This window comes from Calonectris borealis, chromosome 1, assembly GCF_964195595.1.
Source record: "Calonectris borealis chromosome 1, bCalBor7.hap1.2, whole genome shotgun sequence".
Classification (NCBI taxonomy): domain Eukaryota; kingdom Metazoa; phylum Chordata; class Aves; order Procellariiformes; family Procellariidae; genus Calonectris; species Calonectris borealis.
This window is the reverse complement of record NC_134312.1, coordinates 220017695-220085707: the sequence shown is the minus strand read 5'-3', so window position 1 is coordinate 220085707 and position 68013 is coordinate 220017695. Positions and strand designations below refer to the sequence as shown.

Sequence of the window (68013 nt, the reverse complement as noted above, 5' to 3'; positions counted from 1 at the left end):
TCTCCATTTCACAATTCAGCCAGCCCCTATGGCAATCAATTCTTTAGAAACGAATGAGAGTTTTTAGCTTGCAAACCAATTTACTACATTTTAATAGCCACGAGTTTCCAGTGATTGGAAGCCTGCTGCTGTTAGGAAAGAGAACAGCAGTAAATGCCATTCAGACAAGCTATTTATAAATGGCACACTTCAATTTAAAAAAATAAAATGAATCTTACAATAATTTCATTTACAGCAGGTGGTGCTGCAATTTTTCTCTGCAGAAAATGAGATGCACCTGTGCAGCACAGAAACAGAAGCAAATGCCTTGGCACAACAAACCCCCCCACGTTTGACTGCAGTTCTGCTCAGAACACAAAGGGTTAATGACAGCCAAAAGCAGTAAGAGCAAAATAAGTACAGCCCATTATCAAGGTGGAACATTTCTGTATTAACAGCTAGAATAAAAAATGAAGCCAGCAGCGACATCGTCTCTCGCTGTCTTGATCTGAGCAAGCTGCACCGCCCGCAGAGAACCTTGCCCGTACACAGCACTGCCGCGGCTGGTCACAGGTTTCCTCCTGCAGCATCGCCTTCGCTTCTCTCTGGGGGAAAACCCCTTCCTATTCTGTTCATCTGTGTGGAAATCCCTCAGCAGCAGCGTTTGTCTCTCCGGTGACAAGGCAGACCCGAGCACAGCCCTCCTCCAGCAGCAGGTACTGGTGCCACCAGAGCCGTGCCCAAGAGGGGCGGGGAGGGCACCGCTGCAGGCACGAGGTTCTCCCAGCACCCGCAGGGCTCCTCCAAGAGTTCCCTTGCGCTGGGCATGGGTGCTTGTCCCTCCCGCCTCGTAGGCGAATCGATCACCAAAAATGTTATGCATCACTCTTACTCTTCACCCCAACACCTTTCACCAGGAGAGAAGGGATTGGGAAGAAATCCCTGAGGCAGGACGTGGAGATGCTTTCACCTGCTGAAACTGCACCTGCCTGCAGGCGACCACCAGACCGCCCTGTCACCAGGTCCTCCCTAACCTGGGTCCGATTTTAGACTAGTTTTGGGGCAGACAGCGCTGGCCCTCCACTGTCGCCTCCCTCCAGAGTCAGGTCTACGCAGGGCGTCAAGCCCACCCGAGGACAAGGCAGAGCTGGTCATGGGGTGGCATTTTCAAGTTTTTAAGATTCTTTTCTTCTTCTTTCCACATTAGAAGAAAGTGTTTTGAATGCCAGAAAACCCAGTCCGGGAAGGGTCTGAGTGTCAAACCTGACTGCATCGCAGAGGAAAAGTACATGCCCAGTGCAACTTCAGTCACACATGGAGTGGGGAACTGTCTCCTTGCACGCATCCACAGCTTCTCAAAACGCTGGGAGAGAGGAGGGAAGACAGAGAAAATGCCACCACCAAGTGCAGTTCTGGTAAATCCCTGTAACTGCCTCCTGTGATTTGTTCAGGAAGGAGAGCACCGCGTTTTATTTTCTGGTTATCTTCGATACGGAAGAAAAAGGTTCTCTTCAGGGGTTTTCCCCCCCGCCTTGCTGATATTCACACGTTCAGTAGCACTATACCGAAGCTCAGGGTCACACACACAGAGACACTATGCATGTGTTGTCGATTTTAAGCCCTCGAAACACACTAACCAAGCATGTTTAGAGAGGAGACATTGCTTTATTCTGTGCAGGGTGCAGGGTGGATATTTTCCACAAATCAAGCACACCGCCACAAATGCCAGGCTCTCCTTTACAGCACAAAATGAGCAAAACCACGCCTAAAGCCATGCCCAACTAATATATATTCGTGAGATTATGTAAGCGTTACTTCTTATCTTCCCTGGCATTCTTCCCAGCCTTTCCGCGCTTGCGCGGGGGTCTCTGGTGTCATCGGTGGTCGTTTGGGGAAGTGCCCCCTCCTCGCTTTGAAGCAAAGTTCAGTTTTAGGGCACAGGTTTGCTGCTTTATCGGGGACAACCCTGGCAACCGTTCAAGTCTTATTAAAACAGTCTTTGAAATACAGCCTTTTCTATATGTTCAGGTCGTCTTGACACTGCTTATCTCAGGGACTAAGGATGATGTATTCCAGGAAGGTTTGGGAGGAACAGAAGAGCTACATCCTTGATAAGAGAATGGCAATTCGTCGTTAAGCTTATAACTCTCTTACACTTTTTTTACATAATTTGCAACTGTCCAAGGCTTCACATGCATGTACATACAGAGAGGATGGATGGATATATGAAACAGCGGTACGGAGAAACAGTGGTATTTGTCTGCCGCAAGGTATTTTCCTCGGTTAGTTTGCCAGATGTCAACTTGCTGCTTCAGTGTTCCGGCTCCTCTGCCCGGACATTTCCAATGCAAAAAGTATTACATGTTATTTTGCAAGGAGATAGCAGGCTTTCCCATCGCAGACTGGGTAAGCGAGCAGGAACGTCCCACGGCAGTGGAAACGCAGCACAGAGGAGCACAGCCCTGGGGTCCTGCTGGAGCCTCCAAGCCCACAGTGGAGATTCCTAGCTCGTAGTCAGAAGATTAATTTGTTTTCCAAAGCTCACCTGTAATTTGAGCACTCACATGTCTAATAACAGATTATTTCAAATAGTTTTTGTTTCCTAGATTGCCAAATACAGATGGAGTCAATAAGATGCGATCTAAAAATGGCATTATTCTTCTTCAAGTAAGAGATTATAGGAACCTGGACTATGGGGATGATCGAACCAACAGTGCTCGGATTTTTTTTTTTTTGCCTTGTGACTTTTCTTCCACCCCAAGCATTTCATGCAGCCCTAAGAACTAAGAGTAATATTGGCTGCAGCGGCAATGGTTGAGAGCCCACCTCAGGCGGGGTGGTGGCTCCAGCCAGCCCAACAGCTGAGCTAGAGGCGCGGAGAAGGCAGAGTGCCCCAAAAGGGTGCGATAAATTGGGAACTGGGAGTTCATCACTGAACTGCCACTGTGAAGCAGCTCCGATTCTGAACAAAAAACAGGTTGCATGCGAGATGTTGCAAGCCAGAGTTTTCAAAGACCTCCTCTACCACTCAGGCAATTAAATGAGCTGTTGAGATTTTTCAAAACGCACCTATTCTGCGTCACTAATGATTGTATTGTTGTCCGAAAAGCGGATTCGTGCCCGGCGTGCAAGTAACCAATTCCACACGCTCAGGAGAGAAATTGTTTTATTCGGGCCTGGGTGCTCGGTGGACTTGCCACAAATCAAGCACACCCGGTCTAGTCACCTTTCTGTTTAGATCCATGCTTCTCATACATATTTTAAATTTCTCTTTTACATATTCATTACATTTCCGAGAACTAATTATAATATTGCATCATCTTAAACACTAAAGCCTTTAGAGTCTCCTTGGGGGTCTCGGGGGGTCTCTGGTGGTCGGCAGGGTGGTGAACTCTTCATGAACTTATTTCCTCTTTACCTTATAGGGTCGCAATTTGTCCCTGAGCCGTGCTTGGACCACGTCTGTTTATAGTTTCCATAGCTAAAATTAATTATCACGACCTCTAAAACACACAGTTTATCATCCACACAATTACAAACACACCCCTGTTAGTTATCTAACTTCTAAGCAACAAACCTGCATTGTTTAAAATGACAGAAGCGAGCAATATAGAATCCACAACAAACTAAACGATCTATCACCCTAGTGTTCTTAAATTAAAACATATACATCTTGATCTCCTCCAATCAAACACCCACTCACTAGCTTCATCATTCTGGTTTCTTATGAACTGGTCTTTTAACCCAGTTCTGGGCGAGGGCTATACACAGGACAAGAACACTTTGAGGATTAATGTTGATGATGATTAACATTAACAATTCCCCCCTTTGAGACTTACGATGTTAGGCATCATGAGTCTCATAATACTTATTTTTTACAAAAAGATACAAATTGAATCATACAACATGTAATCATAACTAAAATAACGATCAATACCACAAACAAAAATAATTGTCTAAGCCAATTTAAATTTGGAAGCCACAAGAACAACCAAGAAAAATCTAATCCTTCCCTTTCTTTAAACCCATATGCCAAATCTCTTAATTGTTGGCTTTTCTTCTCCACTAACTGTGAATTATCACTGAAATTAAAACAACACATTCCTTTAAATTCTGCACAGCCGTGATTATGTCTTAAAAGTAAATAGTCAATCGCAGCCCTGTTTTCAAGTGTGGCTTCTCTTATTTGTGTCATGTCCATACCAATAGCCGAAAGTGCGTGGGAGGTATAACTGATATCTTTTACTAAAGCCCAGGTAATCCGTTTTATGGTGTGAGAATTCATAGCTACTCCAACTCCGGGCGCTAGGATAGCTGCAGCTGACATCTCACTCCAACTGTATAAAGTGACTGGCGAGTCACCATCCTCTGATATCTGATGTACACTCCTCTTAGTTCGTCCACCATGTTCTAAGTCCTTCTGTCTGTCAGCAGCGGAGCTGTCCTCCTGTTGAACACGGACCTCCGGTAGCTCTGAAGTTGAGTGGAGTTACATCTCAAAGGAGGTCGTAAACGTGTGAAGTTTTCACATTTAGAAATGCCATTGATAAATTTAACACAATGCCCAGCTGGAAGCATTCCTCGCACCTTGACTCTTAACATCCCTCTCTCCTTGAATCTAGTTGGTTTTCCTAAACTAGAAATGCTAGGATAAGTTAATTAATGTCAAAACTTTGACACATGGTGTAATTCTTCATCAATTCCAATGGGGTTGGTACTCCTACCAAACAAGAACTATACATCCCTCCCACAGAATTCTCGGCTGCAATACAAAAGGAAGACATGTTGGTTACTTCTCGGGCTCAAAGCTCCCAGATATTTCGATTTCTATCCCATTTTGGTAACAAAAATGGAGAATCAATCTGACTGGTCGTTATGATTAACAACAACACATTCCACATCTTCCCTCTTTCTCTAATTTTGTTCAAAAATCAAATTGTTACACTAATTTAGCAGCATCTCCAGTATCTCATTGAACACGCCGTAAAGTTAACTTCCATGGTTCCTTAAATACAGATGTCCACAGTTTAGGATTTTTTTGTTTGTTTGTTTTTTCTGGTGTAACATTTTTCTCCTATTACATGCGTTTGTTTAGATCTTCCTGTTAGATTAACATCATAAGGTTTACCATACAAAATTTCAAATAAACTTACTTTTTCTCTAACTCTCGGGGTCACCCTAATTCTTAACAAGGCAAATAGTAAAGCTTCAATCTATTTCCACTGAGCTTCTGGATATATTTTAGGAATTTGTTTCCTTCATATTTGGTTCCTCACATTTTTAATAACCTCCGCTACAAAATGTGGGCCTCTATCAGAGGACATTCCTAAAGGGACTCCAAACCTTGAAATTATTTCTTTCAACAAATGTTTCACAACTTCTTTTGCCTTGTTGCTTCGACACGGGAAAGCTTCCGGCCATCCAGAGAAGGTGTCTACCAATCCCAATAGATATCGGTATTGGTTACATCGCGGTAACTCTGAAAAATCGATTTGCCAATATTCACCGGGAGTTATGCTTTTCTTTACCTCTCCAGGAGGGGGTCGGATTTGTATTTTCGGATTGTTTCTAAGACAAATCTCACATTTATTACTCAGACTTTCAGCAATCAATAACATTTTAGTTCCTATCGCACATCGTTTTACTGATTCCACCATTGCCTCTGCTCCCATATCTGTTTCAGCATGGGTTTTGACCATTAATTTCTTCATAATGTCAGGGGTTACTATGCATTGTCCATGTGAAGTTATCCACCATGCTTGATCATTCTTCTTACAATGTAATAGCATAGCTAATTTATTTTCTTTCTCACTATAATTTGGGGATTCCACCTGAATTTCTTTTGATGGAATTAAAACATAAATCATAGTATTTAATGCTACACATTTAGCAGCTTCATTTGCTTTCTGATTTCCTTGTATTACTTTTGAGTCCCTTTTTCGATGAGCCTTAGAATGAATCACTGCAACTTCTTTAGGTTTCTGTACTGCTTCCAACGAATTTAAAATCTTTGTTCCATATTTTATAAGGGTACCACTGGCAGAGAAAAGTCCTCGCTCCTTCCATATTGCTCCATGAGCATGCACAACTCCAAAAGCATATTTAGAATCTGTATAGATGTTGACTCTTTTACCTTGAGCCAAATTTAAGGCTTTTGTCAGGGTTATAATTTCTGCCTTCTGGGCGGATGTATTTGGAGGTAATGCTTTTATTTCTTGATCTTCAGTTAAAGTTACCACGGCATAGCCAGCCCTCCTTTCTCTTTTTACAAAACTAATTCTTCATCCCGAGTTTGGAGAGGGACACTTTTCAGATCTGGCCTGCTGGCATATACCTGTTCAATGACTTGCATGGTTAAGATCACTCTCTTTTTCACTTGGCATTAAAGAGGCAGGATTTAAAATTGTTCTAAGAATCCTTCAGGGCCTTTGGTTGCCTCATACAATGGTTTTGCCATCAAACCATAATTTGGAATCCAGAGGCGACACCATCCAGCCATTCCTAGAAGCCCTCTCAACTCCCTTTTGGATGGAGGGGGTGCCATCCTGCAAATGGCTTTTTTCCTACCATTTCCCCATCTTCACTCTCCTTGGGAACTCTCAAACCCCAAATAAATTACAGTTTGTTTTGCAATTTGTGCTTTCTTTCCTGACTCCCTGTACCCAGCCATTCCCAAAAAGTTGAGGAGGCTGACAGTCTTTTCCTTGCAGATCTCAGTAGTATCTGCTCCCAATAGGATGTCATCAACCCTCTGAAGGAGGGTGATTTGATCTTCCTTACCGGACCAGTGTTCCAGTTCCTCAGAGCTGCTCCAAAGATGGTTGGGCTATTTTTAAACCCTTGTGGCAGCACGGTCCAGCAGAGCTGAGTCCTCCTCCCAGTCGACGGATCTTCCCATTCAAAACCAAAAATCTTTTGACCGTTTTCTTCCAGAGGTATACAAAAGAACGCATCTTTCAAATCTATAACAGAGAAATATGCATTTGACTCATTGATAGTTGTTAGCAGCGTATATGGATTAGGGACTACTGGATGAATGTCCACCACTAACTGGTTTATTGCTCTTAGATCTTGAACCAGCCTATATCCTTGGTTATGTGGCTTTTTTTTTTTCCACTGGAAGGATAGGAGCATTATAATCAGATTGACATTCTTTTAAAAGTCCATATTTAAGAAAATTATTTATTATTGGTTCCAAATCGCTTCTGGCTTCTATACTAATAGGATATTGTTTCTTCCTTACCGGTCGAGCTCCTGTTTTCAATTCAACTTTTACCGGTTCCACATTTTTCGCTCTTCCTGGTTTCTCTGTTGCCCAAACAAAAGGGTAAACTGCATCTTTAATCTCTTCTGGAATTTCTTCAGATTCTTCTGTGTTTGTCTGTAATAAATAAACTTGGGCTTGCCAGGCATTAGCTTCAGGAAAATGAACTTGGATTCTTCCTTTTTTAAAGTTAATTTGTGCTCCCAATTTATTCAATAAATCCCGTCCTAAGAGAGGCATGGTGCATTCCGGTATATATAAAAATTCATGCATCAGTGTTTTTCCTCCAATTTTACATTTTAAAGGTTTCAAAAAAGGCCTTATCTCCTTCTTTCCCGTGACCCCAACAATAGATACATTAAATTTACTCATTGGTCCTTTACATGTATTTATAACAGAATATTTTGCTCCAGTACCTACTAAAAAATCGACCACTTCATCTCCCAGCTTTACTGGAACCAGGGGCTCAGCTGGGAAAATATCATTTTCTACCCCCGGTCCCCATCATTCAAATCTCCTCCCATCATAAGTAAAGCAGCTTCAGGTGGTATCTGCTGTGACTGAGTCACGACCGCTTCTTTGTTCTCTGGACACTCGCTCTTCCAGTGTCCCTGTTTCTTACATACAGCACATGGATTAAATTCTAACGGGGTATATTGTTTAAACATAGCTCTACCTCCTCTGCCTTTTCCTCTCAAATATCTTCTACCTCTTCCTCCAGCTGATCCTTGGGCATTTACAACAGCAGCTGCTAGAATAGCAGCTTTTTGTTTCCTGTCTTTTATTTTTTCTTTTTCCTGATTTTTCTTTTCCTCCTCTTCCCTATTATTATAATAGAGTCATTCCTGTAATTTCGTCCACTTTCTGCAATTTCTTTTGAATATCTGGAGCAGCTTGCCCTACAAACAAAGGAGTAAATATTGTTCTATTCTATCACTCTCAGGATCTAAGTCTGTCCATTTCCTAGCTGCCTCACATAACCGTTCATAAAAGGCGGATGGGTCCTCTGTTTTTCCTTGAATTATTTGAGTCAATTTTGCCAAATTCTTTTAACCCAGTTCTGGGCGAGGGCTATACACAGGGTTAATGCTGGTTATGATTACATTAACAGTATCAGAGACACACTTTCTTCCCAACCTGTTTTATTAGACATCGCTCTAAAAACCAGGAGGGCTGAGGTGTGACCAAAGACCCCCAGGGAAAAGCAGAAGCCATAGAGAATGCGGAGGAGGCAGGCACTGAAGGCTGCCGGACTGGAAGAGGTCCAAAGCCGAGCCAGATGACAGGCGGCCATTAGCAGTGGACAGGCGATGTGCTCGAGTGTGGAGACGGAGAGGGTAGGGATGGGGCAGTAGCTGAGGGGCTGTTTGCATCCGAGCCAAGTAACGCTCGCCGGGACCTGGGGGACCTGTCTGCAGCGGGGCCGGAGGAGACGGGAGGGGAGGGGCGGCTGGCAGGGAGGCTGGGCTCCCCGCGGGGCTCCTTCTGGGCTCCCTCTCTGCAAAGGTCTCCGGATTTCTCTCTACCTAAAGAATTCCGACAGAATGTCTGCCGCTATGGCAAGAGGGGAAAACAAATTGATTCCAGAGGTGTCTGATATTCCTAATGCATAGCAATTGTTGTTGCTATGCAGCGTGATTTACAAACGAGTTGGAATACTTAGGAGACAATTAGCAATCGAAACTCCGTGGAAGCGAGGTGAGTCTCAGGCGCTCTGAGCATCACCAGCCCTGCAGAGGCCTCTCGCCTGCCCAGCTTCAAAGTACTTGGGCACCGAGCTCCGGGAGGTGTAAACTCAGTGCACTTCTCAGAAGGGCTGACTCAGGAACCTCTCGTGGACTTTCGAGGAAGACATCAAACAACGCGGACCGCAGCGACACGACCCCCTGGCAGCTCTGGCACCCAGGCAAGATCCTCCGCGGGGGTTACCGCCCGCTGCGGTCTTCCAGCTCTACTGGTTTTGGGCCTGAGCAGAACCTACTTTGTTCCACAGCTTGAGCAGCAAAACATCACGGCTGGAGGGGAAAAGGAACGATGTGGAGCGCATACCCCAGCCATCCCTCCCCTGGGGACACGGGCGAGCGGTCCCGAAGAGCCTGCCAGGGCAGCGATGCAGCACCTCCATCCCTTAGAAGAGCAGGTTGGGCCCCTGCCCAAAAGCTTCCACAGCGGGAGCAAGCAGCACCATCCAGGACCTGACGTGCTGTGCGCCCTGGAGCAAGCTGTGCCGGCGTGCCCCCCGCCCTGGGTGAGCCGCTGCTGTGCCCCAAGTGAGGCGCTTCTGACCTTGCATTCTGAAGGTCAGCACTCGCTCTGTCCCCACCTGCGCCCAGATAAAGGCAATGACCTTTTTGCTCACCCTCTCCCTTGGGAGCCACTTCTGCTCACCCAGAAGCTAGCATCCCCTCAGCCCAGCACAAGGGTCATCTCCTAAAGGACGGCTTGTTCAAAAGCATACGTGACTTACATAGGGGACAGGGACAATTTCAACTGATCCGCTTTGCCTTGATGCTGGAGAATCCCTTGGATGGCAAGAACCACATCCCACTGAGGAGATGAACCTTTCGTATCTGTGTCTGTGTCCATGTGGGAGGTGTATGTCAAAGCAGAATGGGGTCAGAGAGGATTTGGACAATGACCACTTTCGTTAAAAAGACAAGTAGGTTCAAAAGGCAATTCGGTAATTCACTGAAGAGTAACCCGTCAAGAACTTTTACAGGCAAAATATCACCCGACTCCAGAAGCCCCTGAGCTATGGATATATGGGTGCTGGGACTGTCTACCAGCGAAGCATCACTGTTCTCCATCTCTGTCCTCATACTCTTCCGTCAGCATCTGCTGCGGGCTGCTGCCCAAGCGGGGTTCAGCCCGGGAGGGTCTTTGGCCAGACCTGGTACGAACCCTGCTCTCACGACGCTGATGGAGACCTACAGCCACCTCCCCCTGTTTGAATTACAGATCTGCAGTCCAGCAACAGCTACGAAACAAAATCCCTTCCCAGGCCCTGGCTGTCATTGAGCACTGGGGGTGTGGAAGATGCAGCTGCAAGGATTCGCACTGCGGGTTGTTCCCTTTCGTTTCACCTTGACCTCCTCTCTCCTCTCAGCAAGGCTGGTCAGCTGGCAACTAACACCTTTTTCACACTGTTCCTACAACAGCCGAATGAAAAGCTTCACCTGCTAAAAGTAGGGGCCTTTACCACAGGCAAAACGCAGCAAAACGACCGGAGTTGCTCTTGCTTTCATATAAGGCAGCCGGAAGAGCGCTTAGCAGAACTGACGACAGCAAATGCGTTTAAACGCATTTCTAAACACTGCCTCGGAAAGCACGGTGGGATTGAGGACTCTAATAATTGGAGGGAATCCACACAGCGATTAGTCAGTGCTGCTGGCACTGAGCGACAGGACATTGCCCCCCCCGAGGAGCAGGTACCCATTTTGTAAAAACATTCCCGTTTCTGACCCTCCAGGTTTCCCATCAGCCCAATTCATTCAGGACGGCGTAGGTGGAATTGCAAGGAGCAGAGCATCCCCCCGGTTCCCCAGGCGGGGCCGCTCCTACGTGGCGGGCGCTGCAGAAGCCCTCTCCACCGGCACCTTTCCCGGGGAGACCTGGAGGTCCTGCCCCAGCGCTGGGAACGTGCCAGGGTGGCCCAAAGCTCTGCTTCAGCAAAGCCATTTTGGTCCATATGACACGGCTGGAAACAAGGATTAACCACAAGCCCCCAGCTTGAGACTAACACCCGAGTCAGCAGAATAAGAACTATGAGCTAAACCTGCAAGAGGGACGTTGATATAAACCAGAAATCACCATTACTCCCAATTTGTGATACTGGTCTGGGAAAGACCTGGCCCACAGAAGATTTCCCTGGGTATACACATCAGCAGTCTGACGCCATTCTGTCAGCTTAAATGACAAATAGAGAATCTTTTTTAGATTTTTAATTTGATTTTACAGGCAGCGATACCTGAAAATAGGGGACCCAGCGCCACACAGAAGAGCTGAAAGCAATTTTTGTAGGAGAACAGGATATAAAATAAAACCAAACCAGCATGGCTAAGATATAAATCCCTAATATGAACTTCTTACGTATCAGTAAGCGAACAGGACTCTCCTTCACACAATTGAGCTTTCTGCATTTATAATCTTCTACGCTCTCTTTTGCTCAACAGCATGAAATCTAAAAGGAAGCTTCAGGCTTCTAGAAGCGCAGAAAACATACAGGTTTTTATTCATAGGCACAGCAGAAGAAGAGCCGATAATCCCACTCTCATTTCCAGTACCTCATATCCTAAAAGTCCCTTCCAAGTTCAGTTTCTCTTCCCAGACCCTGAGCAGACCCTCCACAGCCAGTGGAAGTTTTTCATCTGGAAGTTAAATTTCCTCCTTTTCAAGAAAAATTAAATTTCATTTGAACGTTCACAAGTTTCAGCTCTCAATGACCCGAAGAAACCCTCTGGCGATACTGAAACAGAAAATAGCCCTCCAATCACGGCACCACCATTTCAGCCTGTTATCAAATTGTGCACATGTGCATACCTGGTCGTACCTATTAGAGCAACCGGCGTGTATCGAGCAACTCCCTGACTCTGCTCTGTCTGCTCGCTGAATACCCGTGATCATGGGAAAATGTCTTTTTAACAACAACTGCCCACGGGTTGTGCTGCAGATGAGTATTTGCAATGTATGCTTTGCTACCTAGCTGAAGATGAGTTATGTGGTACTTGCTGGAATGACTGGGCAAACTGACCAACTCTTTTCACATACGCAGTCGTGCATTTGCATTTGGACACCGGTTTTCACAGTTTTCTCCCATAGTTGTATCATTTGTTTTCTGAGTGAAATGTATCGTTGCATGCAAAACCTGTTGCTGAAGCAGTTAGAGATGGCTTGGGGTGAATTTAAGTATCAGAGCGAGTAGGTAAGAATCTTTTACAGTCACAAAAATGGGCAAACCCAGAGTGACCGCAGGTTATATTATCCAGGCAGACGGATTAAAATATTCTAATGCAGTTACAGCCTGGCATTCATTTCACAGGAATTAATAACAGTTTCTGCTCGTCGGCAGGCGTAAGGACAATGCTGCTTCATCACAGCGGCTAAGCGAAACAGCAGATGACTTCCCGTGCAATGAGGTTCACCCAAAACAGCATGGATCCGGGAATTTCCATAGCTGCTGTGTCAGAGGGACTAACGTGTGCCTACGTAGAAGAAACGTGACAGAAGTTGGGAGAGGTGGGAGGGACCGTTACCCACAGCAATGCAGTCCCAAGGAAAGCCCAGGCACCTGGAGACCCCACTGCTCCGGCCCAGAGGACCCTGCCCTGCGGGCAGACGTCCGTGCCCGGAGGGCAGGCGAGCTCACGGCACGCAGCCTCGCTGTGCTCCGCAGGGACACCCGCAGCCCGGAGCTGCCCGAGCAGATGGCAGCACCGGGAGTACGTGATTTCAGGTGGAAGGCACTGTTCAGCTCCCACCCGTAAACAACCGGGCTGTCGTTTATGATCCCCAGGCCAATGTGAAGACAGAAGCTCCAGGCTGTACGACTAAGTGTGAATGTCTCCTTTCTGTTTGCTGCGCTGCAGCAGGATGGCATTCCCCTTCCAAACACGCACCCTCGGGATGTTTTGCACTGGGGCACCTATCCCCACAGAAGAGTGTTGCAGCTGAGTCAGAGATTAACAAATGAAAAAGAACATCTCTGGGTGCTGAAGAGCAGCCCGCTTTACCCCCAGGACAATACAGGCATCGCGATGTGAGGAATTTTTGCTGAGCAAAAATCGAGTACTAAAACCAAAACAGGGGGTGTCAGATCCGAGACAAGGTGCACAGATAATACGCACAGGTGGATCGGTGGTCAACGCTCTAGTAATTTACTCCACGCAAAGTTAGGATGGGATGCAAAGATCATCGTGTAAGCTTCCTATACGCATCTTAAATGTTACACGCATGCAAAAAATGTCACTTACCAACCCGCTGGTGCCTGGCGTCAGGTCCGGGGTCTCCCAGCCTCGAGGGGTAACCTTGAGAGGGGTCCCTGCTCACGGGGAGTGCTGCCCCCCGCCACCCCCGTGGGTCCTCCAAGCAGCGGCCGGGGAGCAGCCAGGGAGCGGGGAGGGAAGGGTGCCGGGGGCACGGCGGCACCGGTGCTGCTCAGGGTGGGAGCGGGCGCTGTACCCAGCCGGTTTGGTGGGATCCTGCACCGCCGTGAGGAGGTTTTGGGGTTCCCTTCTGCTCAGCAGTGAGGCCGGGGGCCTGTCTGCGGGCTGCCTCCCCCGGTGCCACCAGCTGCTGCCTTGGCCCCGTGCGTGGTGGTGCGTTCCCCCCCGCGCTCCTGGGCCGCTCGTTGATCTCAGAAATTCCCCTGAACCCCCGGCCTTGCTGTACCGCGCCCGGCGGCTGAGCCCTCCTTGAGCGGGTCAGAAACTCTGCATGGCTGAGGCTGGGAACGTGCTCCCGCTGCCCGGCCCAGGTGCCCAGCAGAACAACACCGAAACCTGCAGAATTTTTAGCAGTCACCACCTGGGACTGCGGCCCGGGGGGCAATTCACGGCAGGCTACAGCCAACCACCTTGCGAACCTCTAACCGCTGGTCCTAAGGGAGGCCTTGGAGCTCGCCGGGACCGCAGCGGCTGCGCCCAGCATCTCCCTCGGAGTGGGAGCCTCTCGGAGCTCGCCACCTCTCTGCTCTGCGATGTTCGGAGGAGCGTCGCCGACGACGGGACCTGGGCTGAACCCCTTCTCTCCTCGAAGCTCAGCCCTTCGCCCGTTGAGAAAGAAATGCCCAGACATTCGACGTGAGTATTTCTTCACTGAAATCGAGGGGAATTTTTAACAGGTATACCTTCTGTACTTTTTTTTTTCCCCCCTGTCTGTCTGGGTGTGTGGACTAATAGTAAGCGTAATCTGTAAAAGTTGTGATTATAGTAGCCTCTACTAACACTTATTTCGTAAATACTGAATTAGTTAATGGTTAAGTGCTACTCAAGTTTGTTAATGAGTAGTTGATGATTAAGTGCTGCTAAACACATATAGTCCCTAAGATATAAACCCTTAGCTGATTTTCCTTTATATGTTTCATCTGTGTAATAAGTTGTCGTGGTTTAACCCCAGCCAGCAGCTAAACCCCCCGCAGCCGCTCGCTCACCCCCCTGCTCCGGTGGGATGGGGGAGAGAATCGGGAGGGCACAAGTAGGAAAACTCGTGGGTTGAGATAAAAACAGTTTAATAACTGGAATAAAACAAAGTAGAACAATAATAACAACAATGATAACAACAACAATAGCAGAATATACAAAGCAGGCAATGCACAATGCAACTGCTCACCGACCGCTGACCGCGTGTCACGAACGGGCGCGAACACCCCCCCACCCCCCCACCCTCCCCCACCCCCTGTTTTTTATACTGAGCATGACGTCACATGGTATAGAATACCCCATTGGCCAGCTGGGCCAACCACCCCGGCTATGCTCCCCCCCACAGCTTCCCCTGCACGTGGCAGGGCATGGGAGGCCGGAAAAAAACCCAAAACGTCCCCGGTGCAAGCACCGCCCAGCAACAACCAAAACATCAATGGGCCATCAACGCCCCTCTCACAGCAAACCCAAAACACAGCACACCCCCCACGCTACCGGGAAGGAAGTTCACTCTGTCCCAGCCGGAGCCAGGACATAAGTAATAGAGTGAACCTTGCCCTCGAATGCTGTTAGGTCGCACCTTTGTAAATCTCTGTTAAAATCACTTTCTGCCAATACCTTGGATGGTGATTCTTTAAGCGGCCTCTAAACCACTCATTCGCGACAAATCGGCGTAGTCGGCAGGATGGCAAGTATCACTGATTACTTAAAAAACCATGGAATAAATCCAAGTCCCAAATTCTCAGAAGAATGGGCTCGTAATAATGGGCATCATTGGGAAGCTGTGGAAGAACAACTAAAAGTAGCTAGGGGCTATATAAAAGATGGAAAAGGAATTACTTGCAAAATGTTAGGCACCTGTTCAGAAGCTGCTCATCAGTATAGGAAGAATAACAATAGAAGGGAGCAAGACCTGCAAGAAGAAGTAGAAGGCAGAAAGGAAGCTGAATTAATACTGTCCTTGAAAATCGAGCAGCTGCAAAAAGCTACCGGAAGAAAAGGAGAAATCACAAAAGTTGGAAGAAAAGGTCGAGGTAGTGCTTCTGCGGGCTCCCAATCCCCCTGACATTGTACACTTAGGAAATTAATTGTGTCCCCTGAGGAATGGGATGGTGGTATCTGCAGTGATCCTGATGACTTTGATGAGGGCAATGATGACCCCTTGTTCCCCTCAGATTCCTCTGAATATGAGGCTAGACCCATCATTAAAGCAAAGTATATTTTAATTCCGGTTGGTCCTCGACAACAATTGGTAAAATTTCTAATCGATACGGGAGCACCAATTTCCACACCAACACAACAAGATGCCGAGAAGCTGGGTGTACGACCTGGACGGCAAAGACTTAAAATCACTGGAGTGAACGGAGCAAGTGTTATGTGCCAAGCTGCAAAAGTTAATTTACGGCTCCTGGGCCAGAAGCGTCTCTCATCTGCTCGCTTTGCAATTAAAGATCACAATGAAAATATCTTAGGTTTTGATGTTTTGAGAAGCCGAACCTGGCGTTGGTTTAGGATGTTGGAGAAAACCTGTACCTGGATTTTCTACCAGTGCTCGCTCACTATATTCACTTTGAGGAAAAGGAAAATCATGGGAATGGAATTCAGAACATGAAGAGCTCGTCAGAACTCCAAGACAGCAATTAAAAGCGGATCAATCACTAGGACCAGTACACACCCATGATCCTAGTACAGCAGAATGGGGTTTTGCAGAGCATGGTGCTTATTGTAACCTCTTCCAAAGTGGCCCGGACAGACCAAAAAGACCTACTAAATGATGCTGGAAGTGTGGGAACCCTACCGACAGATAAGACAAACCTGAACCTTGCTATTTCAGTTACACGTGGGAACGAGGCATATCCGAAAGATGGGTGGAGGTGGGAGACACTACACCAGAAGGAAATGAAGGTATCTCACAATTACAATAACATTCTTCAAATACTATCACTTCGAGCCACACCAGGGGAAGAAATAACGGTAGGGTACCGTGCAGTCAAGGGATCTACCCACAAAAAGCCTGAAATTTACCCACAGTATGGAGTATGGGCCCAAAAACAAAGAAAGGGAACAAATGGCAAACTATTGGTGTTGATGCATGTATTCTACGGGAACAACAGGGATTTAACAACCGGATGAAGGCAATACCATTAAGGCCCAAGACATTTGCCTTGATACTAGACAAAATGTTTGTCATTTTGAAATACATCCTGATGAAACCCCTGAAACTGTGCTTATATACGGTGGAAATGGATGTGTTTGCATGAGAACTCCTTGTGATTCTACATTTACAGACACCACCGCTGTGGAGACTTCTAACCACTCAAATATCTGCATTTGTAATTTTGCTAAGATTATGGGACGCTACTTCAACTATTCAGCTCCTGGTACAACCCATCATCGCTACAGTCAAGCTATACACGTTACCAAGATTCACCACCTACCCCCATTGGAATGAATCTTACATTAGTCCGAAAACTGTTACAACAGGATGACCTGAGCCAATTGCTAAACCGGATTCGAAACAACGGACCAAAAACTCTGGCGTGGGCATCTCCACAGCGACCGCCAGGGCTTTGTGATGGGGGCCCTCACCGTGCCCAGAGGCCATTGTGACGGGGGTCCCCGCGGTGCCAGTGGGGGTATTTAAGGCGCGAGAGCCCTGGGGTGCCCACTCCCAGGAGAGCACCTCCCTCAGGAGGCAGCATCTCCCCTGGGTGCCCATGGCAGGTCGGCGGCAGGTAATGCCGAAGATGCCCATGGATGAGGAGGCGAAGGAGCACGCCCAGCCCGCCCACGGGCTGCCGAGCCTGCAGAAGAGGCGCCAGGTGAGGGACGGGGCAGGACGGAGAGGCCGGGGGTGGGACGGGGCCGCACGGAGCTGCCTTGGTGCCGGGGCCGGGCTTGCCGGCACTGTGGGGGCCGCGGTGCCAGGGCAGCCGCCTCCATCCCGCGCCTCCTCCTCCTCCTCCTGCCTGCAGGTGGGCCGCAGGCAGCTACAGGCAGCGCCGCAGGGCAGCCAGAGCCGGGCCTCGTCCCTCCATGGGGACAGGCTGCCACGGCTCCCCTGCCCGGAGAGCTCGCAGACCGCCGGGAGCCGCCGCGCACAGGTAGGGAGCCCGAGGGAGACGGGGCTGAACATCTTCCCGAGCCCAGGAGCTGCCGACGGGCAGGCGGGAGGTGCAGGAGGGGACAGGCGTGCACGGCCCCCGTGGCAAGCTGAGCCCCCCGTGCTGTGCCCGGCAGGCAGCCCGGGCGTGCCGGGAGTGCTCCCGGGAGTCGCCGTGGGCCGCGGGGGGACCAGCCCTCTTCCCAGCCGGCTCTGGGAGCGGGCTGGCAGCCGCCTGCGGGGCCGAGCGCTGCCCTGGGGCTGGCAGGGCAGCCCGGCCGCAGGAGCTCCTCCAGCCGGGGTGCTGGGCCACAGTCACGCCGCCTCTCTCCTCGGCCTCTCTTGCAGACGGACAGCCTGGCGCACAGGGTGGCACTGCCCTGCAGCAGGGTGACGACGCGGGAGGAGACGGCCCGTCTGCCAGCCTTGCCGCCTCTCCCCAGGCAGGCAGCGGCACCCGCGCACGCACCCGCAGCTTGGCCACCAGGAGCTGCCAGAACCTGCGGCAAGCTGGTTTTTGTGCCAGCACCACCCCCCGCATCTTCTGCCAGGGGCAGGGAAAGGACCATCAGCACCGCAGCCAGCGGCCACCGACAGCTTGTGCCGTCTGCTGGGGGCATCCGCGGTGACCAGGGCACAGCCCTGAGGGTGAAAAGATGGACGCCGGCCCCGCACAAGCCTGCAGCCTGTGCTGCAGCTGTGAAGGACACAGCCCGATGCCTCGTGAGTGAGGCCCTGGACAAGGTTTTGACTGGGAGCCGGGGACCCGGCCAGCAGCCGACGGCACAGCGGGACCGGGCACAGGGCAAGGCTGTGGTGATGAGGGCAAGAATAAATGAGGCAAAGGCACCGGCTTCTCCTGCCTTCGCCGAGCAGGCCACAGCAACGCGGGCAGAGCGCCACGCTCCTGCCCCGCACAGCCCCACAGCCAGCGCCGCGGCTCTGGAGGACGCAGCCCGGTGCATTGTGGCTGAGGCCCTGGGCAGGGTTTCCACCGGGAGCCGGGCAGCCAGCCAGCGGCCGGTGGCACAGCGGGACGTGGCACTGTCCGTCCAGTTGGAGCCTGTGGAGGAGCTGGAGAGCAGCTGCCTGGCCCGCACCGGGCGCAGCCTGGCCCAGCCCAGGAAAGCCACCCTGCAGCAGCAGCAGGACGGCCGGGAGGAGGGCGAGGAGCAGCGTTTCTCCTTGACGCGGTCATGGCGGCTCAACGTTGGAGCCAGGCAGGTGAGTGCCAAGGACGGAATGGGGTGGCGAGGGACGGGACGGGACCGGGGGATGAGCCTCCCTCTGCCTGGGGCCAGCCCCTGCGCCGCACAGCTGCAGCCCCATCACCTCCCGCATCCCTGTCCCAGCAGCCGCTGCTGGCAGGTCCCCGGCAGGCATTTGCCGGTGGGAGCCCGGCTACCTTGACAAATCCCCCTCTCTCCTCTCAGATAGAACCATAGAATCAGAGAATCGCTTAGGTTGGGAAAGACCTTTAAGACCATCAAGTCCAACTGTTAACCTAGCACTGCCAAGTCCACCACTAAACCATGGCCCCAAGCACCACCATGCTGACTGGGCCTGATCCCCTGGTTGCCCCGTACGTGCCGCGTGATGGCACTCAAGATGAACGGCTCCACAACCTTCCCCGGCACCCCGAGGTCAGACTGAGAGGCCTGTAGTTCCCTGATCCTCCTTCCGGCCCTTCTGGTAGATGGGTGTCACATTTGGTAACCTCCAGTCAAGCGGGACCTCCCCGCTTAGCCAGGACTGCCGAGAAATGACGGCAAGTGGCTCGGTGAGCACTCCCGCCAGCTCCCTCAGTACCCTTGGGTGGATCCCATCCTGCCCCATAGACTTGTGTGTGTCCAAGTGGTGTAGCAGGTCACCAACCATTTCCCCTTGGATTATGGGGGCTTCATTCTGCTCCACGTCCCTGTCTTCCAGCTCAGCGGGCTGGGTACCCCGAGAGCAGTTGGTCTTACTATTAAAGACCGAGGCAAAGACGGCATTAAGTACCTCAGCCTTTTCCTCCTCCTTTGTCACTACCTTTCCCCCGTGTCCCATACAGGACGGAGATTCTCTTTAGCTCTCCTTTTGTTGTTAATGTTTTATAGGAGGAGCCAGGGGCCTTAGCCAAGGAGGAAGAGTTGGAAGAAGACAGCAACAAAGAGCTGTCCCAAGGGGAAGACGTCACCATCTCCGACATCTGGGTCAACGCCTCGGTCCCGGAGCTCTTCCAGGACCCTCACGCTGGTGCCCAGGAGGGGCCCGGCTGGCCCAGCAGCGCGGGCCCAGAGGCAGCAGGAGAGGCAGCCGGCGGCCTGCAGAGCGCGTCTCCTGCCCCGGCGGGGCTCCTGGACGCCGGGCCGGCAGCTTCTGGCCTGGCCGGAGCCCCTGAGGAAGAGGGGCACCGCGCGCCTCTGGCTCCCGCGGCACAAGAGGAGGCAAAGGCACCGGCTTCTCCTGCCTTCGCCGAGCAGGCCACAGCGGCGCAGGCGGAGAGCCAGGCACCTGCCCCGCACAGCCCCACAGCCAGCGCCGCGGCTCTGGAGGACGCAGCCCGGTGCATTGTGGCTGAGGCCCTGGGCAGGGTTTCCACCGGGAGCCGGGCAGCCAGCCAGCGGGACGTGGCACTGTCCGTCCAGATGGAGTCTCTGGAGGAGCTGGAGAGCAGCTGCCTGGCCCGCACCGGGCGCAGCCTGGCCCAGCCCAGGAAAGCCACCCTGCAGCAGCAGCAGGACGGCCGGGAGGAGGGCGCGGAGCAGTGTTTCTCCTTGACGCGGTCATGGCGGCTCAACGTTGGAGCCAGGCAGGTGAGTGCCAAGGACGGAATGGGATGGCGAGGGACGGGACGGGACCGGGGGATGAGCCTCCCTCTGCCTGGGGCCAGCCCCTGCGCCGCACAGCTGCAGCCCCATCTCCTCCCGCATCCCTGTCCCAGCAGCCGCTGCTGGCAGGTCCCCGGCAGGCATTTGCCGGTGGGAGCCCGGCTACCTTGACAAATCCCCCTCTCTCCTCTCAGATAGAACCATAGAATCAGAGAATCGCTTAGGTTGGGAAAGACCTTTAAGACCATCAAGTCCAACTGTTAACCTAGCACTGCCAAGTCCACCACTAAACCATGGCCCCAAGCACCACCATGCTGACTGGGCCTGATCCCCTGCTTGTCCCGTACGTGCCGCGTGATGGCACTCAAGATGATCTGCTCCACAACCTTCCCCGGCACCCCGAGGTCAGACTGAGAGGGCTGTAGTTCCCCGATCCTCCTTCCGGCCCTTCTGGTAGATGGGTGTCACATTTGGTAACCTCCAGTCAACCGGGACCTCCCCGCTTAGCCAGGACTGCCGAGAAATGACGGCAAGTGGCTCGGTGAGCACTCCCGCCAGCTCCCTCAGTACCCTTGGGTGGATCCCATCCTGCCCCATAGACTTGTGTGTGTCCAAGTGGTGTAGCAGGTCACCAACCATTTCCCCTTGGATTATGGGGGCTTCGTTCTGCTCTGCGTCCCTGTCTTCCAGCTCAGCGGGCTGGGTACCCCGAGAGCAGTTGGTCTTACTATTAAAGACCGAGGCAAAGACGGCATTAAGTACCTCAGCCTTTTCCTCCTCCTTTGTCACTACCTTTCCCCCCGTGTCCCATACAGGACGGAGATTCTCTTTAGCTCTCCTTTTGTTGTTAATGTTTTATAGGAGGAGCCAGGGGCCTTGGCCAAGGAGGAAGAGTTGGAAGAAGACAGCGACAAAGAGCTGTCCCAAGGGGAAGACGTCACCATCTCTGACATCTGGGTCAACGCCTCGGTCCCGGAGCTCTTCCAGGACCCTCACGCTGGTGCCCAGGAGGGGCCCGGCTGGCCCAGCAGCGCGGGCCCAGAGGCAGCAGGAGAGGCAGCCGGCGGCCTGCAGAGCGCGTCTCCTGCCCCGGCGGGGCTCCTGGACGCCGGGCCGGCAGCTTCTGGCCTGGCCGGAGCCCCTGAGGAAGAGGGGCACCGCGCGCCTCTGGCTCCCGCGGCAGTAGAGGAGGCAAAGGCACCGGCTTCTCCTGCCTTCGCCGAGCAGGCCACAGCGGCGCAGGCGGAGAGCCAGGCACCTGCCCCGCACAGCCCCACAGCCAGCGCCGCGGCTCTGGAGGACGCAGCCTGGTGCATTGTGAGAGAGGTCGTGCGCAGGGCTGTGGCTGTGACCCAGGGACCCCGCCAGCAGCTGGCAGAACAGGACCTGACCCAAAGCACGCATGCGGCGACAGCAGCAGGAACACCTGCAGCACCTCAGGACACCCAGTCTCCCTTGGCTGGAGAGCCTCAGGGAGAGGCCAGCCCAGCCCCTCTCGTCCCAGCGGCAGGCGAGGATGGAGAAAGCATGGCTTCTCCCATGTCTGGAGACCGTCGAGGAGAGGCCAGCGCAGCCACCGTCTCCTCGGCAGTGCACGAGGAAGAAGGGGCTTCTCCAGTGCTTGAAAACCCTCCGGCAGATGCTGGCACACCCCACCGTGCCCCAGCAGCGGACAGCGAAGGAGACGCAGCGGCTTCTCCCTTGGCTCGGGACCTTCAGCACCAGGTGAGCCAGGCGCGCATGGCCAGCACCGGGCGTCCCGAGGCGCCGGGGGCAGGCGCAGCGCCCAGGGTGTGTGCGGCAGGGAGATGCCTGGTGCTCTCCGTGTCATCGCGCTGACATCCCCTCCATCCCATGCCTGTGCTCTTGCTCTCCCCATGCAGGTGGCCCCCGAGCACAGAGGAGACGCACAGCCCTCCTCCGGCTGCAGGGACATGCCCGAGGATGACCCAGGTACGTCCCCGAGACAAGCACCGCCCCGGCAAGCGCAGGCCTGGCCCGGCCATCCCGGTGAGCGACACCCAGGCCAGGCGGGCAGCACTGCACGCACGGGGGCTGGCTGTGCCCCGGCCACCCCTCCCTGGGGAAAGCCCTCGGTGGTGGGGGGCAGGCAGGAGCGTGCCCGTCACCTACCCAGCCCCTCGCCTACAGCTCTCCTTCCCCCACAGGCATCGCCGCCCTCCCGCACCTCCCGGCTCAACGGCGACGGCCCTCCCTCTTCAGGAGGGCCCTCAGGGCTCTGCGCAGGGCTTTCCGCTGTACCTGCATCGCGGGACAGCAAGAGTAGCAGCGCCCCGCTGCCAGCGCCAGGCGCGTCCCCGCAGACAGCAGCTGCCCCTCAGCCTCCGCAGCGTCCAGAGGGAGCGGCACGTGGAGGCACGCGAGGGATGGTTCATGGACGGAGTCCCAGGCGTTCAGCTGCCCTGACGACATCGTGCTGCCAGCCCCGACTCGGCCGTGGACGCTTCCTGAGGCCAATAAAAGAGGACGCGTTTCCCCCAGTGTTCGTCTGTGTCTGGTCCATCTCAGCAGGAAGACGGGTGCAGGCAAAGCCCATTACGGCAGGCAGAGCTGCAGAGCCCCTGTGCTCCCTCTTCTCCGGGCCGAGCACAGCCCGCGCCCTCGGCCTCTGCCCGAGCCTCCGGCGCTCCAGCTCCCGACCAGCCGGCGCCTCCATCCTGCCCGTGTCTGCCTGCGCCCCGGCAGCCCCAGCCCGCACCGGGTGCCCAGGCACGGCCTCCCCTGGGCCCAGCGGCGCAGAGGAAGCCCTTCTGGAGGATGGCTCTGGCAGTTGCGCAGATGGCCAGCAGTCTCCCCAGGTCAGCAGGCCCTTCCGGAGAGCAGAGCGTGGCTTCGCACTGGCCCGGCACGGCTCCCCCCAGCCTGGGATGCTCCCCAGCAGTGACGCAACCGTTCAGTTCCTGTACTGAAAGGGCCACTGCCGGCCCGAGCCGGAGTTCACCCGCTGCTCTGCTTGGCCGCCGGTCCCTTGTCTCTCTCTTCAGCCATGGTGGGGCGGATGCCCTTTCCATGGGGCAGGGAGATCCACGGCTTGTTGCCCTGCAGCAAGGGACAAGCAGTCACCTCTCAGCGTGAAACCCGCACGGGGCAGAGCTCTCCCTCTCGGGGGAAAGCAGCAGAAGCCAGCCCCTGCCCACGCTGGGCCTCGCACACACGCCCGTGGCTCTGGCCCAGCAGAAGCCCCGGAGGACGGTGCCGGAGGTGTGCAGGCCTCCACCTGCCTCTGGCGGCCACCTCCAGGAAGGGTGCGCTCCAGCCGGGGCCGGAACACCGCCCCTTTCCCCCCGGACAAAAGAGCCGTCGGGGGTGGCGAGAGAGCGGAGGCCGTGCGGGGGAGGGCGCTCGCACTCAGAGCAGCTGCCCGGGCCCGCCAGGGCCGAGCTCTGAGCGCCGCGCAGCCCCCAACCGCCCAAGGGTTAAAAAACCGCTCCGCCGCGCGGCGGCCTCCGCCCGGGACTGCGGCTCGGGAGCCGCGCATGCGCGGTGGCGCCGCCCCGCTCCGCGCCGCCGCCCGCCCGTAGCCGCAGCGCCGCCCCGCGGTGCCTGCGCGCTGGTTCCGCCGCGCCCGTCGCTGCCTCCCGGTAAGGAAACGCCGCGGCCCCCTCCCGCGCGCGGCGCCGGCGGGCGCTGGGCGCGCAAAGCGCGGAGCTGCAGCGCCGGCCCCGCACAGGGGCGCCGCGGGCCGCCGGGAGCCGGGCGGAGGGGCCGCGCCGTGGCGGCCCGTGCCTGGCGGGAGGTGTAGCCGAGCCGCCGGTCGCCATGCTGGCTCCCCGGAGCACGCCGGGAAGTGCAGTCTTCCGGCACCCGGCTGCCGGGCGGCCCGGCTGCGTTGGCCCGGGCCTGGCGGGAGGTGTCGTTGTTGCGGACTCGGCTGCCGGGCGGCCGCATGGCTCTCGGGCGCGCCCGGCGCGGCGGAGTCCTTGCTGCCGCCGCGGCGCCCGCGTAGTTTTGTGGCCGGTGTCGTGTGGTTTCCTGCGGGCTTCCAGCTGCTCCTTGAGCAGCGGTGGTGCTGCTGTGGGCAGGAGCTGCCGCGGCTGCAGCTGGAGCGAAGGGTAAAGGAGAGGCGATGCAACGCCCTCCGGCCGGCAGCTGCCTCCTGCTGCAGGCAGAGCCAGCCTGCCTCCCCGGGCGAGGAAGGCTCCCTCTTCGTAGCCCGCAGCGGGCCAGGCTGCCAGCACGGACCGCAGGGCCTGTGCGCGCCCCCGGCAGCGCGGTGCGGCCGCGCAGTGCAGGAGCGAGCGAGGCTCCTGCTCCGGGAAGCCTCGTCTCGGCAGAGCTGTGAGACCGCCCCGTGTGTGCTCCGGTGGAGGCGGCCGAGCGGCTGGAGTTACCGCGGCGGAAGGGGGAGAGGGGGAGAAAGAAGCGGCTGGAGTCAAAGGCTGTCGAAGCCTGCTGGCAGCGCCGGGAGCGGGAGCTGCGGTGGGGGCGAGTCCCGGGCCCGCGGGTCCCGTCTGCCCTCTGGTGCGTCCTGGGCCCTCCCTGCCCCTCCGCCGTCCCCCTCGCTTTTCCAGGCCCTTGCGGGATTTTGTATTTCCCGCCCCCGTACCGCTCCTCTCTACTCTTGTGCCCGGCTCCCTCCCCCTCTTCTTTTCCCTTCTCGGTCTCTGTCCTGCAGCCCATCGCCGTGTCTCCCTGTTCCATCTCTTGTCCTGAGCTGCACCCGTCTTTTCCCCCCTCAATTTCTCTGGCTCCTTCCCTCACGTTCTCTGCCCCCCTGCGCCTGCACGTGCCGCGCCGTGCCCCTGCCTTCCCCTCTCTCCCCCCGTCTCTTTCTCTCTCTCTGCCTTTGCTTCGCTCGCTGTTGCTGGTTTTTTCATTCTGTGTCTCACCGTCCCGTCCTTCTTCCCGTTCATCTCTTGCTCTCTCTGACCCTCTGTGCTGCTCCCTGCCCCCTTTTTCCTGCTTTTTTCGTTCTCCGTCTCTCTGCAGGGCTCCTAATACCTCTCTTTTTTCCTCCGCCCCCCTGTGCTTCTCACGGTCTCTGTCTCTCTCTCTCATTATTATTCTTCTTGTCTGTCTCTCTGTCTTGCTGTCTGTCCTCTTGTTTCTTGCTATATCCCTTTGTCACGCTCCCTGCCCGTATTCATATTCCTCTCTGTCCTGGTGACCATCCCAGATTTTCTTCTCCATCTCCATCATGCTGCTGCCCTGATTTTTCTTTTTCTGCCCTGCTCCCTGTTGCTCTTTCCGTCTCTTCTCCTCTGTCCCTGCTGCTTTTTTCTCCATCTCTGTGCAGATCCCTGCCCCGTTTTTTCCTTGCTGTCCCTCCGCCCTGCTTCCTCTCGCTCTCTTTTCTGTCTTTCTGTCTCTGTCCCATTCCTTCTCCCATCCTTTCTAACTGTATCCCCCTGTCCAGCTAGCTGTCCCTTTTTTGCCTTCCTCTCTTCCTCAGTATTTTTTTCCTTCTCCATCTCTCTCCCACTGCTCATCACGGTTGGTTTTTCCCTCTAGTGCTGTCCTGCTCTCTGTCCCTTTTTTCTCTCTCTGTCATTCCGTCGTGCTCCCTGTGTCTATTTTTTAATTCCCCACCTCTGTCCTGCAGCCCATCACTATGTTTCCCTCTTCCATCCCTTTGCCCTGCTCCCTGTCCTTGTTTCTGTTTCCCCTTGCTCTGCCTCCCATCCTTTTTTCCTTTCTTGTTCCATCTCTCTGTCCTGCTTTCTATCCCCCCCACGCTGTTTTTCTGTCCTTCTCCTTGCCTTTCCCCCCGTTTCTCTGCCCTGTTCCCTCTTTGGTTTTTTTCTTCTCTGTCACCCTGTCCTGCTCCCTGTCACTGTTCTTTCTCACTCCATTTCTGTCCTGCAGCCCGCTGCTGTTTTGTCCTTCTCCATCTCTCTCTCCTGCTGCCCATCGTAGGCTTTTTCCCCTCCGTCTCTGTCCCGCTCCCTGTCTCTTATTTTTGCCTGCCTTCCACTTTGTCCTGCCTCCCTGTCCCTCTTTTCTCTCTCTGTATCACCTTGTCTTGCTCCCTGTCCCTGTCTTTCTCTGACAATCTGTGTCCTGCTCCTTGTCCTCCTTTTCCCCCTCTCTCCCCCACCCTTCTTCCTGCCTTTCTTTTTTCTCTTCCTGTCCTTCTGCCCCGTCTGCCTCCTGCTTCTTTCTCCACCTCTGCCCAGCTCCCTGCCCCTTGTTTGCTCTCACTGTCCCTCTGTCCTGCTTCCTGTCCCCGTTTTTTCTGTCTTTATTTCTCTGTCCTGCTGCCTGTCCAGTCGCTTCTTGCTGTACCTCCCTGTCCAGCCGGCTCTCCCTTTTTTCCTTTCTCTCCTATTCTGTCCTGCTCCCTGGCCCTTTTTTCCCGTCCTCTGTCTCTGTCCTCTAGCCCATTGCTGGTTTTCTTTTCCTTCTTGGTCTCTTTGTACAGACCTGACCCTTTCTTTCTTTCTTTCTCAATCCCTTTGTCCCGTTCCCTGTCCTTTTTTCCTCTCTGTTTGTATGTCCTGCGCCCTGTCACCATCTTTGTCCCTCTGTTTCTTCCTCTCCTCCCCCCGCCGCCATCTCTCTATCCCTCTGTCCTGCTCACCGACCCTACGTTTTCTTGCTCCATCTCTCTGCAGGGCTCCTCGTCCCTATTCTTCTTGATTTCTCTACCTCTCTGACCTTTTCTTTTGACCTTTCTCCCTGCTCCTCGGTCTTCTCCCTTGCCTTAGTTTTCTCTTTCGAGCCCTCTGTCCTGCTCCCCGTCACTGTCTTTTCTTTCTCCAGCTCTCTGCCCCGCTACCCATCCCTCTCTTTCTTTCTCCATCCCGCTGCGCTGCTCCCCTTCCCTCCCTCCCTCTCTCCCTCCCTCTTTCTCTGTTGTTATCCTTGCGTCCCTCGTTGTCTCTCCACCCCTCTGTCCTGCTCCCCGTCCCTCATTTTCCTTTTCCATTTCTCTGTCCTGCTTTTGGTCCCTGTTTTTCCTCTGGCTCCATCTCCCTGTCATTCTCCCTGTTGCTCCTGCTTGCTCTCTGTCCCAGTGTCGTTCTCCCCATCCCTCTCCTTTTCTCCGTATCCCGTTTCCCTGCTCCCTGTGCCTCGCTTGTTTTCTCTGTCCCTCTCTCCTTCCTCCTGTCCCCCCGCCCCCCCGCCTCTGGCTTGCTGCTTGTCGCTGGTTTTTTCTTGCTTCCACTCTGTCTGGGTTCTGTCACTCTCTTTCTCTCTCTGTCCCTCTGTCCTTCCTCCAACCTGTGTTTTCCTCTTTCTATCCCCCTGCCCCTAATGCTTCTTTCTCCATCTTTCAGTCCTGCTCCCTGCCCCTTTTTTGGTCTCACTGTCCATCTGTCCTGCTTCCTCTCCCTGGTTATTCTGCCTTTATCCCTCTGTCCCGCTGCCCGTCTCCGTGTTTCTAGTTACATCCCCCTGCCCAGCCAGCCGTCCCTTTTCTCCTTTCTCTCTTCCCTCCTCTGGCCCTACTTTTTCTTGCTCCGTCTCTCTCCAGCAGCCCGTCATTGGTTTTTTTCATTTTCCGTCCCTTTGTCTTCATCTGCATCTGGTCCCGCCGTCCCCAGTCCCTCTGTCCTGTGCCTTGTCCTGCTTTTGCTCTCTGTGTCCCGTGCTCTATCCCCATCCTTTTCTCTCTTTCCCTCCTTCCTTTTCCCTCCGTCTTTTTCTCTGCATCCCTTGGTCCTGTTGCTCCTCGCTATTTTTTTTCCTTCCATTCCTCTGTCCTGCTCCCCGTCCCTTACTTCTCTGTCAGTCCCTCTGTCCTGTTGCCTATCATTATTTTTGCTGTCTGCATCCCACTGCCCTGCTTCCCCTTCATCCCTTTCGGCTCTATCCTCCTGTCCTGCTCCCCAGCAGCATTTTTGCTTTCTCCAGGTCTCTAACCTGCTCCCCCACCCCCTCTTTTTCTCTCTGTCATTCTTCCCACTTCCCTGGACCAACCTCTCTGTAATCTTGTGTCCCGCTCCCTGTGCCTCTCTGTTTATATCCCACTGTCCTGGTTCCCGTCTTTCTCTTTGCCTCTCTATCCCTCTGTCCCTGTCCTCGTCCCCGTTTTTTCTTTTTCCATCTCTCCGTCCTGCTGCCCATCTCTGTCCAGTTCCCTTTCTGCTATTTTTGCTCTCCTGGTTACTCTGCTTTTCTTCCTGTCTCTCTTTTTTTCCTTCTCTCTCTCCCCCTCTGTCCTGCTCTGTGTTCCCTCCCTCTCGCCCCCCCAGTGCCCCGCTGTGTGTTACCCGTCCTTCTCACTGTTGATTTTTTCGTCTGGCTCTGTCCTCACTCCTGCTCCCTAGAAGTATTTTTGAATTCTCTGGACTTCTGTTCTTCTGCCCATCGCTAGTTTTTGTTCTCTATCTTTCTCTCCTGCTCCCCACCCTCCCTTTTCTCTCTCTGTCATTCTGTCCTCGTCCCTGTACCTCTGCTTTTCTGTATCCTTGCACCCCGCTCCCTCTCTCCCTCCTCTCTCTATCACATCTTGCTCCCCATCCCTCTCTTTTTCTTTCTACCCTTCTGATGTGTGTGTCCCCCAGCCCCGCCTTTTACGTGCCCCGGTCTTCCGACATCCTTCTGTCATTCTCCTTCTCTTGCTCTTCTTGCTCTTTTTCTCTCTCTCCTTCTATCCTGCTGTCTGTCACTCCCCCTCCATCCCTTTGTCCTGCTCCCGGTCCTTGTCAACCTCTCCCTTTGTTCTGCCTCCAGGCTTTCTTTGTTTTCTCCATCTCTGTCCTTTTCCCTGTACCTTTTTCTCTCTGCTCCTCAGTCCTTCTCCCTCGTCTCATTTTTCTCATTCTGCCATCCCTCTTTTCCCCTGTGACCCTCCGTGCTGTTCCCTTCCTTTTCTTTCTCCAATTATCCGTTCTCTTACCCGGCCCCCTCTCTCTCTTCCTCTGTCCTGCTCCCTGGCCCTGTTATTTATTGCTTCACATCTCTGTCCCGCTCTCCGTCCCTGTTTTCTCTTGTGCTCCACCTCTCTGTCGTCCTCTCTGTTGCTCTCGTTGGCTCTCAATCCCAGCGTCCCGCTCCCCGGTCCTCTCTCTTTCGCAGTATCCCGCTCTCCGGCTCCCTGTCCCTCAGCTGTTTTCTGTATCCCTCTGTCCTTCCTCCTCTCTTCCCTTGTCCCTCTGGCCTGCTACCCATCACTGGTTTTTGCTTTCTTTCTCCATCTCTCTGCCTCGGTCCTGTCACTCTCCTCCTCTCTCTGTCGCTGATGTTTCTTTCTCCATCTCTGCCCTGCTCCCTGTCCCTTTTCTCTCATTCTCTCTGCCCTCCGTCCTCCCCCTAACTTCTTGTCCCTCTGTCTCCATACCACTGCCTGGCCCGTTGTTTCTCGCTACATCCCCCTGCCCGGCTCGCTCTCCCGTTATTCCCCTCTGTCCTGCTCCCTGGCCTTTTTCTGGGTGCTGGTGGAGAGGAAGCAGGAAGAGGCGCAGGAGATGGCTGCCTCTACCCCTGCGGGCACCTGCAGGCCTTCCCACCCCCTGGAGAAGGCGCCGGGTGCCTCCCCGGCTCGGCGAAACTCCTGCAGCCCTGCTCACCCCCTGCAGCTGCCCCCAGCTCCAGCACCTCCCCTGAAGCCTGTCCCGTAGCCACAGACTGCCCCCAAACCCTGTCCTCACGGCAGCAAGCTGGCCCTTGGACGTGCCGTGTTCTCCCTAAATGCAGGTGCCGCGAGCATCAGCTCGGGGAAGGAGCGGTGTCTCCAGCAGCGCCTGCAGAAGGAGGGGTTCCTGCCTGAGGAGAGCTGCAGTCGTCACTGTGGGTAACGGCTGCTTGTTCTTTCCCTCTCCCAGAGGCAGCGCTGAAGACGCGGTTGTTGGTTCCTCTCTAGGGACGCTGTTGACTGCATCTGCCTCCGGGTTGTGTGGGTCGCCTTTGGCCTCATTCTCCTCGCAGCGTGGGCGAAAAGGGACAGCTGGACGCGTACTGGCTGTGGGCAGGAGCTGCCGCAGCTGAAGCTGGAGAGGCCAGAAGAAGGTAAAGCAGCTGGAGAGTCAAATAAAGGGGGTCCGGCCGGCAGCTGCCTCCAGCTGCAGAGAGGAGGCAGCCTGCCTCCACGGGTGGGGAAGGATCTCTCTTAGCGTAGTCCTCGGCAGATCCGATCCCCAGCGTGCACCCAGGGTCTGTGTGTGTAACCAAAAGCGCGGTGCGGCCATGAGGTGTGTGCGCGTGTGAGGCTCTGTCGCTGGGAAGCCTCATCCTGTAAGAGCTGTGAGCCACCAGTCTGTTCCCTGAGGGGGATGACAGTCCAGTGACCAGAGCTACACAGGAGGAAGGGGCGGGGGAGAGAGGGAGACAGAGAAAGACGTGTCCCAACTGCCAAATGCTCCCAGCAGCTCCGAGAGCGGGAACTGCGGCGAGTCCTGGACTCCTGGGGCCGTGACGCCCTTCTTCTGCATCCCGGTCCCTTCCTGCCCCACCCTTCTCTTTCTCTCACTGCTGTCGTTTTTTCTCTTCCCTGTACCTCTCCCTCTCTCGTTCTCCAAGTCCCCCCCTCCCTCTGCCGCTCTACCCCTCTCTTTGCTTTTCCTCTGCTAAGGCATTTAATACTTTTGCAATGCAAGCAGGCAGCAAACGGACCTGCCCTAGGTTACACCGCCCGTGGGCTTTGTTGCTGTAGAGGACCATATGGGCAGTGTCAGCCTCCACCTGAACATAAAGCCGCTGATACAAAGCTCACTTCCCAGCCCGCTGGCATTTCCAAGGCGTTTGCACGTTAACCAGCCTTCTTAGCAGACAAAAGGCCTGAAGAGAGGCAAGTGAAGATGGAGAGGCAGTTGCCGAGTCTGTCACCAAGAGGAGGACTTGGCACAGACTGCGGTGGCACTTGGAGCTCGTTCACCACTTCCTGGCAGAGCCTGGCAGAAGCCCTAGAATTGTCTGACAATGAGACTTCCTGGAGAGACTTCATCCTGGGACGGAGAAGAAAATAGTCTCTGACAGCTCCGTGAGGCAGGAGGAGGTGAAGGTGAAAAAAAGGACTCTTGAGTCAGGAGTACCCCTTGGGCTTGGACCTCTGCCTGGAGTGAGGCCAAGGACACTGAAGGAGAGGACATCCTCCTGTCAGAGGATGCGCTGATCCCATTGCCAAAGGGGCAAGATGAAAGGGGGAGAGAAGAGGGCATCCTTTGGCCACGCCACTGCATCGCAGGAGAGCAGCTGTGCCTTGTACCAGTGCATGTCCTACTTGGTGGGGCAGGCGGGCTAAGGGGTGCGAGAAGACCGATCTCAAGGTGAGGCAGACCTTGAGGAAGAAGTCCAACTCCCTGCAGTCAACAAGACATGGAGGAAGGTGACACACGGATTTTGCTTTCGGGACTGGATCCTCTCATAACAGGATGCTCCAGACTGCTTCGGGCTGGGGGATCACACAGCAGGAAGAAGCAGAGACGCAGGAGGAAAGAGAGATGCAGAAGCTACTTTCTTCTGCTGACCCTGAAAGAAGTCCTCCAGGCAGTTTAAGCCCTTCTTGCCGCGGGGCCTCCTTGCCCTCCATGCCCGATCATTCCTCGGTCTCAAAGTAGTGGGGCCGGCAGTGGCGTCTCCACCAGGCCTTCAGGCAGCGCCAGAGCCGGGCAGAGCTGGCTGGGGCGAGGGCTGGTCCCCCCAAGGCCCATGGTGACTCCCAGGAGCACCCCTGGCAAGCCCAGTGGCCTCTGGGCCCTGGTCACCATGGATGCCCCGAGCAGATGGGAAGAGCTGTTGGTGGCCACTGGCCGCGGTGCTCACGGCCCTTTCCCTGCCCCTGGCAGAAGATGCTGGCACAGGAAGCAAATGATTCTTTGGAAGAGTAGAAAGTTCACGCCGCTTGGAATTTCAGAGTAATATTAAGGCCGAAACACACTGGCTACACTTTTCCTTCATCTTCCACAGCACCACCTGTCGTTTTACTTAAAGCTGCCTTCCAGCTCAAATCCCAGCCCAGCTTTGTGACCTCCAGCACTGAAATTCTTGCCATCAGTCCAGCCCGAGAGGGTCAGCTCGTCCTGCCCTGCAGGGCCCCGGGGCCGCCCGGCCACGCGCCCTGCCCGTGGGCAGCCGGGGTGCTCCGGCCTGGAGCAGCGGGGATGCTCCTGTCCCGTCGTGTGGGCATGCTCCTGCCTGCCCCACTGGGCTCCTCCTGTCCGACTACATGGGGCTGCTCCTTTTGAGCCCCAGGGAGATGCTCCTGTCCATCTCCATGGGGCTGCTCCAGCCTGGCCCCTGGAGCTGCTTCTGTTGGGCTCCATGGGGCTGCTCCTGCCCAGCTCCACGGGGCTCTTTCTCTCTGGTCCTGTGCCTGAGTCCTTGTACCTGGCCATATGCAGCCGTGTCCATGTCCGCCCCCAGCCAGGGGCGATGCTGCTCACCCGCTCGCACTCCCCCACTACGGCAATTCCTCCTGCCAGCGTCTGTGCGCCATCCCAGCGAGCCCGAGGGCCCCTCCGTGTCCCCCGCCCCAGCGCCCCCAGCGCGTCCGGCTCCCATCCCCCTGCCCCTCCATCACCCGTGGGTGTCCCCCCACGTTCAGCTGCTGTCCCCCTCCCCACTGGCTGACACGGCCCCTTGCTCGGGGGGGACCCTGCTCCCAACGGACACGAGCCCCGATGCCTCCGGCGGCCGGTACGTGGGTTGAGTGGCAGCGATGGGGGCGGTGGGTCCGGCCCCCCTGGCACAGGCTCTCGGGCAGCACGGGGGCAGCGCCTGCTCCCCCGGCCTCGAGGGTCAGCACGGCCAAGCCGCCGTCACTGTCGCAGGAGAAGAGTCAGAGGTCACTCGGCCAGAGCTGATCCGGTCATTAGTTTATTGAGGTCTGATCAGTAAATGTAGGTATTAAAATATTTAATAAGCACAGGTGGATCGGTGGTCAACGCTCTAGTAATTTACTCCACGCAAAGTTAGGATGGGATGCAAAGATCATCGTGTAAGCTTCCTATACGCATCTTAAATGTTACACGCATGCAAAAAATGTCACTTACCAACCCGCTGGTGCCTGGCGTCAGGTCCGGGGTCTCCCAGCCTCGAGGGGTAACCTTGAGAGGGGTCCCTGCTCACGGGGAGTGCTGCCCCCCGCCACCCCCGTGGGTCCTCCAAGCAGCGGCCGGGGAGCAGCCAGGGAGCGGGGAGGGAAGGGTGCCGGGGGCACGGCGGCACCGGTGCTGCTCAGGGTGGGAGCGGGCGCTGTACCCAGCCGGTTTGGTGGGATCCTGCACCGCCGTGAGGAGGTTTTGGGGTTCCCTTCTGCTCAGCAGTGAGGCCGGGGGCCTGTCTGCGGGCTGCCTCCCCCGGTGCCACCAGCTGCTGCCTTGGCCCCGTGCGTGGTGGTGCGTTCCCCCCCGCGCTCCTGGGCCGCTCGTTGATCTCAGAAATTCCCCTGAACCCCCGGCCTTGCTGTACCGCGCCCGGCGGCTGAGCCCTCCTTGAGCGGGTCAGAAACTCTGCGTGGCTGAGGCTGGGAACGTGCTCCCGCTGCCCGGCCCAGGTGCCCAGCAGAACAACACCGAAACCTGCAGAATTTTTAGCAATCACCACCTGGGACTGCGGCCCGGGGGGCAATTCACGGCAGGCTACAGCCAACCACCTTGCGAACCTCTAACCGCTGGTCCTAAGGGAGGCCTTGGAGCTCGCCGGGACCGCAGCGGCTGCGCCCAGCATCTCCCTCGGAGTGGGAGCCTCTCGGAGCTCGCCACCTCTCTGCTCTGCGATGTTCGGAGGAGCGTCGCCGACGACGGGACCTGGGCTGAACCCCTTCTCTCCTCGAAGCTCAGCCCTTCGCCCGTTGAGAAAGAAATGCCCAGACATTCGACGTGAGTATTTCTTCACTGAAATCGAGGGGAATTTTTAACAGGTATACCTTCTGTACTTTTTTTTTTCCCCCCTGTCTGTCTGGGTGTGTGGACTAATAGTAAGCGTAATCTGTAAAAGTTGTGATTATAGTAGCCTCTACTAACACTTATTTCGTAAATACTGAATTAGTTAATGGTTAAGTGCTACTCAAGTTTGTTAATGAGTAGTTGATGATTAAGTGCTGCTAAACACATATAGTCCCTAAGATATAAACCCTTAGCTGATTTTCCTTTATATGTTTCATCTGTGTAATAAGTTGTCGTGGTTTAACCCCAGCCAGCAGCTAAACCCCCCGCAGCCGCTCGCTCACCCCCCTGCTCCGGTGGGATGGGGGAGAGAATCGGGAGGGCACAAGTAGGAAAACTCGTGGGTTGAGATAAAAACAGTTTAATAACTGGAATAAAACAAAGTAGAACAATAATAACAACAATGATAACAACAACAATAGCAGAATATACAAAGCAGGCAATGCACAATGCAACTGCTCACCGACCGCTGACCGCGTGTCACAAACGGGCGCGAACACCCCCCCACCCCCCCACCCTCCCCCACCCCCTGTTTTTTATGCTGAGCATGACGTCACATGGTATAGAATACCCCATTGGCCAGCTGGGCCAACCACCCCGGCTATGCTCCCCCCCCACAGCTTCCCCTGCACGTGGCAGGGCATGGGAGGCCGGAAAAAAACCCAAAACGTCCCCGGTGCAAGCACCGCCCAGCAACAACCAAAACATCAATGGGCCATCAACGCCCCTCTCACAGCAAACCCAAAACACAGCACACCCCCCACGCTACCGGGAAGAAAGTTCACTCTGTCCCAGCCGGAGCCAGGACATAAGTAATAGAGTGAACCTTGCCCTCGAATGCTGTTAGGTCGCACCTTTGTAAATCTCTGTTAAAATCACTTTCTGCCAATACCTTGGATGGTGATTCTTTAAGCGGCCTCTAAACCACTCATTCGCGACAAATCGGCGTAGTCGGCAGGATGGCAAGTATCACTGATTACTTAAAAAACCATGGAATAAATCCAAGTCCCAAATTCTCAGAAGAATGGGCTCGTAATAATGGGCATCATTGGGAAGCTGTGGAAGAACAACTAAAAGTAGCTAGGGGCTATATAAAAGATGGAAAAGGAATTACTTGCAAAATGTTAGGCACCTGTTCAGAAGCTGCTCATCAGTATAGGAAGAATAACAATAGAAGGGAGCAAGACCTGCAAGAAGAAGTAGAAGGCAGAAAGGAAGCTGAATTAATACTGTCCTTGAAAATCGAGCAGCTGCAAAAAGCTACCGGAAGAAAAGGAGAAATCAGAAAAGTTGGAAGAAAAGGTTGAGGTAGTGCTTCTGTGGGCTCCCAATCCCCCTGACATTGTACACTTAGGAAATTAATTGTGTCCCCTGAGGAATGGGATGGTGGTATCTGCAGTGATCCTGATGACTTTGATGAGGGCAACGATGACCCCTTGTTCCCCTCAGATTCCTCTGGAGTGAACGGAGCAAGTGTTATGTGCCAAGCTGCAAAAGTTTAATTTACGGCTCCTGGGCCAGAAGCGTATCTCATCTGCTCGCTTTGCAATTAAAGATCACAATGAAAATATCTTAGGTTTTGATGTTTTGAGAAGCCGAACCTGGCGTTGGTTTAGGATGTTGGAGAAAACCCGTACCTGGATTTTCTACCAGTGCTCGCTCACTATATTCACTTTGAGGAAAAGGAAAATCATGGGAATGGAATTCAGAACATGAAGAGCTCGTCAGAACTCCAAGACAGCAATTAAAAGCGGATCAATCACTAGGACCAGTACACACCCATGATCCTAGTACAGCAGAATGGGGTTTTGCAGAGCATGGTGCTTATTGTAACCTCTTCCAAAGTGGCCCGGACAGACCAAAAAGACCTACTAAATGATGCTGGAAGTGTGGGAACCCTACCGACAGATAAGACAAACCTGAACCTTGCTATTTCAGTTACACGTGGGAACGAGGCATATCCGAAAGATGGGTGGAGGTGGGAGACACTACACCAGAAGGAAATGAAGGTATCTCACAATTACAATAACATTCTTCAAATACTATCACTTCGAGCCACACCAGGGGAAGAAATAACGGTAGGGTACCGTGCAGTCAAGGGATCTACCCACAAAAAGCCTGAAATTTACCCACAGTATGGAGTATGGGCCCAAAAACAAAGAAAGGGAACAAATGGCAAACTATTGGTGTTGATGCATGTATTCTACGGGAACAACAGGGATTTAACAACCGGATGAAGGCAATACCATTAAGGCCCAAGACATTTGCCTTGATACTAGACAAAATGTTTGTCATTTTGAAATACATCCTGATGAAACCCCTGAAACTGTGCTTATATATGGTGGAAATGGATGTGTTTGCATGAGAACTCCTTGTGATTCTACATTTACAGACACCACCGCTGTGGAGACTTCTAACCACTCAAATATCTGCATTTGTAATTTTGCTAAGATTATGGGACGCTACTTCAACTATTCAGCTCCTGGTACAACCCATCATCGCTACAGTCAAGCTATACACGTCACCAAGATTCACCACCTACCCCCATTGGAATGAATCTTACATTAGTCCGAAAACTGTTACAACAGGATGACCTGAGCCAATTGCTAAACCGGATTCGAAACAACGGACCAAAAACTCTGGCGTGGGCATCTCCACAGCGACCGCCAGGGCTTTGTGATGGGGGCCCTCACCGTGCCCAGAGGCCATTGTGACGGGGGTCCCCGCGGTGCCAGTGGGGGTATTTAAGGCGCGAGAGCCCTGGGGTGCCCACTCCCAGGAGAGCACCTCCCTCAGGAGGCAGCATCTCCCCTGGGTGCCCATGGCAGGTCGGCGGCAGGTAATGCCGAAGATGCCCATGGATGAGGAGGCGAAGGAGCACGCCCAGCCCGCCCACGGGCTGCCGAGCCTGCAGAAGAGGCGCCAGGTGAGGGACGGGGCAGGACGGAGAGGCCGGGGGTGGGACGGGGCCGCACGGAGCTGCCTTGGTGCCGGGGCCGGGCTTGCCGGCACTGTGGGGGCCGCGGTGCCAGGGCAGCCGCCTCCATCCCGCGCCTCCTCCTCCTCCTCCTGCCTGCAGGTGGGCCGCAGGCAGCTACAGGCAGCGCCGCAGGGCAGCCAGAGCCGGGCCTCGTCCCTCCATGGGGACAGGCTGCCACGGCTCCCCTGCCCGGAGAGCTCGCAGACCGCCGGGAGCCGCCGCGCACAGGTAGGGAGCCCGAGGGAGACGGGGCTGAACATCTTCCCGAGCCCAGGAGCTGCCGACGGGCAGGCGGGAGGTGCAGGAGGGGACAGGCGTGCACGGCCCCCGTGGCAAGCTGAGCCCCCCGTGCTGTGCCCGGCAGGCAGCCCGGGCGTGCCGGGAGTGCTCCCGGGAGTCGCCGTGGGCCGCGGGGGGACCAGCCCTCTTCCCAGCCGGCTCTGGGAGCGGGCTGGCAGCCGCCTGCGGGGCCGAGCGCTGCCCTGGGGCTGGCAGGGCAGCCCGGCCGCAGGAGCTCCTCCAGCCGGGGTGCTGGGCCACAGTCACGCCGCCTCTCTCCTCGGCCTCTCTTGCAGACGGACAGCCTGGCGCACAGGGTGGCACTGCCCTGCAGCAGGGTGACGACGCGGGAGGAGACGGCCCGTCTGCCAGCCTTGCCGCCTCTCCCCAGGCAGGCAGCGGCACCCGCGCACGCACCCGCAGCTTGGCCACCAGGAGCTGCCAGAACCTGCGGCAAGCTGGTTTTTGTGCCAGCACCACCCCCCGCATCTTCTGCCAGGGGCAGGGAAAGGACCATCAGCACCGCAGCCAGCGGCCACCGACAGCTTGTGCCGTCTGCTGGGGGCATCCGCGGTGACCAGGGCACAGCCCTGAGGGTGAAAAGATGGACGCCGGCCCCGCACAAGCCTGCAGCCTGTGCTGCAGCTGTGAAGGACACAGCCCGATGCCTCGTGAGTGAGGCCCTGGACAAGGTTTTGACTGGGAGCCGGGGACCCGGCCAGCAGCCGACGGCACAGCGGGACCGGGCACAGGGCACAAGAAGGGATGAGTTCATGGACGGAGCCCCAGGCGTTCAGCTGCCCTGACGACATCGTGCTGCCAGCCCCGACTCGGCCGTGGACGCTTCCTGAGGCCAATAAAAGAGGACGCGTTTCCCCCAGTGTTCGTCTGTGTCTGGTCCATCTCAGCAGAAAGACGGGTGCAGGCAAAGCCCATTACGGCAGGCAGAGCTGCAGAGCCCCTGTGCTCCCTCTTCTCCAGGCCGAGCAGAGCCCGCGCCCTCGGCCTCTGCCCGAGCCTCCGGCGCTCCAGCTCCCGACCAGCCGGCGCCTCCATCCTGCCCGTGTCTGCCTGCGCCCCGGCAGCCCCAGCCCGCACCGGGTGCCCAGGCACGGCCTCCCCTGGGCCCAGCGGCGCAGAGGAAGCCCTTCCCCGCGGTGCCGCCCGCGCCCTTGCTAGCACAGCCTGGGCTGCGGGACTGCCCTGGCTGCCCGGGCACGCTGCCCACCCCTGCCCACCTTGGCCCCAGGGCCTTTCCCGCAGCCGCTGCTGCTCTCCAGCCAGCCGGCCCCGGCCCCACCTCCTGCGGGGCGTCAGCCCATCCCCGGGCCGCTGCTTGGCGGTTGCCTTTGCTGGACTTCCTGGGGTCCTGAAAGCAGTCACATTGGAATTAGGGCTTCTCCCCTCAAAAAGGTTGCAGGATCAGTGGCCCAACTGAAGTGCATCTGTGCCAATGCAGGCAGCATGGGCACCAAACAGGAGGAGCTGGAAGCCATTGAAAACTATGACGTAATTGCAGAAGCAATTGCAGGCTGACACAACTGGAGTGCTGCAATGGATGGCTATAAACTCTTCAGAAGGGATAGGCAAGGAAGGAGAGGCGGGGGGGTGGTGTCCTGGCTTCGGCTGGGATAGAATTAAATTTCGTCCTAGTGCTGTGTTTTGGGTTTAGTAGGAGAAGGATGTTGCTAACACACTGATGTTTTCGTTGTTGCTAAGTACCTTGCTAGTCAAGGACTTTTTCAGCTTCCTGTGCTCTGCCAAGTGCACAAGGGGCTGGGAGGGAGCATATCCGGGACAGCTGGCCCAGGTGGCCAGCAGAGCGATCCATACAATGTGACATCATGCTCAGTATAGGAATGGGAGGCGTGATCCAGGAAGTAGCAATCGCTGTTTTGGGCATTGCTTGGCGGATGGTGAGCAATTGCATTGTGCATCACGCGTTTTGTATATTCTATCACTATTGTTATTGTTATCATTTTCCCTTCCTTTTCTGTTCTATTAAACTGTCTTTATCTCAGTCCACGAATTTTACTTTTTTTTTTTCAGTTCTCTCCCCCATCCCACTGGGGCGAGGGGGGAGTGAGCAAGCGGCTGTACACATTGCTCATTACAGCTCATTACAGTAATGACACTACACTTGGCAGAGACTGAAGCTGGCTGCTTCCAAGAAAGCCAAGTATCATACGTTTTGCCACAGTAATCTGTTAAGAGCTTGATTTCTCCTCCTAGATCATGATTTCTAATGCAGAGCCTTAGAGCGGGGAGCCCTTGGAACTATAAAGCCACCATAAAGCCTGCAGGATCCAAGTTACCCTGGCTACACGCTGATACGCACCGACAGGAGGCTGCCGTAGTTTTTGGCTTTCTCGCACGATGTCTCCCTGGGGAGCTCTGTAAGCTGACGGCACCGAGCACGGACATGGCAGCTCCTCTCCACTTTAAATATCCCCCTTCCCTTGCAACACAGAGCAGCACAGGAGACGTGGCCTTTTCTCCCCCCGCCACAGCCTTTGGGAGGCTGTGCCAGACCCCGTTACTCATCCACAGCACCCGGGGGAAAACCCCAAACTTAGAAGCAAATGAGAAAATCTGCTACGGCTGAGTGATGGAGAGCATCCATGGGGCAGGCCTCCATCGCTGGGACCTCAGGGTGACGTTCAGCACCGGCCAGGCGATGGGGGGGAGGGCAGCCCTAAAAGGTGTGGGGGAAAGGACGTGGACAATTTTAGCCCCACCTCGGACCTCTGTCCCCTACAGCCTTCCAAACAATATTTCCGTCCAGCTCTCAAAGGCATTAAACAGCTATTGGCATCATAATCTTTGGCTTCACCGCTCATTTTAAAGCAGAAGGATGATCTTCCTAAATGAGAGAGCCCTTCTCAGGAGGGGGGAGACGCAGGACGCCCAGCGCCCGCGCCAGGGCCCGTCCTTAGGGGCTGCAGCCCTCCAGGACAGCGGACACGGCTGCAGGAGCAGTGGACTAAGCAAGCGAGGGCCAATCTGCCTGCACGTTTCCGAGCAAAACCATTGCAGAGCGAAGAACCTGCTAGCAGTGCCCAGCAGCCGTGCCTCTCTGCAGAAAGCTGTCAGCGCCGGGTTCGACCAGGAGCGTGCTAAGTTTTCCGCTTTTTCCTTCCCCGTCCTATCTCCGGGTAAAACACAGACGTAACAGTTACAGAGGGTGTTTTCAAAGCAGGGCACAACCCACGACAAACGCCGTCACCACAGTCCAGGTTGCCAATGTACTCGCGATATTAGGAGATGAAAAACTTTCCTTTCCCTCTCCATTTCACAATTCAGCCAGCCCCTATGGCAATCAATTCTTTAGAAACGAATGAGAGTTTTTAGCTTGCAAACCAATTTACTACATTTTAATAGCCACGAGTTTCCAGTGATTGGAAGCCTGCTGCTGTTAGGAAAGAGAACAGCAGTAAATGCCATTCAGACAAGCTATTTATAAATGGCACACTTCAATTAAAAAAAATAAAATGAATCTTACAATAATTTCATTTACAGCAGGTGGTGCTGCAATTTTTCTCTGCAGAAAATGAGATGCACCTGTGCAGCACAGAAACAGAAGCAAATGCCTTGGCACAACAAACCCCCCCACGTTTGACTGCAGTTCTGCTCAGAACACAAAGGGTTAATGACAGCCAAAAGCAGTAAGAGCAAAATAAGTACAGCCCATTATCAAGGTGGAACATTTCTGTATTAACAGCTAGAATAAAAAATGAAGCCAGCAGCGACATCGTCTCTCGCTGTCTTGATCTGAGCAAGCTGCACCGCCCGCAGAGAACCTTGCCCGTACACAGCACTGCCGCGGCTGGTCACAGGTTTCCTCCTGCAGCATCGCCTTCGCTTCTCTCTGGGGGAAAACCCCTTCCTATTCTGTTCATCTGTGTGGAAATCCCTCAGCAGCAGCGTTTGTCTCTCCGGTGACAAGGCAGACCCGAGCACAGCCCTCCTCCAGCAGCAGGTACTGGTGCCACCAGAGCCGTGCCCAAGAGGGGCGGGGAGGGCACCGCTGCAGGCACGAGGTTCTCCCAGCACCCGCAGGGCTCCTCCAAGAGTTCCCTTGCGCTGGGCATGGGTGCTTGTCCCTCCCGCCTCGTAGGCGAATCGATCACCAAAAATGTTATGCATCACTCTTACTCTTCACCCCAACACCTTTCACCAGGAGAGAAGGGATTGGGAAGAAATCCCTGAGGCAGGACGTGGAGATGCTTTCACCTGCTGAAACTGCACCTGCCTGCAGGCGACCACCAGACCGCCCTGTCACCAGGTCCTCCCTAACCTGGGTCCGATTTTAGGCTAGTTTTGGGGCAGACAGCGCTGGCCCTCCACTGTCGCCTCCCTCCAGAGTCAGGTCTACGCAGGGCGTCAAGCCCACCCGAGGACAAGGCAGAGCTGGTCATGGGGTGGCATTTTCAAGTTTTTAAGATTCTTTTCTTCTTCTTTCCACATTAGAAGAAAGTGTTTTGAATGCCAGAAAACCCAGTCCGGGAAGGGTCTGAGTGTCAAACCTGACTGCATCGCAGAGGAAAAGTACATGCCCAGTGCAACTTCAGTCACACATGGAGTGGGGAACTGTCTCCTTGCACGCATCCACAGCTTCTCAAAACGCTGGGAGAGAGGAGGGAAGACAGAGAAAATGCCACCACCAAGTGCAGTTCTGGTAAATCCCTGTAACTGCCTCCTGTGATTTGTTCAGGAAGGAGAGCACCGCGTTTTATTTTCTGGTTATCTTCGATACGGAAGAAAAAGGTTCTCTTCAGGGGTTTTCCCCCCCGCCTTGCTGATATTCACACGTTCAGTAGCACTATACCGAAGCTCAGGGTCACACACACAGAGACACTATGCATGTGTTGTCGATTTTAAGCCCTCGAAACACACTAACCAAGCATGTTTAGAGAGGAGACATTGCTTTATTCTGTGCAGGGTGCAGGGTGGATATTTTCCACAAATCAAGCACACCGCCACAAACGCCAGGCTCTCCTTTACAGCACAAAATGAGCAAAACCACGCCTAAAGCCATGCCTAACTAATATATATTCGTGAGATTATGTAAGCGTTACTTCTTATCTTCCCTGGCATTCTTCCCAGCCCTTCCGCGCTTGCGCGGGGGTCTCTGGTGTCATCGGTGGTCGTTTGGGGAAGTGCCCCCTCCTCGCTTTGAAGCAAAGTTCAGTTTTAGGGCACAGGTTTGCTGCTTTATCGGGGACAACCCTGGCAACCGTTCAAGTCTTATTAAAACAGTCTTTGAAATACAGCCTTTTCTATATGTTCAGGTCGTCTTGACACTGCTTATCTCAGGGACTAAGGATGATGTATTCCAGGAAGGTTTGGGAGGAACAGAAGAGCTACATCCTTGATAAGAGAATGGCAATTCGTCGTTAAGCTTATAACTCTCTTACACTTTTTTTACATAATTTGCAACTGTCCAAGGCTTCACATGCATGTACATACAGAGAGGATGGATGGATATATGAAACAGCGGTACGGAGAAACAGGGGTATTTGTCTGCCGCAAGGTATTTTCCTCGGTTAGTTTGCCAGATGTCAACTTGCTGCTTCAGTGTTCCGGCTCCTCTGCCCGGACATTTCCAATGCAAAAAGTATTACATGTTATTTTGCAAGGAGATAGCAGGCTTTCCCATCGCAGACTGGGTAAGCGAGCAGGAACGTCCCACGGCAGTGGAAACGCAGCACAGAGGAGCACAGCCCTGGGGTCCTGCTGGAGCCTCCAAGCCCACAGTGGAGATTCCTAGCTCGTAGTCAGAAGATTAATTTGTTTTCCAAAGCTCACCTGTAATTTGAGCACTCACATGTCTAATAACAGATTATTTCAAATAGTTTTTGTTTCCTAGATTGCCAAATACAGATGGAGTCAATAAGATGCGATCTAAAAATGGCATTATTCTTCTTCAAGTAAGAGATTATAGGAACCTGGACTATGGGGATGATCGAACCAACAGTGCTCGGATTTTTTTTTTTTTGCCTTGTGACTTTTCTTCCACCCCAAGCATTTCATGCAGCCCTAAGAACTAAGAGTAATATTGGCTGCAGCGGCAATGGTTGAGAGCCCACCTCAGGCGGGGTGGTGGCTCCGGCCAGCCCAACAGCTGAGCTAGAGGCGCGGAGAAGGCAGAGTGCCCCAAAAGGGTGCGATAAATTGGGAACTGGGAGTTCATCACTGAACTGCCACTGTGAAGCAGCTCCGATTCTGAACAAAAAACAGGTTGCATGCGAGATGTTGCAAGCCAGAGTTTTCAAAGACCTCCTCTACCACTCAGGCAATTAAATGAGCTGTTGAGATTTTTCAAAACGCACCTATTCTGCGTCACTAATGATTGTATTGTTGTCCGAAAAGCGGATTCGTGCCCGGCGTGCAAGTAACCAATTCCACACGCTCAGGAGAGAAATTGTTTCATTCAGGCCTGGGTGCTCGGTGGACTTGCCACAAATCAAGCACCCCTGGTTTAATCACCTTTCTGTTTAGATCCATGCTTCTCATACATATTTTAAATTTCTCTTTTACATATTCATTACATTTCCAAGAACTAATTATAATATTGCATCATCTTAAACACTAAAGCCTTTAGAGTCTCCTTGGGGGTCTCGGGGGGTCTCTGGTGGTCGGCAGGGTGGTGAACTCTTCATGAACTTATTTCCTCTTTACCTTATAGGGTCGCAATTTGTCCCTGAGCCGTGCTTGGACCACGTCTGTTTATAGTTTCCATAGCTAAAATTAATTATCACGACCTCTAAAACACACAGTTTATCATCCACACAATTACAAACACACCCCTGTTAGTTATCTAACTTCTAAGCAACAAACCTGCATTGTTTAAAATGACAGAAGCGAGCAATATAGAATCCACAACAAACTAAACGATCTATCACCCTAGTGTTCTTAAATTAAAACATATACATCTTGATCTCCTCCAATCAAACACCCACTCACTAGCTTCATCATTCTGGTTTCTTATGAACTGGTCTTTTAACCCAGTTCTGGGCGAGGGCTATACACAGGACAAGAACACTTTGAGGATTAATGTTGATGATGATTAACATTAACAATTCCCCCCTTTGAGACTTACGATATTAGGCATCATGAGTCTCATAATACTTATTTTTTACAAAAAGATACAAATTGAATCATACAACATGTAATCATAACTAAAATAACGATCAATACCACAAACAAAAATAATTGTCTAAGCCAATTTAAATTTGGAAGCCACAAGAACAACCAAGAAAAATCTAATCCTTCCCTTTCTTTAAACCCATATGCCAAATCTCTTAATTGTTGGATTTTCTTCTCCACTAACTGTGAATTATCACTGAAATTAAAACAACACATTCCTTTAAATTCTGCACAGCCGTGATTATGTCTTAAAAGTAAATAGTCAATCGCAGCCCTGTTTTCAAGTGTGGCTTCTCTTATTTGTGTCATGTCCATACCAATAGCCGAAAGTGCGTGGGAGGTATAACTGCTATCTTTTACTAAAGCCCAGGTAATCCGTTTTATGGTGTGAGAATTCATAGCTACTCCAACTCCGGGCGCTAGGATAGCTGCAGCTGACATCTCACTCCAACTGTATAAAGTGACTGGCGAGTCACCATCCTCTGATATCTGATGTACACTCCTCTTAGTTCGTCCACCATGTTCTAAGTCCTTCTGTCTGTCAGCAGCGGAGCTGTCCTCCTGTTGAACACGGACCTCCGGTAGCTCTGAAGTTGAGTGGAGTTACATCTCAAAGGAGGTCGTAAACGTGTTAAGTTTTCACATTTAGAAATGCCATTGATAAATTTAACACAATGCCCAGCTGGAAGCATTCCTCGCACCTTGACTCTTAACATCCCTCTCTCCTTGAATCTAGTTGGTTTTCCTAAACTAGAAATGCTAGGATAAGTTAATTAATGTCAAAACTTTGACACATGGTGTAATTCTTCATCAATTCCAATGGGGTTGGTACTCCTACCAAACAAGAACTATACATCCCTCCCACAGAATTCTCGGCTGCAATACAAAAGGAAGACATGTTGGTTACTTCTCGGGCTCAAAGCTCCCAGATATTTCGATTTCTATCCCATTTTGGTAACAAAAATGGAGAATCAATCTGACTGGTCGTTATGATTAACAACAACACATTCCACATCTTCCCTCTTTCTCTAATTTTGTTCAAAAATCAAATTGTTACACTAATTTAGCAGCATCTCCAGTATCTCATTGAACACGCCGTAAAGTTAACTTCCATGGTTCCTTAAATACAGATGTCCACAGTTTAGGATTTGTTTGTTTGTTTGTTTTTTCTGGTGTAACATTTTTCTCCTATTACATGCATTTGTTTAGATCTTCCTGTTAGATTAACATCATAAGGTTTACCATACAAAATTTCAAATAAACTTACTTTTTCTCTAACTCTCGGGGTCACCCTAATTCTTAACAAGGCAAATAGTAAAGCTTCAATCTATTTCCACTGAGCTTCTGGATATATTTTAGGAATTTGTTTCCTTCATATTTGGTTCCTCACATTTTTAATAACCTCCGCTACAAAATGTGGGCCTCTATCAGAGGACATTCCTAAAGGGACTCCAAACCTTGAAATTATTTCTTTCAACAAATGTTTCACAACTTCTTTTGCCTTGTTGCTTCGACACGGGAAAGCTTCTGGCCATCCAGAGAAGGTGTCTACCAATCCCAATAGATATCGGTATTGGTTACATCGCGGTAACTCTGAAAAATCGATTTGCCAATATTCACCGGGAGTTATGCTTTTCTTTACCTCTCCAGGAGGGGGTCGGATTTGTATTTTCGGATTGTTTCTAAGACAAATCTCACATTTATTACTCAGACTTTCAGCAATCAATAACATTTTAGTTCCTATCGCACATCGTTTTACTGATTCCACCATTGCCTCTGCTCCCATATCTGTTTCAGCATGGGTTTTGACCATTAATTTCTTCATAATGTCAGGGGTTACTATGCATTGTCCATGTGAAGTTATCCACCATGCTTGATCATTCTTCTTACAATGTAATAGCATAGCTAATTTATTTGCTTTCTCACTATAATTTGGGGATTCCACCTGAATTTCTTTTGATGGAATTAAAACATAAATCATAGTATTTAATGCTACACATTTAGCAGCTTCATTTGCTTTCTGATTTCCTTGTATTACTTTTGAGTCCCTTTTTCGATGAGCCTTAGAATGAATCACTGCAACTTCTTTAGGTTTCTGTACTGCTTCCAACGAATTTAAAATCTTTGTTCCATATTTTATAAGGGTACCACTGGCAGAGAAAAGTCCTCGCTCCTTCCATATTGCTCCATGAGCATGCACAACTCCAAAAGCATATTTAGAATCTGTATAGATGTTGACTCTTTTACCTTGAGCCAAATTTAAGGCTTTTGTCAGGGTTATAATTTCTGCCTTCTGGGCGGATGTATTTGGAGGTAATGCTTTTATTTCTTGATCTTCAGTTAAAGTTACCACGGCATAGCCAGCCCTCCTTTCTCTTTTTACAAAACTAATTCTTCATCCCGAGTTTGGAGAGGGACACTTTTCAGATCTGGCCTGCTGGCATATACCTGTTCAATGACTTGCATGGTTAAGATCACTCTCTTTTTCACTTGGCATTAAAGAGGCAGGATTTAAAATTGTTCTAAGAATCCTTCAGGGCCTTTGGTTGCCTCATACAATGGTTTTGCCATCAAACCATAATTTGGAATCCAGAGGCGACACCATCCAGCCATTCCTAGAAGCCCTCTCAACTCCCTTTTGGATGGAGGGGGTGCCATCCTGCAAATGGCTTTTTTCCTACCATTTCCCCATCTTCACTCTCCTTGGGAACTCTCAAACGCCAAATAAATTACAGTTTGTTTTGCAATTTGTGCTTTCTTTCCTGGCTCCCTGTACCCAGCCATTCCCAAAAAGTTGAGGAGGCTGACAGTCTTTTCCTTGCAGATCTCAGTAGTATCTGCTCCCAATAGGATGTCATCAACCCTCTGAAGGAGGGTGATTTGATCTTCCTTACCGGACCAGTGTTCCAGGTCCTCAGAGCTGCTCCAAAGATGGTTGGGCTATTTTTAAACCCTTGTGGCAGCACGGTCCAGCAGAGCTGAGTCCTCCTCCCAGTCGACGGATCTTCCCATTCAAAACCAAAAATCTTTTGACCGTTTTCTTCCAGAGGTATACAAAAGAACGCATCTTTCAAATCTATAACAGAGAAATATGCATTTGACTCATTGATAGTTGTTAGCAGCGTATATGGATTAGGGACTACTGGATGAATGTCCACCACTAACTGGTTTATTGCTCTTAGATCTTGAACCAGCCTATATCCTTGGTTATGTGGCTTTTTTTTTTTCCACTGGAAGGATAGGAGCATTATAATCAGATTGACATTCTTTTAAAAGTCCATATTTAAGAAAATTATTTATTATTGGTTCCAAATCGTTTCTGGCTTCTATACTAATAGGATATTGTTTCTTCCTTACCGGTCGAGCTCCTGTTTTCAATTCAACTTTTACCGGTTCCACATTTTTCGCTCTTCCTGGTTTCTCTGTTGCCCAAACAAAAGGGTAAACTGCATCTTTAATCTCTTCTGGAATTTCTTCAGATTCTTCTGTGTTTGTCTGTAATAAATAAACTTGGGCTTGCCAGGCATTAGCTTCAGGAAAATGAACTTGGATTCTTCCTTTTTTAAAGTTAATTTGTGCTCCCAATTTATTCAATAAATCCCGTCCTAAGAGAGGCATGGTGCATTCCGGTATATATAAAAATTCATGCATCAGTGTTTTTCCTCCAATTTTACATTTTAAAGGTTTCAAAAAAGGCCTTATCTCCTTCTTTCCCGTGACCCCAACAATAGATACATTAAATTCACTCATTGGTCCTTTACATGTATTTATAACAGAATATTTTGCTCCAGTACCTACTAAAAAATCGACCACTTCATTTCCCAGCTTTACTGGAACCAGGGGCTCAGCTGGGAAAATATCATTTTCTACCTCTGGTCCCCATCATTCAAATCTCCTCCCATCATAAGTAAAGCAGCTTCAGGTGGTATCTGCTGTGACTGAGTCACGACCGCTTCTTTGTTCTCTGGACACTCGCTCTGCCAGTGTCCCTGTTTCTTACATACAGCACATGGATTAAATTCTAATTATTGTTTAAACATAGCTCTACCTCCTCTGCCTTTTCCTCTCAAATATCTTCTACCTCTTCCTCCAGCTGATCCTTGGGCATTTACAAAAGCAGCTGCTAGAATAGCAGCTTTTTGTTTCCTGTCTTTTATTTTTTCTTTTTCCTGATTTTTCTTTTCCTCCTCTTCCCTATTATTATAATAGAGTCATTCCTGTAATTTCGTCCACTTTCTGCAACTTCTTTTGAATATCTGGAGCAGCTTGCCCTACAAACAAAGGAGTAAATATTGTTCTATTCTATCACTCTCAGGATCTAAGTCTGTCCATTTCCTAGCTGCCTCACATAACCGTTCATAAAAGGCGGATGGGTCCTCTGTTTTTCCTTGAATTATTTGAGTCAATTTTGCCAAATTCTTTTAACCCAGTTCTGGGCGAGGGCTATACACAGGGTTAATGCTGGTTATGATTACATTAACAGTATCAGAGACACACTTTCTTCCCAACCTGTTTTATTAGACATCGCTCTAAAAACCAGGAGGGCTGAGGTGTGACCAAAGACCCCCAGGGAAAAGCAGAAGCCATAGAGAATGCGGAGGAGGCAGGCACTGAAGGCTGCCGGACTGGAAGAGGTCCAAAGCCGAGCCAGATGACAGGCGGCCATTAGCAGTGGACAGGCGATGTGCTCGAGTGTGGAGACGGAGAGGGTAGGGATGGGGCAGTAGCTGAGGGGCTGTTTGCATCCGAGCCAAGTAACGCTCGCCGGGACCTGGGGGACCTGTCTGCAGCGGGGCCGGAGGAGACGGGAGGGGAGGGGCGGCTGGCAGGGAGGCTGGGCTCCCCGCGGGGCTCCTTCTGGGCTCCCTCTCTGCAAAGGTCTCCGGATTTCTCTCTACCTAAAGAATTCCGACAGAATGTCTGCCGCTATGGCAAGAGGGGAAAACAAATTGATTCCAGAGGTGTCTGATATTCCTAATGCATAGCAATTGTTGTTGCTATGCAGCGTGATTTACAAACGAGTTGGAATACTTAGGAGACAATTAGCAATCGAAACTCCGTGGAAGCGAGGTGAGTCTCAGGCGCTCTGAGCATCACCAGCCCTGCAGAGGCCTCTCGCCTGCCCAGCTTCAAAGTACTTGGGCACCGAGCTCCGGGAGGTGTAAACTCAGTGCACTTCTCAGAAGGGCTGACTCAGGAACCTCTCGTGGACTTTCGAGGAAGACATCAAACAACGCGGACCGCAGCGACACGACCCCCTGGCAGCTCTGGCACCCAGGCAAGATCCTCCGCGGGGGTTACCGCCCGCTGCGGTCTTCCAGCTCTACTGGTTTTGGGCCTGAGCAGAACCTACTTTGTTCCACAGCTTGAGCAGCAAAACATCACGGCTGGAGGGGAAAAGGAACGATGTGGAGCGCATACCCCAGCCATCCCTCCCCTGGGGACACGGGCGAGCGGTCCAGAAGAGCCTGCCAGGGCAGCGATGCAGCACCTCCATCCCTTAGAAGAGCAGGTTGGGCCCCTGCCCAAAAGCTTCCACAGCGGGAGCAAGCAGCACCATCCAGGACCTGACGTGCTGTGCGCCCTGGAGCAAGCTGTGCCGGCGTGCCCCCCGCCCTGGGTGAGCCGCTGCTGTGCCCCAAGTGAGGCGCTTCTGACCTTGCATTCGGAAGGTCAGCACTCGCTCTGTCCCCACCCGCGCCCAGATAAAGGCAATGACCTTTCTGCTCACCCTCTCCCTTGGGAGCCACTTCTGCTCACCCAGAAGCTAGCATCCCCTCAGCCCAGCACAAGGGTCATCTCCTAAAGGACGGCTTGTTCAAAAGCATACGTGACTTACATAGGGGACAGGGACAATTTCAACTGATCCGCTTTGCCTTGATGCTGGAGAATCCCTTGGATGGCAAGAACCACATCCCACTGAGGAGATGAACCTTTCGTATCTGTGTCTGTGTCCATGTGGGAGGTGTATGTCAAAGCAGAATGGGGTCAGAGAGGATTTGGACAATGACCACTTTCGTTAAAAAGACAAGTAGGTTCAAAAGGCAATTCGGTAATTCACTGAAGAGTAACCCGTCAAGAACTTTTACAGGCAAAATATCACCCGACTCCAGAAGCCCCTGAGCTATGGATATATGGGTGCTGGGACTGTCTACCAGCGAAGCATCACTGTTCTCCATCTCTGTCCTCATACTCTTCCGTCAGCATCTGCTGCGGGCTGCTGCCCAAGCGGGGTTCAGCCCGGGAGGGTCTTTGGCCAGACCTGGTACGAACCCTGCTCTCACGACGCTGATGGAGACCTACAGCCACCTCCCCCTGTTTGAATTACAGATCTGCAGTCCAGCAACAGCTACGAAACAAAATCCCTTCCCAGGCCCTGGCTGTCATTGAGCACTGGGGGTGTGGAAGATGCAGCTGCAAGGATTCGCACTGCGGGTTGTTCCCTTTCGTTTCACCTTGACCTCCTCTCTCCTCTCAGCAAGGCTGGTCAGCTGGCAACCAACACCTTTTTCACACTGTTCCTACAACAGCCGAATGAAAAGCTTCACCTGCTAAAAGTAGGGGCCTTTACCACAGGCAAAACGCAGCAAAACGACCGGAGTTGCTCTTGCTTTCATATAAGGCAGCCGGAAGAGCGCTTAGCAGAACTGACGACAGCAAATGCGTTTAAACGCATTTCTAAACACTGCCTCGGAAAGCACGGTGGGATTGAGGACTCTAATAATTGGAGGGAATCCACACAGCGATTAGTCAGTGCTGCTGGCACTGAGCGACAGGACATTGCCCCCCCCGAGGAGCAGGTACCCATTTTGTAAAAACATTCCCGTTTCTGACCCTCCAGGTTTCCCATCAGCCCAATTCATTCAGGATGGCGTAGGTGGAATTACAAGGAGCAGAGCATCCCCCCGGTTCCCCAGGCGGGGCCGCTCCTACGTGGCGGGCGCTGCAGAAGCCCTCTCCACCGGCACCTTTCCCGGGGAGACCTGGAGGTCCTGCCCCAGCGCTGGGAACGTGCCAGGGTGGCCCAAAGCTCTGCTTCAGCAAAGCCATTTTGGTCCATATGACACGGCTGGAAACAAGGATTAACCACAAGCCCCCAGCTTGAGACTAACACCCGAGTCAGCAGAATAAGAACTATGAGCTAAACCTGCAAGAGGGACGTTGATATAAACCAGAAATCACCATTACTCCCAATTTGTGATACTGGTCTGGGAAAGACCTGGCCCACAGAAGATTTCCCTGGGTATACACATCAGCAGTCTGACGCCATTCTGTCAGCTTAAATGACAAATAGAGAATCTTTTTTGGATTTTTAATTTGATTTTACAGGCAGCGATACCTGAAAATAGGGGACCCAGCGCCACACAGAAGAGCTGAAAGCAATTTTTGTAGGAGAACAGGATATAAAATAAAACCAAACCAGCATGGCTAAGATATAAATCCCTAATATGAACTTCTTACGTATCAGTAAGCGAACAGGACTCTCCTTCACACAATTGAGCTTTCTGCATTTATAATCTTCTACGCTCTCTTTTGCTCAACAGCATGAAATCTAAAAGGAAGCTTCAGGCTTCTAGAAGCGCAGAAAACATACAGGTTTTTATTCATAGGCACAGCAGAAGAAGAGCCGATAATCCCACTCTCATTTCCAGTACCTCATATCCTAAAAGTCCCTTCCAAGTTCAGTTTCTCTTCCCAGACCCTGAGCAGACCCTCCACAGCCAGTGGAAGTTTTTCATCTGGAAGTTAAATTTCCTCCTTTTCAAGAAAAATTAAATTTCATTTGAACGTTCACAAGTTTCAGCTCTCAATGACCCGAAGAAACCCTCTGGCGATACTGAAACAGAAAATAGCCCTCCAATCACGGCACCACCATTTCAGCCTGTTATCAAATTGTGCACATGTGCATACCTGGTCGTACCTATTAGAGCAACCGGCGTGTATCGAGCAACTCCCTGACTCTGCTCTGTCTGCTCGCTGAATACCCGTGATCATGGGAAAATGTCTTTTTAACAACAACTGCCCAAGGGTTGTGCTGCAGATGAGTATTTGCAATGTATGCGTTGCTACCTAGCTGAAGATGAGTTATGTGGTACTTGCTGGAATGACTGGGCAAACTGACCAACTCTTTTCACATACGCAGTCGTGCATTTGCATTTGGACACCGGTTTTCACAGTTTTCTCCCATAGTTGTATCATTTGTTTTCTGAGTGAAATGTATCGTTGCATGCAAAACCTGTTGCTGAAGCAGTTAGAGATGGCTTGGGGTGAATTTAAGTATCAGAGCGAGTAGGTAAGAATCTTTTACAGTCACAAAAATGGGCAAACCCAGAGTGACCGCAGGTTATATTATCCAGGCAGACGGATTAAAATATTCTAATGCAGTTACAGCCTGGCATTCATTTCACAGGAATTAATAACAGTTTCTGCTCGTCGGCAGGCGTAAGGACAATGCTGCTTCATCACAGCGGCTAAGCGAAACAGCAGATGACTTCCCGTGCAATGAGGTTCACCCAAAACAGCATGGATCCGGGAATTTCCATAGCTGCTGTGTCAGAGGGACTAACGTGTGCCTACGTAGAAGAAACGTGACAGAAGTTGGGAGAGGTGGGAGGGACCGTTACCCACAGCAATGCAGTCCCAAGGAAAGCCCAGGCACCTGGAGACCCCACTGCTCCGGCCCAGAGGACCCTGCCCTGCGGGCAGACGTCCGTGCCCGGAGGGCAGGCGAGCTCACGGCACGCAGCCTCGCTGTGCTCCGCAGGGACACCCGCAGCCCGGAGCTGCCCGAGCAGATGGCAGCACCGGGAGTACGTGATTTCAGGTGGAAGGCACTGTTCAGCTCCCACCCGTAAACAACCGGGCTGTCGTTTATGATCCCCAGGCCAATGTGAAGACAGAAGCTCCAGGCTGTACGACTAAGTGTGAATGTCTCCTTTCTGTTTGCTGCGCTGCAGCAGGATGGCATTCCCCTTCCAAACACGCACCCTCGGGATGTTTTGCACTGGGGCACCTATCCCCACAGAAGAGTGTTGCAGCTGAGTCAGAGATTAACAAATGAAAAAGAACATCTCTGGGTGCTGAAGAGCAGCCCGCTTTACCCCCAGGACAATACAGGCATCGCGATGTGAGGAATTTTTGCTGAGCAAAAATCGAGTACTAAAACCAAAAGAGGGGGTGTCAGATCCGAGACAAGGTGCACAGATAATACGCACAGGTGGATCGGTGGTCAACGCTCTAGTAATTTACTCCACGCAAAGTTAGGATGGGATGCAAAGATCATCGTGTAAGCTTCCTATACGCATCTTAAATGTTACACGCATGCAAAAAATGTCACTTACCAACCCGCTGGTGCCTGGCGTCAGGTCCGGGGTCTCCCAGCCTCGAGGGGTAACCTTGAGAGGGGTCCCTGCTCACGGGGAGTGCTGCCCCCCGCCACCCCCGTGGGTCCTCCAAGCAGCGGCCGGGGAGCAGCCAGGGAGCGGGGAGGGAAGGGTGCCGGGGGCACGGCGGCACCGGTGCTGCTCAGGGTGGGAGCGGGCGCTGTACCCAGCCGGTTTGGTGGGATCCTGCACCGCCGTGAGGAGGTTTTGGGGTTCCCTTCTGCTCAGCAGTGAGGCCGGGGGCCTGTCTGCGGGCTGCCTCCCCCGGTGCCACCAGCTGCTGCCTTGGCCCCGTGCGTGGTGGTGCGTTCCCCCCCGCGCTCCTGGGCCGCTCGTTGATCTCAGAAATTCCCCTGAACCCCCGGCCTTGCTGTACCGCGCCCGGCGGCTGAGCCCTCCTTGAGCGGGTCAGAAACTCTGCATGGCTGAGGCTGGGAACGTGCTCCCGCTGCCCGGCCCAGGTGCCCAGCAGAACAACACCGAAACCTGCAGAATTTTTAGCAATCACCACCTGGGACTGCGGCCCGGGGGGCAATTCACGGCAGGCTACAGCCAACCACCTTGCGAACCTCTAACCGCTGGTCCTAAGGGAGGCCTTGGAGCTCGCCGGGACCGCAGCGGCTGCGCCCAGCATCTCCCTCGGAGTGGGAGCCTCTCGGAGCTCGCCACCTCTCTGCTCTGCGATGTTCGGAGGAGCGTCGCCGACGACGGGACCTGGGCTGAACCCCTTCTCTCCTCGAAGCTCAGCCCTTCGCCCGTTGAGAAAGAAATGCCCAGACATTCGACGTGAGTATTTCTTCACTGAAATCGAGGGGAATTTTTAACAGGTATACCTTCTGTACTTTTTTTTTTCCCCTGTCTCTCTGTCTGGGTGTGTGGACTAATAGTAAGCGTAATCTGTAAAAGTTGTGATTATAGTAGCCTCTACTAACACTTATTTCGTAAATACTGAATTAGTTAATGGTTAAGTGCTACTCAAGTTTGTTAATGAGTAGTTGATGATTAAGTGCTGCTAAACACATATAGTCCCTAAGATATAAACCCTTAGCTGATTTTCCTTTATATGTTTCATCTGTTTAATAAGTTGTCGTGGTTTAACCCCAGCCAGCAGCTAAACCCCCCGCAGCCGCTCGCTCACCCCCCTGCTCCGGTGGGATGGGGGAGAGAATCGGGAGGGCACAAGTAGGAAAACTCGTGGGTTGAGATAAAAACAGTTTAATAACTGGAATAAAACAAAGTAGAACAATAATAACAACAATGATAACAACAACAATAGCAGAATATACAAAGCAGGCAATGCACAATGCAACTGCTCACCGACCGCTGACCGCGAGTCACGAACGGGCGCGAACACCCCCCCACCCCCCCACCCTCCCCCACCCTCCCCCACCCCCTGTTTTTTATGCTGAGCATGACGTCACATGGTATAGAATACCCCATTGGCCAGCTGGGCCAACCACCCCGGCTATGCTCCCCCCCACAGCTTCCCCTGCACGTGGCAGGGCATGGGAGGCCGGAAAAAAACCCAAAACGTCCCCGGTGCAAGCACCGCCCAGCAACAACCAAAACATCAATGGGCCATCAACGCCCCTCTCACAGCAAACCCAAAACACAGCACACCCCCCACGCTACCGGGAAGAAAGTTCACTCTGTCCCAGCCGGAGCCAGGACATAAGTAACAGAGTGAACCTTGCCCTCGAATGCTGTTAGGTCGCACCTTTGTAAATCTCTGTTAAAATCACTTTCTGCCAATACCTTGGATGGTGATTCTTTAAGCGGCCTCTAAACCACTCATTCGCGACAAATCGGCGTAGTCGGCAGGATGGCAAGTATCACTGATTACTTAAAAAACCATGGAATAAATCCAAGTCCCAAATTCTCAGAAGAATGGGCTCGTAATAATGGGCATCATTGGGAAGCTGTGGAAAAACAACTAAAAGTAGCTAGGGGCTATATAAAAGATGGAAAAGGAATTACTTGCAAAATGTTAGGCACCTGTTCAGAAGCTGCTCATCAGTATAGGAAGAATAACAATAGAAGGGAGCAAGACCTGCAAGAAGAAGTAGAAGGCAGAAAGGAAGCTGAATTAATACTGTCCTTGAAAATCGAGCAGCTGCAAAAAGCTACGGGAAGAAAAGGAGAAATCACAAAAGTTGGAAGAAAAGGTCGAGGTAGTGCTTCTGCGGGCTCCCAATCCCCCTGACATTGTACACTTAGGAAATTAATTGTGTCCCCTGAGGAATGGGATGGTGGTATTTGCAGTGATCCTGATGACTTTGATGAGGGCAATGATGACCCCTTGTTCCCCTCAGATTCCTCTGAATATGAGGCTAGACCCATCATTAAAGCAAAGTATATTTTAATTCCGGTTGGTCCTCGACAACAATTGGTAAAATTGCTAAGCGATACGGGAGCACCGATTTCCACACCAACACAACAAGATGCCGAGAAGCTGGGTGTACGACCTGGACGGCAAAGACTTAAAATCACTGGAGTGAACGGAGCAAGTGTTATGTGCCAAGCTGCAAAAGTTTAATTTACGGCTCCTGGGCCAGAAGCGTCTCTCATCTGCTCGCTTTGCAATTAAAGATCACAATGAAAATATCTTAGGTTTTGATGTTTTGAGAAGCCGAACCTGGCGTTGGTTTAGGATGTTGGCGAAAACCCGTACCTGGATTTTCTACCAGTGCTCGCTCACTATATTCACTTTGAGGAAAAGGAAAATCATGGGAATGGAATTCAGAACATGAAGAGCTCGTCAGAACTCCAAGACAGCAATTAAAAGCGGATCAATCACTAGGACCAGTACACACCCATGATCCTAGTACAGCAGAATGGGGTTTTGCAGAGCATGGTGCTTATTGTAACCTCTTCCAAAGTGGCCCGGACAGACCAAAAAGACCTACTAAATGATGCTGGAAGTGTGGGAACCCTACCGACAGATAAGACAAACCTGAACCTTGCTATTTCAGTTACACGTGGGAACGAGGCATATCCGAAAGATGGGTGGAGGTGGGAGACACTACACCAGAAGGAAACGAAGGTATCTCACAATTACAATAACATTCTTCAAATACTATCACTTCGAGCCACACCAGGGGAAGAAATAACGGTAGGGCACCGTGCAGTCAAGGGATCTACCCACAAAAAGCCTGAAATTTACCCACAGTATGGAGTATGGGCCCAAAAACAAAGAAAGGGAACAAATGGCAAACTATTGGTGTTGATGCATGTATTCTACGGGAACAACAGGGATTTAACAACCGGATGAAGGCAATACCATTAAGGCCCAAGACATTCGCCTTGATACCAGACAAAATGTTTGTCATTTTGAAATACATCCTGATGAAACCCCTGAAACTGTGCTTATATATGGTGGAAATGGATGTGTTTGCATGAGAACTCCTTGTGATTCTACATTTACAGACACCACCGCTGTGGAGACTTCTAACCACTCAAATATCTGCATTTGTAATTTTGCTACGATTATGGGACGCTACTTCAACTATTCAGCTCCTGGTACAACCCATCATCGCTACAGTCAAGCTATACACGTTACCAAGATTCACCACCTAACCCATTGGAATGAATCTTACATTAGTCCGAAAACTGTTACAACAGGATGACCTGAGCCAATTGCTAAACCGGATTCGAAACAACGGACCAAAAACTCTGGCGTGGGCATCTCCACAGCGACCGCCAGGGCTTTGTGATGGGGGCCCTCACCGTGCCCAGAGGCCATTGTGACGGGGGTCCCCGCGGTGCCAGTGGGGGTATTTAAGGCGCGAGAGCCCTGGGGTGCCCACTCCCAGGAGAGCACCTCCCTCAGGAGGCAGCATCTCCCCTGGGTGCCCATGGCAGGTCGGCGGCAGGTAATGCCGAAGATGCCCATGGATGAGGAGGCGAAGGAGCACGCCCAGCCCGCCCACGGGCTGCCGAGCCTGCAGAAGAGGCGCCAGGTGAGGGACGGGGCAGGACGGAGAGGCCGGGGGTGGGACGGGGCCGCACGGAGCTGCCTTGGTGCCGGGGCCGGGCTTGCCGGCACTGTGGGGGCCGCGGTGCCAGGGCAGCCGCCTCCATCCCGCGCCTCCTCCTCCTCCTCCTGCCTGCAGGTGGGCCGCAGGCAGCTACAGGCAGCGCCGCAGGGCAGCCAGAGCCGGGCCTCGTCCCTCCATGGGGACAGGCTGCCACGGCTCCCCTGCCCGGAGAGCTCGCAGACCGCCGGGAGCCGCCGCGCACAGGTAGGGAGCCCGAGGGAGACGGGGCTGAACATCTTCCCGAGCCCAGGAGCTGCCGACGGGCAGGCGGGAGGTGCAGGAGGGGACAGGCGTGCACGGCCCCCGTGGCAAGCTGAGCCCCCCGTGCTGTGCCCGGCAGGCAGCCCGGGCGTGCCGGGAGTGCTCCCGGGAGTCGCCGTGGGCCGCGGGGGGACCAGCCCTCTTCCCAGCCGGCTCTGGGAGCGGGCTGGCAGCCGCCTGCGGGGCCGAGCGCTGCCCTGGGGCTGGCAGGGCAGCCCGGCCGCAGGAGCTCCTCCAGCCGGGGTGCTGGGCCACAGTCACGCCGCCTCTCTCCTCGGCCTCTCTTGCAGACGGACAGCCTGGCGCACAGGGTGGCACTGCCCTGCAGCAGGGTGACGACGCGGGAGGAGACGGCCCGTCTGCCAGCCTTGCCGCCTCTCCCCAGGCAGGCAGCGGCACCCGCGCACGCACCCGCAGCTTGGCCACCAGGAGCTGCCAGAACCTGCGGCAAGCTGGTTTTTGTGCCAGCACCACCCCCCGCATCTTCTGCCAGGGGCAGGGAAAGGACCATCAGCACCGCAGCCAGCGGCCACCGACAGCTTGTGCCGTCTGCTGGGGGCATCCGCGGTGACCAGGGCACAGCCCTGAGGGTGAAAAGATGGACGCCGGCCCCGCACAAGCCTGCAGCCTGTGCTGCAGCTGTGAAGGACACAGCCCGATGCCTCGTGAGTGAGGCCCTGGACAAGGTTTTGACTGGGAGCCGGGGACCCAGCCAGCAGCCGACGGCACAGCGGGACCGGGCACAGGGCAAGGCTGTGGTGATGAGGGCAAGAATAAATGAGGCAAAGGCACCGGCTTCTCCTGCCTTCAGCGAGCAGGCCACAGCAGCGCGGGCAGAGAGCCACGCTCCTGCCCCGCACAGCCCCACAGCCAGCGCCGCGGCTCTGGAGGACGCAGCCCGGTGCATTGTGGCTGAGGCCCTGGGCAGGGTTTCCACCGGGAGCCGGGCAGCCAGCCAGCGGCCGGTGGCACAGCGGGACGTGGCACTGTCCGTCCAGATGGAGTCTCTGGAGGAGCTGGAGAGCAGCTGCCTGGCCCGCACCGGGCGCAGCCTGGCCCAGCCCAGGAAAGCCACCCTGCAGCAGCAGCAGGACGGCCGGGAGGAGGGCAAGGAGCAGCGTTTCTCCCTGACGTGGTCATGGCGGCTCAACGTTGGAGCCAGGCAGGTGAGTGCCAAGGACGGAATGGGGTGGCGAGGGACGGGACGGGACCGGGGGATGAGCCTCCCTCTGCCTGGGGCCAGCCCCTGCGCCGCACAGCTGCAGCCCCATCTCCTCCCGCATCCCTGTCCCAGCAGCCGCTGCTGGCAGGTCCCCGGCAGGCATTTGCCGGTGGGAGCCCGGCTACCTTGACAAATCCCCCTCTCTCCTCTCAGATAGAACCATAGAATCAGAGAATCGCTTAGGTTGGGAAAGACCTTTAAGACCATCAAGTCCAACTGTTAACCTAGCACTGCCAAGTCCACCACTAAACCATGGCCCCAAGCACCACCATGCTGACTGGGCCTGATCCCCTGCTTGTCCCGTACGTGCCGCGTGATGGCACTCAAGATGATCTGCTCCACAACCTTCCCCGGCACCCCGAGGTCAGACTGAGAGGCCTGTAGTTCCCCGATCCTCCTTCCGGCCCTTCTGGTAGATGGGTGTCACATTTGGTAACCTCCAGTCAACCGGGACCTCCCCGGTTAGCCAGGACTGCCGAGAAATGACGGCAAGTGGCTCGGTGAGCACTCCCGCCAGCTCCCTCAGTACCCTTGGGTGGATCCCATCCTGCCCCATAGACTTGTGTGTGTCCAAGTGGTGTAGCAGGTCACCAACCATTTCCCCTTGGATTATGGGGGCTTCATTCTGCTCCACGTCCCTGTCTTCCAGCTCAGCGGGCTGGGTACCCCGAGAGCAGTTGGTCTTACTATTAAAGACCGAGGCAAAGACGGCATTAAGTACCTCAGCCTTTTCCTCCTCCTTTGTCACTACCTTTCCCCCCGTGTCCCATACAGGACGGAGATTCTCTTTAGCTCTCCTTTTCGTGTTAATGTTTTATAGGAGGAGCCAGGGGCCTTGGCCAAGGAGGAAGAGTTGGAAGAAGACAGCGACAAAGAGCTGTCCCAAGGGGAAGACGTCACCATCTCCGACATCTGGGTCAACGCCTCGGTCCCGGAGCTCTTCCAGGACCCTCACGCTGGTGCCCAGGAGGGGCCCGGCTGGCCCAGCAGCGCGGGCCCAGAGGCAGCAGGAGAGGCAGCCGGCGGCCTGCAGAGCGCGTCTCCTGCCCCGGCGGGGCTCCTGGACGCCGGGCCGGCAGCTTCTGGCCTGGCCGGAGCCCCTGAGGAAGAGGGGCACCGCGCGCCTCTGGCTCCCGCGGCAGTAGAGGAGGCAAAGGCACCGGCTTCTCCTGCCTTCGCCGAGCAGGCCACAGCGGCGCAGGCGGAGAGCCAGGCACCTGCCCCGCACAGCCCCACAGCCAGCGCCGCGGCTCTGGAGGACGCAGCCCGGTGCATTGTGGCTGAGGCCCTGGGCAGGGTTTCCACCGGGAGCCGGGCAGCCAGCCAGCGGCCGGTGGCACAGCGGGACGTGGCACTGTCCGTCCAGATGGAGTCTCTGGAGGAGCTGGAGAGCAGCTGCCTGGCCCGCACCGGGCGCAGCCTGGCCCAGCCCAGGAAAGCCACCCTGCAGCAGCAGCAGGACGGCCGGGAGGAGGGCGCGGAGCAGCGTTTCTACCTGACGCGGTCATGGCGGCTCAACGTTGGAGCCAGGCAGGTGAGTGCCAAGGACGGAATGGGGTGGCGAGGGACGGGACGGGACCGGGGGATGAGCCTCCCTCTGCCTGGGGCCAGCCCCTGCGCCGCACAGCTGCAGCCCCATCTCCTCCCGCATCCCTGTCCCAGCAGCCGCTGCTGGCAGGTCCCCGGCAGGCATTTGCCGGTGGGAGCCCGGCTACCTTGACAAATCCCCCTCTCTCCTCTCAGATAGAACCATAGAATCAGAGAATCGCTTAGGTTGGGAAAGACCTTTAAGACCATCAAGTCCAACTGTTAACCTAGCACTGCCAAGTCCACCACTAAACCATGGCCCCAAGCACCACCATGCTGACTGGGCCTGATCCCCTGCTTGTCCCGTACGTGCCGCGTGATGGCACTCAAGATGATCTGCTCCACAACCTTCCCCGGCACCCCGAGGTCAGACTGAGAGGCCTGTAGTTCCCCGATCCTCCTTCCGGCCCTTCTGGTAGATGGGTGTCACATTTGGTAACCTCCAGTCAAGCGGGACCTCCCCGCTTAGCCAGGACTGCCGAGAAATGACGGCAAGTGGCTCGGTGAGCACGCCCGCCAGCTCCCTCAGTACCCTTGGGTGGATCCCATCCTGCCCCATAGACTTGTGTGTGTCCAAGTGGTGTAGCAGGTCACCAACCATTTCCCCTTGGATTATGGGGGCTTCATTCTGCTCCACGTCCCTGTCTTCCAGCTCAGCGGGCTGGGTACCCCGAGAGCAGTTGGTCTTACTATTAAAGACCGAGGCAAAGACGGCATTAAGTACCTCAGCCTTTTCCTCCTCCTTTGTCACTACCTTTCCCCCCGTGTCCCATACAGGACGGAGATTCTCTTTAGCTCTCCTTTTCGTGTTAATGTTTTATAGGAGGAGCCAGGGGCCTTGGCCAAGGAGGAAGAGTTGGAAGAAGACAGCGACAAAGAGCTGTCCCAAGGGGAAGACGTCACCATCTCCGACATCTGGGTCAACGCCTCGGTCCCGGAGCTCTTCCAGGACCCTCACGCTGGTGCCCAGGCGGGGCCCGGCTGGCCCAGCAGCGCGGGCCCAGAGGCAGCAGGAGAGGCAGCCGGCGGCCTGCAGAGCGCGTCTCCTGCCCCGGCGGGGCTCCTGGACGCCGGGCCGGCAGCTTCTGGCCTGGCCGGAGCCCCTGAGGAAGAGGGGCACCGCGCGCCTCTGGCTCCCGCGGCACAAGAGGAGGCAAAGGCACCGGCTTCTCCTGCCTTCGCCGAGCAGGCCACAGCGGCGCAGGCGGAGAGCCAGGCACCTGCCCCGCACAGCCCCACAGCCAGCGCCGCGGCTCTGGAGGACGCAGCCTGGTGCATTGTGAGAGAGGTCGTGCGCAGGGCTGTGGCTGTGACCCAGGGACCCCGCCAGCAGCTGGCAGAACAGGACCTGACCCAAAGCACGCATGCGGCGACAGCAGCAAGAACACCTGCAGCCCCTCAGGACACCCAGTCTCCCTTGGCTGGAGAGCCTCAGGGAGGGACCAGCCCAGCCCCTCTCGTCCCAGCGGCAGGCGAGGATGGAGAAAGCATGGCTTCTCCCATGTCTGGAGACCGTCGAGGAGAGGCCAGCGCAGCCACCGTCTCCTCGGCAGTGCACGAGGAAGAAGGGGCTTCTCCAGTGCTTGAAAACCCTCCGGCAGACGCTGGCACACCCCACCGTGCCCCAGCAGCGGACAGCGAAGGAGATGCAGCGGCTTCTCCCTTGGCTCGGGACCTTCAGCACCAGGTGAGCCAGGCGCGCATGGCCGGCACCGGGCGTCCCGAGGCGCCGGGGGCAGGCGCAGCGCCCAGGGTGTGTGCGGCAGGGAGATGCCTGGTGCTCTCCGTGTCATCGCGCTGACATCCCCTCCATCCCATGCCTGTGCTCTTGCTCTCCCCATGCAGGTGGCCCCCGAGCACAGAGGAGACGCACAGCCCTCCTCCGGCTGCAGGGACATGCCCGAGGATGACCCAGGTACGTCCCCGAGACAAGCACCGCCCCGGCAAGCGCAGGCCTGGCCCGGCCATCCCGGTGAGCGACACCCAGGCCAGGCGGGCAGCACTGCACGCACGGGGGCTGGCTGTGCCCCGGCCACCCCTCCCTGGGGAAAGCCCTCGGTGGTGGGGGGCAGGCAGGAGCTTGCCCGTCACCTACCCAGCCCCTCGCCTACAGCTCTCCTTCCCCCACAGGCATCGCCGCCCTCCCGCACCTCCCGGCTCAACGGCGACGGCCCTCCCTCTTCAGGAGGGCCCTCAGGGCTCTGCGCAGGGCTTTCCGCTGTACCTGCATCGCGGGACAGCAAGAGTAGCAGCGCCCCGCTGCCAGCGCCAGGCGCGTCCCCGCAGACAGCAGCTGCCCCTCAGCCTCCGCAGCGTCCAGAGGGAGCGGCACGTGGAGGCACGCGAGGGATGGTTCATGGACGGAGTCCCAGGCGTTCAGCTGCCCTGACGACATCGTGCTGCCAGCCCCGACTCGGCCGTGGACGCTTCCTGAGGCCAATAAAAGAGGACGCGTTTCCCCCAGTGTTCGTCTGTGTCTGGTCCATCTCAGCAGGAAGACGGGTGCAGGCAAAGCCCATTACGGCAGGCAGAGCTGCAGAGCCCCTGTGCTCCCTCTTCTCCAGGCCGAGCAGAGCCCGCGCCCTCGGCCTCTGCCCGAGCCTCGGGCGCTCCAGCTCCCGACCAGCCGGCGCCTCCATCCTGCCCGTGTCTGCCTGCGCCCCGGCAGCCCCAGCCCGCACCGGGTGCCCAGGCACGGCCTCCCCTGGGCCCAGCGGCGCAGAGGAAGCCCTTCTGGAGGATGGCTCTGGCAGTTGCGCAGATGGCCAGCAGTCTCCCCAGGTCAGCAGGCCCTTCCGGAGAGCAGAGCGTGGCTTCGCACTGGCCCGGCACGGCTCCCCCCAGCCTGGGATGCTCCCCAGCAGTGACGCAACCGTTCAGTTCCTGTACTGAAAGGGCCACTGCCGGCCCGAGCCGGAGTTCACCCGCTGCTCTGCTTGGCCGCCGGTCCCTTGTCTCTCTCTTCAGCCATGGTGGGGCGGATGCCCTTTCCATGGGGCAGGGAGATCCACGGCTTGTTGCCCTGCAGCAAGGGACAAGCAGTCACCTCTCAGCGTGAAACCCGCACGGGGCAGAGCTCTCCCTCTCGGGGGAAAGCAGCAGAAGCCAGCCCCTGCCCACGCTGGGCCTCGCACACACGCCCGTGGCTCTGGCCCAGCAGAAGCCCCGGAGGACGGTGCCGGAGGTGTGCAGGCCTCCACCTGCCTCTGGCGGCCACCTCCAGGAAGGGTGCGCTCCAGCCGGGGCCGGAACACCGCCCCTTTCCCCCGGACAAAAGAGCCGTCGGGGGTGGCGAGAGAGCGGAGGCCGTGCGGGGGAGGGCGCTCGCACTCAGAGCAGCTGCCCGGGCCCGCCAGGGCCGAGCTCTGAGCGCCGCGCAGCCCCCAACCGCCCAAGGGTTAAAAAACCGCTCCGCGGCGGCCTCCGCCCGGGACTGCGGCTCGGGAGCCGCGCATGCGCGGTGGCGCCGCCCCGCTCCGCGCCGCCGCCCGCCCGTAGCCGCAGCGCCGCCCCGCGGTGCCTGCGCGCTGGTTCCGCCGCGCCCGTCGCTGCCTCCCGGTAAGGAAACGCCGCGGCCCCCTCCCGCGCGCGGCGCCGGCGGGCGCTGGGCGCGCAAAGCGCGGAGCTGCAGCGCCGGCCCCGCACAGGGGCGCCGCGGGCCGCCGGGAGCCGGGCGGAGGGGCCGCGCCGTGGCGGCCCGTGCCTGGCGGGAGGTGTAGCCGAGCCGCCGGTCGCCATGCTGGCTCCCCGGAGCACGCCGGGAAGTGCAGTCTTCCGGCACCCGGCTGCCGGGCGGCCCGGCTGCGTTGGCCCGGGCCTGGCGGGAGGTGTCGTTGTTGCGGACTCGGCTGCCGGGCAGCCGCATGGCTCTCGGGCGCGCCCGGCGCGGCGGAGTCCTTGCTGCCGCCGCGGCGCCCGCGTAGTTTTGTGGCCGGTGTCGTGTGGTTTCCTGCGGGCTTCCAGCTGCTCCTTGAGCAGCGGTGGTGCTGCTGTGGGCAGGAGCTGCCGCGGCTGCAGCTGGAGCGAAGGGTAAAGGAGAGGCGATGCAACGCCCTCCGGCCGGCAGCTGCCTCCTGCTGCAGGCAGAGCCAGCCTGCCTCCCCGGGCGAGGAAGGCTCCCTCTTCGTAGCCCGCAGCGGGCCAGGCTGCCAGCACGGACCGCAGGGCCTGTGCGCGCCCCCGGCAGCGCGGTGCGGCCGCGCAGTGCAGGAGCGAGCGAGGCTCCTGCTCCGGGAAGCCTCGTCTCGGCAGAGCTGTGAGACCGCCCCGTGTGTGCTCCGGTGGAGGCGGCCGAGCGGCTGGAGTTACCGCGGCGGAAAGGGGGAGAGGGGGAGAAAGAAGCGGCTGGAGTCAAAGGCTGTCGAAGTCTGCTGGCAGCGCCGGGAGCGGGAGCTGCGGTGGGGGCGAGTCCCGGGCCCGCGGGTCCCGTCTGCCCGCTGGTGCGTCCTGGGCCCTCCCTGCCCCTCCGCCGTCCCCCTCTCTTTTCCAGGCCCTTGCGGGATTTTGTATTTCCCGCCCCCGTACCGCTCCTCTCGACTCTTGTGCCCGGCTCCCTCCCCCTCTTCTTTTCCCTTCTCGGTCTCTGTCCTGCAGCCCATCGCCGTGTCTCCCTGTTCCATCTCTTGTCCTGAGCTGCACCCGTCTTTTCCCCCCTCAATTTCTCTGGCTCCTTCCCTCACGTTCTCTGCCCCCCTGCGCCTGCACGTGCCGCGCCGTGCCCCTGCCTTCCCCTCTCTCCCCCCGTCTCTTTCTCTCTCTCTGCCTTTGCTTCGCTCGCTGTTGCTGGTTTTTTCATTCTGTGTCTCACCGTCCCGTCCTTCTTCCCGTTCATCTCTTGCTCTCTCTGACCCTCTGTGCTGCTCCCTGCCCCCTTTTTCCTGCTTTTTTCGTTCTCCGTCTCTCTGCAGGGCTCCTAATACCTCTCTTTTTTCCTCCGCCCCCCTGTGCTTCTCACGGTCTCTGTCTCTCTCTCTCATTATTATTCTTCTTGTCTGTCTCTCTGTCTTGCTGTCTGTCCTCTTGTTTCTTGCTATATCCCTTTGTCACGCTCCCTGCCCGTATTCATATTCCTCTCTGTCCTGGTGACCATCCCAGATTTTCTTCTCCATCTCCATCATGCTGCTGCCCTGATTTTTCTTTTTCTGCCCTGCTCCCTGTTGCTCTTTCCGTCTCTTCTCCTCTGTCCCTGCTGCTTTTTTCTCCATCTCTGTGCAGATCCCTGTCCCGTTTTTTCCTTGCTGTCCCTCCGCCCTGCTTCCTCTCGCTCTCTTTTCTGTCTTTCTGTCTCTGTCCCATTCCTTCTCCCATCCTTTCTAACTGTATCCCCCTGTCCAGCTAGCTGTCCCTTTTTTGCCTTCCTCTCTTCCTCAGTATTTTTTTCCTTCTCCATCTCTCTCCCACTGCTCATCACGGTTGGTTTTTCCCTCTAGTGCTGTCCTGCTCTCTGTCCCTTTTTTCTCTCTCTGTCATTCCGTCGTGCTCCCTGTGTCTATTTTTTAATTCCCCACCTCTGTCCTGCAGCCCATCACTATTTTTCCCTCTTCCATCCCTTTGCCCTGCTCCCTGTCCTTGTTTCTGTTTCCCCTTGCTCTGCCTCCCATCCTTTTTTCCTTTCTTGTTCCATCTCTCTGTCCTGCTTTCTATCCCCCCCACGCTGTTTTTCTGTCCTTCTCCTTGCCTTTCCCCCCGTTTCTCTGCCCTGTTCCCTCTTTGGTTTTTTTCTTCTCTGTCACTCTGTCCTGCTCCCTGTCACTGTTTTTTTCTCACTCCATTTCTGTCCTGCAGCCCGCTGCTGTTTTGTCCCTCTCCATCTCTCTCTCCTGCTGCCCATCGTAGGCTTTTCCCCCTCCGTCTCTGTCCCGCTCCCTGTCTCTTATTTTTGCCTGCCTTCCACTTTGTCCTGCCTCCCTCTCCCTCTTTTCTCTCTCTGTATCACCTTGTCTTGCTCCCTGTCCCTGTCTTTCTCTGACAATCTGTGTCCTGCTCCTTGTCCTCCTTTTCCCCCTCTCTCCCCCACCCTTCTTCCTGCCTTTCTTTTTTCTCTTCCTGTCCTTCTGCCCCGTCTGCCTCCTGCTTCTTTCTCCACCTCTGCCCAGCTCCCTGCCCCTTGTTGGCTCTCACTGTCCCTCTGTCCTGCTTCCTGTCCCCGTTTTTTCTGTCTTTATTTCTCTGTCCTGCTGCCTGTCCAGTCGCTTCTTGCTGTACCTCCCTGTCCAGCCGGCTCTCCCTTTTTTCCTTTCTCTCCTATTCTGTCCTGCTCCCTGGCCCTTTTTTCCCGTCCTCTGTCTCTGTCCTCTAGCCCACTGCTGGTTTTCTTTTCCTTCTTGGTCTCTTTGTACAGACCTGACCCTTTCTTTCTTTCTTTCTCAATCCCTTTGTCCCGTTCCCTGTCCTTTTTTCCTCTCTGTTTGTATGTCCTGCGCCCTGTCACCGTCTTTGTCCCTCTGTTTCTTCCTCTCCTCCCCCCGCCGCCATCTCTCTATCCCTCTGTCCTGCTCACTGACCCTACGTTTTCTTGCTCCATCTCTCTGCAGGGCTCCTCGTCCCTATTCTTCTTGATTTCTCTACCTCTCTGACCTTTTCTTTTGACCTTTCTCTCTCTCCCTGCTCCTCGGTCTTCTCCCTTGCCTTAGTTTTCTCTTTCGAGCCCTCTGTCCTGCTCCCCGTCACTGTATTTTCTTTCTCCAGCTCTCTGCCCCGCTACCCATCCCTCTCTTTCTTTCTCCATCCCGCTGTGCTGCTCCCCTTCCCTCCCTCCCTCTCTCCCTCCCTCTTTCTCTGTTGTTATCCTTGCGTCCCTCGTTGTCTCTCCACCCCTCTGTCCTGCTCCCCGTCCCTCGTTTTCCTTTTCCATTTCTCTGTCCTGCTTTTGGTCCCTGTTTTTCCTCTGGCTCCATCTCCCTGCCATTCTCCCTGTTGCTCCTGCTTGCTCTCTGTCCCAGTGTCGTTCTCCCCATCCCTCTCCTTTTCTCCGTATCCCGTTTTCCTGCTCCCTGTGCCTCGTTTGTTTTCTCTGTCCCTCTCTCCTTCC

At 54.5% G+C, this 68013-nt stretch overlaps 4 protein-coding genes across 4 annotated transcripts; all 4 read left to right on the top strand.

Annotated features, from left to right (window-relative positions):
* Positions 1-12941: 12941 nt before the first annotated feature.
* Positions 12942-18919, top strand: LOC142080091 (uncharacterized). Its single transcript, XM_075144977.1, has 5 exons — positions 12942-14081; positions 16727-17201; positions 17355-17483; positions 17831-18441; positions 18916-18919. The coding sequence occupies exons 2-5, from the start codon at positions 17097-17099 to the stop codon at positions 18917-18919; spliced, it is 849 nt and encodes a 282-aa protein (XP_075001078.1). The 5' UTR covers positions 12942-14081; positions 16727-17096.
* A 325-nt stretch (positions 18920-19244) lies between these two features.
* Positions 19245-22808, top strand: LOC142080030 (uncharacterized). Its single transcript, XM_075144857.1, has 6 exons — positions 19245-19262; positions 19582-19689; positions 21157-21295; positions 21479-22020; positions 22179-22248; positions 22464-22808. Exons 1-6 carry the CDS (start codon positions 19245-19247, stop codon positions 22580-22582), a joined length of 996 nt encoding a protein of 331 aa, XP_075000958.1. The 3' UTR covers positions 22583-22808.
* An 11824-nt stretch (positions 22809-34632) lies between these two features.
* On the top strand, positions 34633-38409 carry LOC142078007 (uncharacterized). The gene is made up of 3 exons (XM_075140484.1): positions 34633-37011; positions 37165-37293; positions 37641-38409. Exons 1-3 carry the CDS (start codon positions 36907-36909, stop codon positions 38148-38150), a joined length of 744 nt encoding a protein of 247 aa, XP_074996585.1. The 5' UTR covers positions 34633-36906; the 3' UTR covers positions 38151-38409.
* A 19056-nt stretch (positions 38410-57465) lies between these two features.
* On the top strand, positions 57466-59526 carry LOC142079974 (uncharacterized). The gene is made up of 4 exons (XM_075144725.1): positions 57466-57835; positions 57989-58117; positions 58465-59162; positions 59469-59526. The coding sequence occupies exons 1-4, from the start codon at positions 57731-57733 to the stop codon at positions 59524-59526; spliced, it is 990 nt and encodes a 329-aa protein (XP_075000826.1). The 5' UTR covers positions 57466-57730.
* The last annotated feature ends 8487 nt before the right edge of the window (positions 59527-68013 follow it).

Excerpts from the sequence above, each read along its gene's own strand:
- LOC142080091 (XM_075144977.1), top strand. The coding sequence starts at position 17,097 with ATGGCAGGTCGGCGGCAGGTAATGCCGAAGATGCCCATGGATGAGGAG. Across the intron at positions 17,202-17,354 it reads GCCTGCAGAAGAGGCGCCAG|GTGGGCCGCAGGCAGCTACA; the intron begins GTGAGGGACGGG and ends TCCTGCCTGCAG. Across the intron at positions 17,484-17,830 it reads CCGGGAGCCGCCGCGCACAG|ACGGACAGCCTGGCGCACAG; the intron begins GTAGGGAGCCCG and ends CCTCTCTTGCAG.
- LOC142080030 (XM_075144857.1), top strand. Across the intron at positions 19,690-21,156 it reads ACATCTGGGTCAACGCCTCG|GAGGAGCCAGGGGCCTTGGC; the intron begins GTCCCGGAGCTC and ends AATGTTTTATAG. Across the intron at positions 21,296-21,478 it reads CTTCCAGGACCCTCACGCTG|TAGAGGAGGCAAAGGCACCG; the intron begins GTGCCCAGGAGG and ends CTCCCGCGGCAG.
- LOC142078007 (XM_075140484.1), top strand. The coding sequence starts at position 36,907 with ATGGCAGGTCGGCGGCAGGTAATGCCGAAGATGCCCATGGATGAGGAG. Across the intron at positions 37,012-37,164 it reads GCCTGCAGAAGAGGCGCCAG|GTGGGCCGCAGGCAGCTACA; the intron begins GTGAGGGACGGG and ends TCCTGCCTGCAG. Across the intron at positions 37,294-37,640 it reads CCGGGAGCCGCCGCGCACAG|ACGGACAGCCTGGCGCACAG; the intron begins GTAGGGAGCCCG and ends CCTCTCTTGCAG.
- LOC142079974 (XM_075144725.1), top strand. The coding sequence starts at position 57,731 with ATGGCAGGTCGGCGGCAGGTAATGCCGAAGATGCCCATGGATGAGGAG. Across the intron at positions 57,836-57,988 it reads GCCTGCAGAAGAGGCGCCAG|GTGGGCCGCAGGCAGCTACA; the intron begins GTGAGGGACGGG and ends TCCTGCCTGCAG. Across the intron at positions 58,118-58,464 it reads CCGGGAGCCGCCGCGCACAG|ACGGACAGCCTGGCGCACAG; the intron begins GTAGGGAGCCCG and ends CCTCTCTTGCAG.